Here is a 72,089-nt window from a genome sequence, read left to right on the forward strand (position 1 = left end):
AGAGAATTCTTTGAAAAGCTTACATATGTATTTGATTTAAACAAAGCACTGAATTATGAGTAATTTTCCACTATTTTTACTCAAATTGGATTTGAAATGAACTAATTATGATTTTTTGAATATATTGTTGTATGAAAAGTAACTTTTTGGGAACAACATAGATAAACTATTTTTTATTTTGAATTCAATAAGTGTCATTATTTTATTTGTATTTTTTTTTTTATGGAAATAGACACTTAAAGGAAAATATTCTCATTGGTTTCATAATTTTTGGACTTAAAATAAAATAGTTAGGATTTTTCCACTAAATATATATTGGGAAGTGACGCTCTTTGACCCGTAGAAAGAAATTATGCTTGTCTTTGAAATATGTGAGTTTCTTATTTTTGGTTGACTTTTTTGTTGTTGTGAAACTATAAATCTAAAGGAAAAGAATGCCATTGATCTCATGATACAGGTAGAAACTAGAATTTAATCTTCCAAACTACAAATTTCTATTAAAAAAATACTAGAAAACTAACTAAAAATCCAACAAAATATAGAGTTATCACCTTACAAGATCAATATTTGGATAGGATGATTGGGTTCAAATGTGAGTCCCAGGGTTTATACCAGATCCAACAAACCTCTCAAATTGGTTCAACAATGGACACTCCACTAATGATTCATGCTTAACTAGGCTGCTGCTAATGTTGTGTGAATCATATAGATTAGGTAAACATGTCGGTAGTGCTATTCCTAGTCATGTTATTAATTGAGCTTTATCTCTCTTTGTTTTAATTCATTAAGATGTTTGGAATTTTAGCTGTGTAGTTTATAGTTTAGGATCAAAATACTTTGACATTTTTATTGATGATTTTTCTGTACTTGATTTTATTTAATAAAAGATTATTTTAATCTGCCTTTTATCTTTCATTCTTTTTATAATGAAATAAAAACTCAATTTAGCATTTTGATTTGTATTTTATCAAATGATAATTCCAAAAAATATTTATCTACTTCCTTTTATAGTTTTATGCCCTTGCATGAGATTCTTCATCAAATGTCTTGTCCTCCTACTCTGGAAGAAAATAGGATTGTTGAACTTAAAAATAGACATCTTTTTGAAACTTCTTATAAGCTTTATGTTCATGTTCTCCATCATTTTGGAGTGACGTTGTCCTTATTACTTTTTACCTCATTAATAGGATGCTTTCATATGCTTTGAGTGAAAAAATTTTCAACTTGTATCCACATCAACCTCAAAATCTCTTGCCTCGAGTCTTTAATTCTACCTTTTTGTTTACAATGTAAGTCTTTGATTAGGCAAACTATCTGCCTGACAAGTGGTACATGCTTGATTTCTACATATGAAAAAACAAATTGTCAGAAAAAGTTAATTTCACCATGTTGCGGACGATTCTAGCTTAAACAACATTACCTTTTGTAGATGATGCCATACAGAAAAAGTGTTTTATGTTCTATTGAGTTGGTTGGACATTACCTACTTTTTTAAGTTTCACAACTTTTGCATCAGACTACCTTTAAATTTCTCTACCTAATTCCTTATTATGCTTTAATTTTGAATTTAGGGTTCTATTCCATCACAATGTTGGAAGCACTCAAAATTAAGTGGAGTTTGTGGACAATTCGAGTATTGCTTGTTGCAAACTGCAACATAAAGATTTGTTTTATTTGCATATTTCTTCAAATAAAGAAAAAAATTGACACAAGTGTAACGTCTAATAATGAGTTTAGAACAGTTCACGAAGAACTTACAAAAATAGTTTATATGTTTTTATTATAACTAACTTTAATAAACTCATTTCAACTTCATAGAACAAACTATTTTCAGCTTATTCCACTAAGATATATGATCAAATTCACGCCATAAACTTTCATATGGAAAAAGCTTAATAAATAAACACTCAATTATTCAGCTTACTCAAACACACCTTAATATGTTATTTATTTTCTACCTTGCAACCTTTGCAGCGAAGCAATCATTCCACAATTTCATTGTTTTGTTTCTCTCTCTCTATTTAAAGTTATTTTTGTCTCCAGAGCAGTTTATTGTTTGCATGTAGGCCACCCGGAATTGGATCAGGTTTTGGCAATTGGTAATCCAGCATACTTTTGTGGAATTTAGATGTCACTGTGTTCTGATGTTCATATCTTCCATTTCTTTACATAACTTTTGTAGCATATTTTTTCCACGTCAGCAGTTGATGTTACTATTTCTTTCCGATTCCTTAACTATATGTGCATGAACGTCATAGGAAGTGGTTTATGGACTTTCTGCAGGGAGAAGACTATCCCATTAAATAATGCGATTTACACATGAGAGATGCTGGATTTCTTATGCTTAATGAGATTAATTCCTTCACAAAGTTACAGATGTTAAGACATATTTCGGCCTACTTTAAATATTTAGGAATATTTGATTTGATCAAATCCCAGGCAAGGACCAGTCAGTGTAGTCCCTTTATTTATACAAACGGTGACATGACTAAAAACAAAAGATATCCGGAAACCGGTGCATTATGATTGATTATCTACGGTACAATTTTAAATGCAATAGCAAATCCTATGGATAGTGACGTTTACACTGACTAATTGAAGCCAAATACTAGTCCAGTTACAAAAGCATAGATTTTTCGTACAACGTAGGCAACTCTCAACCCCACATCAACAAAGAAAAAATCTCCTTAAACGGTACATCTTATAGAAATGCTATGTCTACGACATATTTGTTCTAGTGTTTTACAAATTAGGGAAACATAAGAACAGGAGCGATTAGATGAGTGATGTAATAGAGAGAAAAATTTACTGTGAGAATAAATATAACCCAACATCTTATACAGTATGTACAATGCTAGCCACCAATGATGGCTCCACTAAGTAGAAGCCCTGCTATTGGCTAACATAGAAGTTCTTCAATGGAGTGTTCTTGTTCAAATCCAACGTAGCAGTCGGAGACCAAAATCAATTTCATGCCCTGAAAGTCAACATCAGCAAAATATTCACACAAAAGGGTGTTTAGTAACAACAGAATTAAACCTAACAATCTGAGTCAATTATAAATTAAATAGTTGTATAATCTATTAAAACAAATGTTTTCTTTTAAGATTATCCATGGTTCATACATGCTCAAAGCTAATTAGTGTCTACATAGGCATTAATGCCATATGCATTAATCTGGGATGCATAACCTATTGTACGTCTCTAAAGTCTAAATTTCCCACCAAAAGAAAATCTCAATTAAAAGAAAGATGAGAGAAATAAGGAAATCCATCAATGCAGAGTCATTTATATCAGAAGGAACTTATCAAATAGGTAATAGAAGGTCAGGAAGAAAGGATAGCAGGCAGGCAGGCAGCAGCAAAGCTAAGCTTGCTATGCTTTCAAGACCATCTTTGTAAATCAGGCTTCTTCTGTTAGTACCAAAAGCTTTTCATGGTTCTGAAGTTTTTAATGTGTGCTAGGTAAAAGGTTGAAAATAGATTGTTAAAATATAGGGAAAGGTACAGATATGTTAATTTTTGGCTGCTGGAGCTAGGTAGAGATGGAAAAGTGACGGTTGAAAACTGTTTTGTTTGAGCTTCTGACAGTATCTTCTACTCATTTCCCAGCCCATTTTGGATGTAGAAGCCCCCAAATATGGAATGTAAATGGTGGACCCTCTATTTCCACCCTGTTCAAAACTGTTAGGACTGCAGTAAAAAATATGGGCTCAAATGGGGCCAAGCGCGCACACTACGGAGAGTTTTCACTAGAAGAAACATTCATGTATAGACAAGGAGAGTGACGTGGAAGAAGAAAGTTGTTAGTCGTGACTCCATTATAGTCGAACTGGCGTGTAAGAGGGGTATCTTTTCAGTATCAAGAAGTTGGTCATGGATGGAGAGCACTAGCTCTCTGTAGAAGCCTAGATCTATGGCAGTAATACTTATTATACTGATTTTCCTTTTCATATCAATACCAGTATCATTTTCTCTGTTTCCCTTGTTTGAATTGCTTAATTTCCCTGTTGGTTTTACTGGTTTGCATCAAAAGCACTATCTGGGACAAATTGTTTCTCGTGCAGACACAGTCCATATTATTTACACCATGAGTGATGTACAAGAGCTGAAGAGGAACCACCACAGTTTGGATGAACAAATAATTTTTACCTGAAGATTAGCTGGAGTTTGAGGCAACTTCATGGAAGTAACCAACTGATCAGAAAATGAAACTCTTTTCAAAGCATATAGCTCAGACGTAGCAGTATTACCAAGAACCAACCACCATTGTTCCTCTTTTATCTGCAGTCAAGAAAATTGTAAATTGTATTTACACCACACAAACTACAAATCATAACAGAAAACACACACACACTCATATTTTAAGACCGACCTTAGGAAATCGAGGTACAAATGCTCTAGAAGAATGTCGTCTAGAATTGGTCTTCTCTAATCTGATATATAATGTGTGGGACCTCTCACCATCAGTGTCCCTCCTCTGAAGCTTTAATTTCATTTTAACGTGAGGGAAATGCTGTAGATCCTGGTCCAAAAAAAGACATAATACATATCTAAACTGAAAGAGGTGATATGCCTACCAGAGAAGTAATGATGTCAAAATATAACATCTTTATGCAAGAATTACTTATAACAGCATATAAATTGACTTTGAAATGTGGACAACCAGACATTCAAAAGGTTCAAAGATAAATAACTGATATTTATAAGACAACCTAAGATGTTATAAATCCTAAGCAGGGTTAAGGCCAAAAGGAAGTTATAAATCCTTTCCTTTCCACAATCTTCTTATAGGTCGCTGCATCTGTGTTGTTTGTCCATTTGTGATCTTCATAGAGATCCAGTTGTTGCCAATACTTCACCAAGGTGTTATATAATACTGAATAACATTCTTATCACCCTGTTTCAAATCTCTTAAGATACCTTTTATTTGGAACAGAGCAGCAGTGTTGTCCACCTTAGAGTATAATTCTTTCACAGCTTTCCAGATTTCGTTGGCTGTCTTGGCCAGCATATAAGTTTCCCCAATTTCTGATATCATGGAATTTACAAGCCAAGACACCACCATATGGTTCTTGGCTTTCCATGTTTTGCATTTTGTGTCTGTATCTGCAGGTTGGGCAGCTTCTCCAGTAAGGTACTCTTCCTTCCCACAACCACAAACAAACATAAGAACACTTTGGGACCACCTCAAATAGTTGGACACGTTGAATTTGTGTCCTGTGATCATAGGAGGATCCCATGGCTGGATAACTATTTGGCAGACTATTAGACGACGTTTCTTGGGATGATGACATTTGAGTTGTTTGGGTGCTGTGTCAATAGTCTTTTGATATGCACTCATGGTGCAAAACTTGAACATGACTTCCGACCAGGCCCCGAGGGAAAGGGCTTTAATACCATGTTGAAAAAATGAAATTTATTTTCTCACAACTTTAAGGTTGCAGAAAGCTTACAATTTAAAGGGTGTTGGCCAAAAAGCTTTGAACAATCAAATCCCATAAAAGAAGGAATTTAAAGGTAATAAAACTAAATCACCTATGTTAGGAAATGAAGTATTTATTTTCCTTTAAATGACAGATAGATCCAATCAACTACACAAGGAAATAAGATATTCAGGAAAAACATAAACATGTGACTAACAATGCAATTAAGCTCAATAAAAATCTAGGACAAGCAAAAACCAAGCAAATTTTACCAGGACTCTTTACCTGATACAATCTTGAAGCCGGGAAATTTGCAGTTACAGTCTGCAGTGCTGCCTTGGGAATGTCAAATAATTCCTGTACACTAGAAATTCCTCTTCTGCCAAGAGAACTTATAAGATCAGCATTCATGCATGGCAACATCCATAAGGATGAGTCCTTGTCCAACCACAAACCCTAAAAATCAGGTGACAAAATTTCAGGAGTGAATTGTGAGGATATTCTGGATAAAGAAAAGAAAGAGTATGATACACCCCCTTTGAAGGAGCGATGTATACACAATTTTATTGAAAGCATAGTTTGTCCTTCCACCATAAATTCTGACATGACTATGTTTTGAAATATATGTAGCAGTACTCTAAAAATAAGAATGATATTTTGGAGATAAAATGATGAGTTAATATACAAGTTACAATCTAAATCACAGAAAAGGTTATGCTGCATCTAGTTCTAATATTTTTCTCCTTAAACAGAAATAACAGTATCTAACTGAAACATGAGTTCCCATTGCCTCTTGACATTTAAAATCAACTACTTTGTCTCTTCCTTCAACTAAGAAAAGTGGCAGGAATAATCAGTTACTTACTTTAAAATCATATGACTGTGGATCATGTGACCCAAAGTACAATATAAATCATGGAGAAGAGCATGAAAGTATTCATTAGTCTCATCCATCAACTAAGCAAAGCAACAAAGAAATTATATTATAAGTAGCTAAGAGGCAATAAAATTGTAAGATATGGAGATCATGGACCTTGAGTTTCTAGGCACAATACAGTGATTTGTGCATTCAAATCTTCAGAGTTTAGACAATCTGACTGAAATGCAAATGTAAATCAAGTAGCATTCATGGTTCAATGTCTATAATTTCAAGAATGAAACTTTTACATTTAATGCATCTTAGACCTCATTCACTTATTTTTTAGAATTAGAAAATCATGTGGAAGAAAGCTTTATTTTTTTCAGTGTAAAATAATCAGAACCAACTTGCAATAAGCTAGTTGTATGCAAAAATATCCAGCTTCCAAGAGAGAAGACAGGTCAGCTGCAGAACAAAACAGAATGGATACCTGCATGACCATTTGCAGAAGATGCATGCAAGTAATTGAGCTTGAAAGCCAACCACTGTTAGCACATATATCAATCATGGCCTGAATAATGCGTATACTCTGATCTAGTACTGATTTCAAGTCGGTGACATAGTCACTAATTGGTAACTCCAATTGAGAAAAATGAGCCTGTGTCCAAAAAACTACTGTGATAAAAAATATATAAAAATAAAGAAATTAAAATGAGAAATTTTACCAACCTAAATTCATGGTTATTGACATGACTGACCTGAAATAGAAGATTTGCTTTGATATGGGGGTCATCTAGACGGTTCTTATCCACTGGATATTTAATTTTCTCAGACAGTGCTTCATTGTATTTTTCCTATGAAAAAAAAAATTATATATAGTCTACTACTTTAATGGATGAATTTGATTTTGGAGCAAGTAAAGAACAATTTTGACATATATGTAGCAATAATCAAATTATTTTATAGACTGGGCATATTTCATGTTTATAAAATTACGACTTAGCTTTGCAGCGGATGGAAGTATTTACCAGAGCAACATGCATTGGGCATTCTGGTGCATGGTAATGGGAATTGAAACGCAAAACATCACTAAAGAATACCATATGTTGGAAATATGTAATTATTGTAATGCTGTAATTCTGTAAATAGGGAAGTTAGCATCTTTATAATTATGGTAATTAGGTAATTGTATACTCTCTATTATTCCTATTATAAATACATAATCCGCTGGGTAGTTTAGGCACACAAATTCATCCTATGTCTCTCATTCTTCTTCTTTCTCAACAACATACATCACTGGTAAGATTCTCTCATATGCTTCAGTCTTTTTTCTTAGTAGATAAATATTTAGGGTAAAGGGATTGTACTCTAGTCCAAGGCAGTAAAAGCCTCAGTGCACAAAAAGCATTTATGGAGAACTTAGATTTACATTTATCTCAAAGAGACAAGTGGAGGCTCAAACCTGCAATCTGTTAGATGTAAGCCTGTTTTGCCCTACTCGATCAACCCCTTGGATATGGTACTTTAGTTTGCTATGCAGATTTACTAAAATAGTTTATATCAGACTTTTTTCTGAAATTCAAATTTTTTAAGCTCAGATTAGTAGATTCATTAAGCTCAGATTATCTTCTCTTCACCAGGACATTCCTTGCTCAACAGTTTCAGAGTTCCCTCTCTGCAACAGCCATGACAACCACTTACCCCTTGGGTTTCTTCTATCCTCATTGACTTTGTTCATTTCAATTCTGCCAATTTGCCACCTTAAACCACAGTGATCTATCAGTAATATGCTATGTACACATTAGATAAACAGACAAGTAGGACAGGCACAAATCTGGTGACTATGGTGTAGGGTTGATTTAGAGATACAAATCTAAGTACTTGAAACTAAATGGTGAATAATCTGTTTGTCTATTCCATGATGATCAGTACAATATTTATGTACAAGAATTGCAAAATAAATCCCTTAAGTTGAGGGATTAGGATGACAAAATTAGTTGAATATCAATTTATCAGAAAACAAATCAACCTAATTATGTACATTATCTCAACATCTACCTTCACACTGGAGCCTATATATCATATGTATTATATGTTATTCTAGGACTCAAAGATTTAGTGAAAATGGAGAAAGTCTTGATGACCTTAGAGAGGATCTTTGCTCTAAGAGAAAGATAATCAACTTCCTCTCATGAAAAATTGAATTGGAAGAGAGGTAACAAAGCTGACTGGTATTTTTGCATATATTGGCATGTCATGTTAAGAATAGAGTGAGTGATAAAAGGACAATTTAAGTCTAGTGAAACAATTAGCAGACACTTTTCAAATGTGCTATTGGAGTTTTTCTGATGTCAGAAAGAATTGTTAAAACAACCTAAGCCCATTTTGGAGAACATCAATCAAAGATGCATACTTCAAGGAATATAAACGTAGTAATCATCTCTATTTTGTTATTAAATTGCGACATAAACTTCACAAAGCTGAATTGTTTAGGAGCTCTTAATGGCTCGTAGATTAAGGTCAATATGCCCCAAGCTGTAAAAAAGTAGATACAGAACAAGGAAAGGTGAGATAGCTAACAATGTGTTAGGTGTCTGTATTCCCTGAGTGGGAGGGTTCAGCTGCCGACTCTAGGTCCTCAAAGACGCTATTTCTCATTCAAAGGGATTAAGGGTTCTTCAAGGTATATAAATACATTTATATAAAAACAATTTATGTTAAATATGTATAATAACATTAATTTTGTTGATGATAGGGTGTTATTATTTAAGTGATGCTACATGAATGTAGAGGGATTTCTTACTACATATAGATGTTACAATTGCTGGAGAATGGCTGGAAAGCCAAGGTAGTCACATTTAAACCTGGGTATTCTAAATAACTAGAGAAAATATTTGCTCAAGAACATTTCAAATTGCACTCTACAAGCTAGTCTCATATTGAATGAAGTGTGAAACTTCTAAAGAGTAAAGAGACAACATCGTGCAATTAGAGAAATGTTAGGTCCTAATGCAAGTGGTTTTGGGTGGGACAGCACAAGGAAGACGATTGTAGTGGATAAGGAAATTTTTAAACAATTGTGCAAGGTAATATATTACATTTCATTTTGCACTTTCACAATAAATAGCATATTATTGCTTATTTTTTATACTAAATGTACAAGTTATATAACTTATATGGTAAACCATTTCCCCACTTTGATAGGTTGGATATTGCATTTGGAAAAGAAAGAGCAATGGGTGCTCATGCATAAAGTCCGGCTGATGCTGCTTTAACAATGATAATGGAATTTTATCAAACACATGGTGGGTCAGAAAATTTGGATGTAAATGAAAACTTCCTCAAGTCACAAGTACCAGAAACACAACCCACTCCTCAAGCACCAAGGTAAAGTGACAATGATGATGTTTTGATAGTTTAGTAATGTCATTTAACAAGTTGGGTGAGTTTTATGGAGGAACTGTTGCAAGTATTCAACAACACACATCTTGCGTTTTGCATGAGAAAGACACAGCTGAAAGGAGGAATCAAGTTAGCTCAATATGAGAAAACAATAAAACGATTGTCTGAAGTGAAGGAGAGATTGTCAAGGCTGCTATATTGATTACCAATAACAACCTTTGTGATTGCTTCTGCAGTATGCATATTCCCAAATCAATGAAAGAATTTGTCAACATTGTTTTAAATAACAATGTTGCATAATGGATTAGTTGAAAAAAGGGAATAGAATATTATTTTAATAATATTTGAATTGCCTCGTTATTAAGAGTCTGTACAGAATACATTTATATAGACTAATAGTCTCCTAATTAAGGTAATAAAAACTGTACAAATCAAATCCGTCCTAATTACAGAACAAATCTCCTAATTATATTTTACAACACTCTCCCTCAAGCTGGTGAATATATATCTATCATTTCCAGCTTGCAAGTAAGATCTTTAAATTGCTCAGTGGGAAGTCCCTTAGTGAACATGTTGGCCAGCTGCAGTCTTGAAGGAATGTACTCGGTGGTTATAAGGCCGTTGTCCAATTTTTCCTTAATGAAATGTCGGTCTATCTCTATGTGCTTTGTCCGATCATGTTGAACAGGATTGTGCGCAATGCTGATGGCTGATTTATTATCACAAACCAGTCTCATGGGAGCTTCATATTTTATTGATGTCAGCAAGTATTATCTTCATCCATAACAGTTCACAGACCCTTTGTGCCATAGCTCTAAATTTTGCCTCTGCACTTGATCTTGCAACCACATTTTGCTTCTTGCTTCCCCATGTCACCAAATTTTCACCCAAGAACATGCAATATCCCGTGGTGGACCTCCTATCAACAACTGATCCTGCATAGTCAGCATCATTATATATTTCCATGGATAAGTTTCCCTACTTTTTAAATAGCAATCCTTTCCCTGGAGAGGCCTTCAAGTACTGAATAATTCTATTTACTGCCTGCAAGTGTTTTTCTCTTGGATCATGCATGAACTGACTAACTACACTAACCGTATAGGCTATGTCTGGCCTGGTGTGGGATAAATAGATGAGCTTTTCCACAAGTCTCTGGTAATGTGTCTTATCCACCTTTGGGCTTTCCTCATCATTTCCAATTCTATGGTTTTGCTCTATGGGTGCTCCAGTCATCTTATTACAGCTCTTTAAGAAGATCAAGAATGTAATTCCTTTGAGAAATAAAGATAACTTGCCTAGAGCATGCAACTTCTATCCCAAGGAAGTACTTTAGCTTACTGAGATCCTTCATCTCAAATTGAGCAGCCAACTTTTCCCTCAAATTTTGTTTTTCCATCTCATTGTCAACTACAATAATCATATCATCTACGTAGACTAAAAGTAGAGTGATTTTGCCGTCTTGTGAGTGTTTGATGAAGAGAGTATGGTCACCTTGAGTGTTTGATGAAGAGAGTATGGTCACCTTGACTTTGTTTATCCTAGAGATACCATGGCTTGAGTGAACCTCCCAAACCAGGCCCGAGGTGACTGTTTAAGGCCATACAAGGCTTTCTTTAATTTGCAAACCTTACTCCCTCCACCAACAACACTATATCAAGGTGGGATCTCCATGTATACTTTTTCATCTAGGCTCCCATGCAGAAAGGCATTTTTAACATCGAACTGATGCATCTCCCAACCAAAGTGTGTTGCCAAGGCGAGGATAATTCTGACTCTGTTCATTTTTGCCACTGGAGCAAAAGTCTCGTCATAATCAATCCCATAAGTTTGGGTGAATCCTTTTGCAACCAGCCTTACTTTATACCTGTCCAATGAGCCATCAAAGTGATATTTAAAAGTGCATATCCACCTACAACCCACTGCTTTCTTATCCTTTGGTCTCTCTACAATCTCCCAAGTCTCATTCCTTTCCAATGCACCCATTTCATCATTCATGGTTTGAACACAATTCTTATCCTTTAAAGCTTCTTGTACTGATGTAGGGATTATGATAGAATCAATAGCTGAAATAAAACTTTGGTGCTGCATAGAGAGATTTTTAGTAGACAAAAATTAGGATATAGGATATTTGGCACAAAATCTTTTTCCTTTTCTTAAGGCAAGTGGTAAATTATCTGGGTTAAGATTACAGGAGATATTTAAGGTGTCCTCAAGACTATGAGTTCTTACCTCCAGTTCGGACAATTGAAGTTGCTGTTCGACCAGGTCGGGTTTTTCTCTTCGCTGATATTGGATCCCAAAACGTCTAACTTTGTTATTTTGCATTGGTCCAGGATCTTTGTCATCCTCCATAAGAGTGGAATTTTGCAACAAAGGAATAGATGACAACTCAAGGAACTCAGCTTCTTCTAAATTACTCTCCCCCTGACGCTGAGTACTAGTGAAGAAAGGTTCTATTTCATGAAAGGTGACATCCTTGGAGACAGAGACACGACGACTTTGAGGTTGATAACATTTGTATCTTTTTTGTTTGAGGCATAACCTATGAATACACATTTGATAGCCCAAGGATCTAACTTTTCCCGATGAGTGCTATGAACATGGACAAAAATTGAGCAACCAAAGAAACGATTTTGGAGGCTGGTCATAATGGGAATAGATGGATAGAATGAGGTCATGACTTGAACAGGGCTAACACCATCAAGAACAAGAGAGGGCAATCTATTAATTAAATATGTGGCAGTGAAAACAGCTTCCCCCCAGTACGACTTAGGGACAGTAATTTGGAAGAGTAATGCTCTAGTAACCTCAAGAAGATGACAATTTTTCCTTTTTGCAACCCCGTTTTATTGGGGTGTGTCCACACAGGTTAACTCATGAATAACTCCTTTTTCTTTAAGGAAATTGGAGATATTTTGTTGTACATTCTCTCTCCCATAATCAGAACGCAATCTCTTAATAGGACTCACAAACTGTGTTTGAATCATTTGGTAAAAATTAACAAACAGTTAGAAAACTTCAGACTTATCTTTCATGAGAAAAATCCAAGTAACCCGTGTACAGTCATCTATAAAAGAAACAAACCACTTGGCACCAGAAATATTCAAAGTAGATGCAAGCCCCCACACATCCAAATGAACAAGATCAAAAGGTTTTGAACTTTTATTATTATTGGGAAGAAAAATTATTCAATGATGTTTAGCAAATTGACAAACATCACAATGAAAGGACTCAACTGACACTTTTGTAAACAAGAAAGGAAATAATGACTTAAGGACACTAAAAGGAGGATGCTCAAGACGATTGTGCTGAAGCCATATCTGGGAGGAAGACCAAGATATGAGTGCCTTTTGTTTGGTGCACTCTTTACTGTCTTCATGCTCCGAGTAATATAACCCACCCTGCTCTTTAGCAATTCCAATCGTCCTCCCCGTTGCAAGATCCTGAAAAACACAATGGAAGTGGAAAAAAGTGACTGCACAGTTTAAGTATTGGGTGATCTTATGAATAGACAAGAGGTTGTTAGATAGTTGTGGAACATTAAGCACATTTTTTAAAAGAACGGAAGGTTGAGGTTGAATGTTGCCACAACCAGTAATAGGGGTATGAGAACCATTAGCAACAGTGATAGGTTGGTTACCTGATGAAATGGTATAGGATGAAAAATACGGAGAATGAGGTGTCATAAGATCAGTAGCACCAGACTCTAAAATCCATATTCTCAGTATCAGAACCCTTAAAGGATAAGAAGCTAGAACTCTTACTAGTCATGGTTAAGGAACAAGAACTAGATGTCTTACTAAGAGAGTCCATAAGAGCCCTTAGGCGTTCCAACTCGGCTTATTTTCTGCTGGTGGGATAGATTGAGCACTTTCATAGTCAGATGTAGCCTGATTAACACGTCGTTGTGCAAGCCCTTTGAACCCTCCAGTTCGCTTAAGGACCTTTTCCTTCCCATGGAGCCTAAAACGTGTATCCTTAGTATGGCCCATCTTCCTACAATAACTACACCACCTATCATCACGGCTCGCTTTTATTGGTGGCCTTCCAAAAGAAGAGCCTTTTATAGGACCCTTGCCACTAGCTAAGGCTGAACCATCAATAGAATTGCCCCCTTCCAACATAATTGACCTCCGAGTTTCTTCACCTTGTACAATGTAGAACACCTCCGAGAGAGAAGGGAGTTCATTATTGCCCAAAATCTGAACCCAAATCGGATCAAACTCCGAGTTTAGTCCATGGAGGAACTTAAAGATTCACACCTTTTCTAGGAATTCTGTTAGTGTTTTTGAATCAGCTGTACACTCCATTTTCAAATTTTGATACTAGTCCAACTCAATCCAAAAACCATTCAGTGTTCCGTAGTAATCTGTTACTGAAAGACTCCCCTGTTTGGTATTAAAGATCTTGCTCTCTATTTCATAACACGCTGCAGTATCCTTCTTCATATAATATGTCTTTCTAAGGTTCTCCCAAATTTCCTTCGCATTGGAGAACAACATGCAATTTCGGCTGATCTCCGATGTCAGAATGCCACAACCAGGTCATGATCAGAGAGTCTTCATCATCCCAAGCTTCATATTTTGGGTCAATTTTGGCTGGAGGATCTCCTTCAATGTGACTCAACTTCTTCCGTCCCTTGAGGGTTGTGCGAACCAACTGAGCTCACAGTAAATAATTTCGCCCATCAAGGCGATAAGAGCCTTGCAGAACCTGTAGATTATTGGTACTCAGGACAGAGGCTGTCTTGTCTTCAGACATATTGGGAGAATGATAAAATGTAGAAACAGAAGTCTGGTGAATAGTAACCACGTTTGAACAGTAACCGCGTAAGATAGAATCTCCTAACAGTACTTAAAAGGCCATATTAAGATGAAACGACCCCTGAAACAAAATCAGGGATGGTCGGCGACCAAGTCTGTGGTGGCTTGGTCAATAATGGCGGTCAGGAAGGCAATGCGTGACGTACACGTGCCGGAGACAGAACCGGTGATTGACAGCAAAATTTTGGGGATAGGTCGACCTTGAAGAAACGCTCCTCCTAGTGTGTTTTCCGGTTGGGTTCCCAGTGGTAGGTAGCGGATAGCGGCAGACAGTGCTAAAAGTGAGCAGATTCACAGCAATGAAGGCTGCCTAGAAGATGCGGAAGTAGAGCCCCCTGGATCGGGAGCTCTAATACCAAGTTGAAAAAAGGGAACAAAATATTATTTTAATAATATTTGAATTGCTTCGTTATTAAGAGCCTGTACAAAATACATTTATATAGACTAATAGTCTCCTAATTAAGGAAATAAAAACTGTACAAATCAAATCTGTCCTAATTACAGAACAAATCTCCTAATTATATTTTACAACAGGATTTAAAATGTTTAGTACATTGCAGTTCGGAAGAGACTTTACGAAAGTTTTATATCTTTTACGAAAGTTAAAAGAAAAGTATTTCTACAAAAGAAAGGATTTACATGATTTTTATTAATTTGAAAAAGTCATATGAATGTGTACCAAGAGAAGTGTTGTAAAATACTTTAGAAAGGAGGTTTTGTGTACCATATTTGAGCAATAGAAAATATGTATGAGGGGGTAAGTATATATGAGAGAACTCCTAGAGACATAACTATAGACTTTCTAATAGGGATAAATTTATATTAAAGTTTGGCCTTGTTTTCTTACGTGTTTAACTAAGTCCTGAATGTGTTTATGAGTAACTTACAAAAGATTATTCCTAAGTGCACGTTTTTTGTGAATGACAGTATTAGTTAAGATATCAAAAGAAAGAGATTATGGCAAAACTTGAGTTATAGAGGGAGACTTTACAATAAGGATATTTGTTTAATAAGACAAAGTATATATAGTGCAGCTTTAGCAAAACAACAGGATGGGAATCATGCGTTAGAGGTTAAAATTGGAGTTATTATACAAGTCTCCAAGTTGAAGTACTTTGACATTGATTTTACATATTGATAGGAAAACTTAATGAATATGTTACCTATAAAATACAAGTTGGGTTATTAAAGTAAAAAAAGACGTAAGGAGTAATTTGTAACCGTAAATTATATATTAAACTAAAAAAAGTTTTACCATATTATAATATGACTAGTTATCCTATATGGTCGTAAAATGTTGTGCTCTAAAAGGAAAACACAAGAAGAAACGTAAGAATTGCTTAAATGAGAATGTTCAAGTGCATGAATGGTCATACAACAAAGGACAAGATAATAAATTATCATATTTGCAAGAATATTAGAGTTGTATTTGTAGCAAAAAAGATGACTGAAAATTGTTTAAGATAATTTGGTCATGTGCAGAGAATACCATTGGAGGCACCAATGAGGAGAGTAGATAGCGTGACTTTGAGTTTGGTAGAAAGGAATAAAAAGAAAAACCTTAAAGGAAGTTAATAAAGATATTTATTAATAAATAATATTTCTAAACCTTCAATAATATTTCCAAGAAATGTTATTCTAGGAATGTAATTTGTTACCTTGAAACAAACACCTCCCAAGGGAATGGAATTTTACATATCCATGGTTTAATATCCCTCTTCTCCAGTTAGATAACCATTGTCCATTGAGCTTTTTATATGGCTATCAGCTACAGAGTTTACACTTAAAGGTCTATCGAGAACTTCAGATGAACTAAATCCCGATGATTCAATCTAAATATTGCTTGATCTAAAAGTTAATTGCATTCCAAATATTTTAAAATTTTAGATGACAAGAAAAATACAGCCCATGCATGCTTTTGTAATTGTTATCTTGAAAAGCACTTTTTAAGGGATAAAAGCAGTTACCTCATTATGACGCACAGGAAGTTCATCAAATTCAGAAGCAGCAGATAAAATATGCAAAAAGACCTACACACAAAAAATCTAAGCATGGTGACTTTAAACAATTAAAAGAAATAATAATGTAAACAATGAAGATGTCAAAAATACAGGAAAAGGAAATATTATAGGTCTTACTTCAAGTGATGTATCCGGTCCTATGTTTGAACCAAACATCGATACAGTCATGTAACTGAGGTAATACTGAGAAGCAATTGAACCCAACATCATGGGTTCCACCTTGTCTTCATTCATCTGTATGCATCCACTGTCTTCCAAATCTTCAAATGTGCTCTGTACTAGACTGTCAAAAGAATACTGTCAGCCAAAATACCATTGTTGAAAACAGTGACATCATCCTCTCAACATGGGATTCAGAAGTAATTGGTATTTTGAGTCATTACCTAGACAAATATGAACTTAGAAATTCAGGTTCTGCATTCTCCAGTCCATAATATGCAGGATTGACCATCTGTCAAAAAGTGGCTATTAAGCATGTTTGTAGGACACTCACACAACAATGGGTTAATCTACAAATAAAAATAGAATTCCTGCACACTACTAAAATTCCTTGAGATATGTTTTGTTGGAAATTTAAAACAAAAAAAAAAAAAAAAACAGAAATCTTGGTAAAAATATTTATAGTAGAGGAAAAATTAACCCTTCAAGCAGTTAATTAAAGCCATAAATGGTCACTCATTAGTGAGTTTCCAAACATAGCTATTATAAGCAATTCAGTGCTCATTGGTTCCTTCTTAATTAGGGAACATTTTACTAAGAACCCATTTGGTAAACAGGATAAGATGATAGGATAGGATAAGTTATCCCATCATGTCTTATTTCCAATATTTGTGGATTAACAGGATATGATAAGTTTATCTTGCTGAGTTATCTTATCCTATCATTATAGTTGAAATTTTTATCCTAAGTGACAGACATCCTTACATTCTTACTCATACTTTCTACATTTTTTAATATTTTATAAAAAAAATAAATATTTAAAAATATATAATTTTCTGATTTTAATTAAAAAAATATATGAATATTTCTAAGAAATTATATATTTTTTAAAATTATAATATTTAAGAAAAGTATATTTTCAAAAAATATTTTAATGCTTTTTTATAATTTTGTTTTAATTATAATTTATTTCCTAAAATTAAACTTAACTGTAAAAAAATAGAAAAAAATTATTATAATTTAATATCAAATTTTAATATTATATATATATATATATATATATATATATTCAAAAGTAAAAAGTTTAAATAAAAAAAAACTTAATTATGTTTTTGGTCTTTATAAATATAGCACATTTTGCGATGAGTTTTTATAAAAAATTTTGTTAAGATTTAGTTTCTACCATCAGCTCCTTTACTTTAAGTGCTGAGCTGGCTTTCCGTTAGCCAGCTCAGTGGCACCACATGTCATGCCATGTTTTTATAATTTTTTATTATTTAAAATTAATATTTGTAAATAAGTTTCTGAACATATTTTAAATATATTTGCAGAAAGGTCCTTTCTCTTTTCCCACACCTCTTTCCAGCACCTCTCCCCCATCTCCACTCCTCCCCTTTCTCCTACCCCCACTCCCTTCCCTTTCCCCACACTTCTTTTATTGAAAGTTGCCTCAAAAATCCAGACCAAAAGAGCATCATCCTCTCTAGAACTCTCTTTCAGAATAATTTTCTTTAGCTTCATATGAGACATTTCCTGTATCTTCCATTTCTGGTATGGCTCTACGGCAGATTGCCAATAAGCGAAAAAAATTCTTATTAACATTTCAACCAGGCTGATTAACCCAGTCACAATTCATTATCCTTTTATCCCTAAAGTTAAAACCTTTGATGGGTGCATTTCTATTTGGAGTTTCCTTGGTCCATCAATCAAATGAGAACCATTTCTTCTATTCATGGCCCTCTCGACCTCTGTTACACCACGGCCATATGCTATCCCAGCAATGGAACATTTGATGAACTCCATTCAGTTACAGGTCAGGGTTCCAGTTTTATCAGAAAGTATTATGTGAACTTGGCCAAGTTCCTCATTCAAGTTTATGAGCGCAGGCCGGTTTGTCTGCTTCTTCATAGTACACATTGATATCTTGAATGATGAAGATGATCTGAAGGACTTTACCAATTTCTATTGATACATATAACGAAATAGGAATGAAGAAGCCATATATCATCAAGGCTGTCAAACAATGATATATAGCAGCAGCTGGTGCTCTTTTAGGATCAAAGAAAATTGCAGAATCATCTAGTCTTAGATACCATCTTTTCATCGACCCACTCTCCAAGTCATCTTTGGTTATAATGCCAAAGAAAATAGATCCAACAAATGCCATTAGAAACAAAATACAAAACAAGAAGTAGATAATCTTGTACTCTGTGTTACGAAGTTTGGAGTCTCTTAGAAGAAGTTGCTGAGGAGAAAGAGGACACTTGTTCTTCAAACTCCATACTCCCAACAAATGAATATAAATTTGCATTTGGGTCTTCACATTTGATTGTAGCTTTAAAATCACGGAATTGAAAGTCCTCGTGTAAGGAAGAAGTTACCTCCAAACCTTGTTTTAACTTCAAATTTGTCTCTCCATCCAAATTCATTGTTTCAACATAGCAGACTGCATTGTCGTAACTAGATGAAAGAAGTAGGAGGTCTGCAGGGAAGAATTCATCCTTCATTATGTTCACTATATGCCCCACCTTTAGATTCTTCCACTCGGTATATTCAAAATTCCCATGCCTTTATGCACTTTAATTCTTCTATTGTTCACTTCAATATCCTGCAGCAAAATGTCGCACCTCCTCACCCACCCATTCTCATTCTCCCATCTGCACCACCCCCCCTTCCTCACACCCACACCCCCTCCCTCACCCCTTCACATTCTTCCATCCGCACCATCCCTCACTTAATGCCCAAAGAACTCTTAATAAATATTATTATGGTCACACCAAGGAAGGGGTGGCCAATAGAGAAGGGTGGGTTGGGTAACAGGAAAGGGGTAGGAGAAGAATATGGAAAAATATGTTCAGGAATTTATTTGTAAATATTAATTTTGAAATAATAAAAAATTATAAAATTAAATATATGACATGCCACATGATGCCACGTGAGAGTGATGAACTGACTTTCAACTCAGCACTTCACGGAAAAGAGTTAGCGGTAGAGACTACATCCTAACTTCTTAACTTTTTATAGACTAAATCCTAACAATAAATTTTATAAGAACTTATTGCAAAATGTGCTATATTTATAAGGACCAAAAACATAACTAAACTAATAAAAAAATATTTTTAAAAATTATACTAATTTTGATAAATAAAATAAATTTTCATTTAAATATAATTTATATTTTGTTCTATTATTGTTTATTTATCTCAAATATTAAAAATAATGACATAGAGTTATCTATTTTACTATCTTGATGTACATCAAACATAGGGTAGGATAAGAGCTTTTCATTCTCTTATCATATCTTATCTTTATCCATTTCCTTATCCTATCATATTCACCAAATGGGCCCTAAGAGTTTTTAATTGCAGAATTACATGTTTAATCATTAACCTCTCACAACTCTTTTTTGTTGTGCTGGTATTTTAAGGATAAATGAGCAAATGTAGAATACTATTATTTTTCTCAACTTTCTCTCCAGTTTTGGAAAGATTGATTTTAGGTTGCACATTCTTCTTATTTTCATTCCTATATATTACCAAACAGGATAAAGTAACTGATTTCAATTTTCAATCTTCACAGTTGTCATGAATCAACTACCCCAAAAAGTTAAGCTATTATCTAAAGGCAAATGAATGCTTTTATACTTTAAAAACATCCCCAAGATCCCCTCATGCAAAAGTCCTACCCACCTATCATGTGCTTAATCGTTTAAATATGCTTTTGATACCTGAAAATATCACAGATTTTTCTTAGTCCTTATTAAAAATTTTATTTGTAGTATTTATATTTTCAGACATGCAACCTTCAGATTCTAAATGTTTTAGTCTTGGGTGTGAAGAGAGTGCATTATGAACTCACAAATTTGAAAAATGGAGAAAAAGAGAGAATGATTGCATGTCATGATTGATTGAAAAGCAGAACAAAGGAGAGAGAACTCTCCTTGAAGGGTTTTTCCTTCACAATGGACTTCTTTCACAAAGAGCAAAAGCTCAATAAACAAATGATAACAAATCTAAATGCCCTTTCCTTTACATCTTCATCCTATTTATTTACCTCAAAAACCCCTTCTAACTAACAAATCTCTTCCACTGACTAACTACAATAACTACCCTAACTAACATTCCATTCTCTCTTCCCTAACTCCTAACAAAACACTTACTACCTTTTCCCTATTTTCTATTTTACTACCACCAGTGAAGCAGCAAACCATACTTACCAGTCTGCGAAATAAGTAAGTCCATGTAAGATAATGCACCGCATCTTGTTTATGGGCAATTGTTCCAGAAATAATCTCAGCATTAATGTGATCATGCAACTGCACCTTCAAACTACTCTCAACAGGAAAGGGTTCATACAAGAACTGCAACACAAAAGAGAAAACAGTATTCTCAGCACAGTAGGGTAATCACCAAAGACAAATATAATCATCAATCTCAATGTTGACCTTTTTATAGAAGCTCTTCTTGGGTTCGTGAACAAGAATCACAGCTTTCCCATGTTGATCAAATTGAGGCCGGCCAGCACGACCCATCATTTGCAAAATATCAGTGATTGGAAAATCAACGTACCTTTTCGATTTTCCATCATAGTATTCTGTCCCCTGCAAAAGATATAAAGTATTGTTAAAATGCATTTTTTTCTGGTTGGGGATATTAGCATAAAAGGAGTTGGGCCCTTCATGGCCACATGCCGTGGGTGAGCAAGACATTCCAATCTGGGATTCCAACTCCCTTTAGGCCAAGAGAAAAAGGGTAGTGTCCACCCACCCTCCACAAGGTTTACTGAAAGAATAAAAAAGTTTATTTTGAGAGACATCACTTGCTTCCACTAGTCACCCCATGCAGGTAAAATGTAATGAATTTGGCCATTATATTAACAAAGGTATAATAATAGAGACATATCAGAGGTGTAAACATGATAAATGAAAACTAAAAACCAATATATTCCTCGGAGAATACTGCTGAGAAATGGCATTACTTGTATCCTATTCTTAACAATATTGCAGCAATGCTGCCCAGCATTTGCAGATCAGAAATGGAAACTTCTTAATAATATTTTACTAAAATATAAATTGCATTAACCTTTCATTTGGAAGTGCCTTTGGAATTTTTAGTTCAATCTAGGATGAACAAGCACTCGAGGAAGCTTTTTAGTAAAGAAAACCTTGAGTAAGATTCAATAATACCTTTGTTGCAAAGAAAGGTGGCAGCAACTAGAACATCTAATGAATGATAAGTAGTCAACAATCCAATAAAATAAAACCCAAAATAGACTGACACATGAAAAGACAATTTCAACATTACCCAATAAATAAAATTTCTGCATATTTCTGTTGGACCAGCTGGAGAAAGAAATGATTGCCAACAAATTGTATAAACGGAAATATCTACTACAACTACATCACCTTGATAATCACTAGATGAGCTGGAAGATTCACACCCCAAGCCAATGTGCTGGTACAAACCAATATCTGCATTAACATTATACAACAAATTGTTAGGAGCAAGCCAAAATAATTGTAATTTTTTATTTTGTTTTTAAGACAGAAAAGTGCCAATTTCAATTTTTTAGGAAATAAATGTATGCCTGAATCTTGTTGTTTGCAAAAAGTTCCTCGACCAGAGATCTGTCTTTGTCATTCAAGCCTGCATGGTGTAATCCAATGCCAAATTGTAAAGTATGCCGCAAGTTTTGGTCAGAGACTTGAGACAGAACCATCTGCAGTTCTTCTTCTGGCAAATCAAGGAACTGCCTTGGATGTTCATCTGATGCGGCAAACTTCATTCACAGAGAAGAAAAATTAATAATGGTAAACCACAATGGAATACATTCTATTTTCAACAAGAGATTGGATCTGCACCTGAATTAGGTCAAGTGCAGTAAGTCTTGTCTGGCGTCGTGATGAGACAAATATAAGGACTGGTTTTGCAGGTGAATGTGTGCATATTGCAGCATATGCTGGTTTATTCATACTGTTCATCCTCGGGCAGTAATACTTTCCAGGATATCCCTATAAGAACCGTAACATTAACATATTTGAAAAATATATTTTATTTTGAGGGTATGAGACTTAAGGATTGCTAGATACATAGGAGTAAACATGTAAAGCTTAAAATGGAGAATTGAAATATGCGGAAACATCTATACACATCCCTAACTTTTGTTCCTCCTTTATCACCATTCTTACTACTACCAATCACACCGTTATTATGAAATAGCTAATTAATACTAAACACAAGACAAAAAAATGGACATGTGAATTCAAGATCTATGTGAAACACCAAATCCACTTACCTGAATATGAACTTCTAGAGGGACGGGCCTCACACTTGGCTTGAAATTGAAGAGTCCTATCTCCTCAACGCCTAACCAATCAGCTAGATCACTACATATAGAGGGTAAAACAAGGAATTATAAGTTAATTCAACAAACTGCTTTCTTGTACTCTCTCTCTCCAACCTTTAATGCAAAACATACTCAATTACTCTCTAGAAATTGATGAGTGAGCAGTAGGCCCATGAGATGATAGACATAAATTAGTGGAGTGCACAAAAATATGGAAAATAGAATTATTTTAAAAAACTAGACCTTATTGTTGAATTTGGACTTTAAGCATAATTCAACTCCAAAAACTAGCTCGTAAGGTAAGGATAACTTTAACCTTTATAAACTCTTATTTAGCCATATCTATAATGTGGGACTTTAACACACTCCCTCAAGTTCAAGATTGGATATCTAGAGTGTGGAAATTGTAGGACTTTTTTTTTTTTAATACAGCACTAGATAAGCCACCGGACCAAGTAGGTAGCACTCCATGGGACCAGGTAAGTTGCACAGGAAAATCCACAGGACTAAGTTAATTGTACTGGAAAAATTCGTGGGATCAGCCAGATTTTATTTTCACTCAAAGGTGGCCCAATATCAGATTTACAGTAGGTTTTGATACCATGTTGAATTTGAACTTTAAGTCTAACTCAACTCCAAAAGCTAGCTCGTCAGGTGAGGATTGTTTTAGCCTTCATAAGCTTTTATTTAGTCATATCTATAATCAATTTGGGATTTCAACACTTATATTTACCGAAAGGTAGAGAAAAAGTAAACTTACCCAGCATTAGCTAGAGCTGTAGAAAGGCCTATAAACCGTACTGCACGCTCTGTTTGAGATGATATATATCTCATCCTAGAAACAATAACCTAGAAACAGAAATTTAAGTTTACGTCAATGCACGCTTATGAGTAGTTTTATATTGACACAAGTGTACTGTACTCAGAAGGAAGATTAACAAATCAAATAAGTATAACTCAAGATAGATAGGAGCCCTTACAAGAAAGGAAAATAGCACTGGTCAAAAGTAAAATAAAAATAAAAATTATTCAAAAGAGGTAATGCACATTCACCATGATTTCCAAAGCACTGCAGTATGATTTCCAATATAAATTTTCTATCTACTTGTTCCTTAACCAGTTCCCAAACCCTATAAGAAATATATCCAAAACAAAATTGATGGTAATTACCTGTCTAATTTTAGGTGATGAATTCACAGTACCCAATGTGCTATCCAGAAATAAAATAAATGAGGCAAAGCATCAGTATTATGTCACCACAGTTCATAAGCACATACCTCAAGGATAGGCCCACGATCAGCTCCTAATAAGTGAATCTCATCCAATATCACAAGTCCAACCTATTGTTCAGTGCCATCAAGATTCAAATATGAAGTAGATGGCTTCAATATCAAAATAGTTTCAATAAAAAAAATATTACACACCCACAAACACTCAAGACACATGTGAATTCACCTTTGTGACATAGCTACGACTATGCCAATTTCGACTTATACCATCCCATTTTTCAGGGGTAGATATGATGATATTTGCTGACAAGAGAGCCATCAAATCAGGAGTATAGTCTCCAGTCATTTCAACCTGATAAAAAGCATAACATCACTACCACAAATACCACGACAATGTACAGTATTCATATTTTTCCATTAAAACAAAGATTAGTACCATCTTTTTCCCTAGCTGAGAGACAAGTCGCTTTTGCCAATCACTCATTCTTTCTCTAACAATAGCTTTCAAAGGTGCTATATAAATAACCTGCATGTTCATATGACAAAGTAGCTTACATACTTCATAAGATAAGGTGCAATATAAGTAACAGACAATTCATTTCTGAATAGAACAATCAATAATAAAAAACAAAATTATATACAATATATAGATGAAGTTCACCATTTCTCCACATTTTACTATGAATTTTATTCCATCACTTAGTCTCAATACAGTGCATCAGTATAATTAAGTAACCAAAGTTCCCAGCCTGCAAAGAGCAAGCAGCATGACTTCCTCCAAATACATTAATCAATCCTTATCCTACCATAACTTCCTCCAAATACAATGCATAATTCTTTTGTTTTCTTGTTCTCAAGGATTCATGCTTCTTCTCAAACTGCATAAATAAATTTGAAGTACAAACCTTCATATCAGGCTGAGTGTTGAAGAGTCGAAGCATAGCAAGTTCCGCAGATATAGTTTTTCCACTTCCAGTTGGAGCTCCTAACAGAACATTATTGTCCGTATGATACAAGACATGAAAAGTCTGCTCAAGTCCAGTAAAGATATCAATGAATAGTCATCATATGTTGTTTACGTATTAAAATTAAACCACAGTGCATAACCTAAAAATTCTGCAGTAAAGCAAATGAAACAAACCTGTGTTTGTATAGGATTAAAATGTGAAAATCTATATAATGCTTCATAGGCACTGTTGCCAAGGGAAGACACAGGAAGAGGTTTTAAATCAAGAAGTTCAGTGTGAGCAGTCCGAGCCTGAAGAAGATATTCTTTAAGAGTGAGACGCAGATTGGCCAGGATCCAGTTGTGAACCTTAGAAATGAAATAAGAAATAAATGGATACATGTAATACCTCTGGCAATGGTAAATTATGAAAAGTAATAGTGTAGAATGCCTCTGCATGAAGCCAGGAATCAGAAATGGCATGAATGTAATATTGTGGTGGATGTGGTTCAAATATAGGCACAGTGAAGGAAAGCTTGTAAGGTTCTCCCCTAGCCATCCGCTTTGTCAGGGTAAAGAGTTCTGAGTGGTAGATGTGATCATTCTCAGAATCCTGCTTGAAATAGTTTATCATGCATCCAATTTGGAGTTAGCAAACATCAAGCCATAACTGCTTAAAAATTTTATTGCATAAAATGAAAATGATGTCTCAAGGTAAAGCATACATGACAAGCCTCCCTGGTTACTTATTTGTTGCATCAATAAACTAGCACACATTTTTCAGACACACTTAAACCTTTCATATGCCAAAATATAAGTTACTTAAGCTAACCATCTGAATAAAATCAAACAGAAAATGGAGATGATTTAGATACATGGGCAACTCCTAAAGTTTTTAAAACAAATGATTCTCACTAGTAAAAAGCCTAAAACATTTGATCAATACATACCAAAATATAAAGATTTATAACAACAACCAACACTTATTCCATTAGGTGGGGTCAACTACATGGATCAATCAATGCCATTGCCATCCAAGTAAATAAAAAATAAATACCTAGGCTGGATATAATGGAAAACACTTGGACATGGCATGAACATCTTGACAACTTAAAAAGTTTCTACCTTAAAGCCAATTTAGGACTAATATTAGGCTATTGATTTCCATGTGGAATAGAGCACATAACCATTTAAGGGAGCTTCCCAAACCAATAAGCAGGGGGATTAGGTCAATTTCTCTATTTATGTCTTCTATTTTCCCATTTTGTTATATTTTCCTATTTTTCAATAGGGAACACCTTTTCCTCATATCCCTTCTAATTTCCTTCTTTTTGTCCTCATTAATTCCTTATTTTATATATTCTTTTTCAAAAAATTGACACAAGAAATCTGTGGAGTCCTGATAAAAAAGTTAAGCCATAATAGTTAGTATAATTTGTGCCCCCTTATGAGCCAAAGATTTTTCTAAAGAACCAATGAGTCTCATTATACGCACTTTTGCTTTATGGAACATGATTTACCGAGAAAGTGAGAAAAACGAAGGAAAGAGAGAAAATATTTGACAGAGATCAGATAATTGGTTGAGAATTTGATATCTGAAAAATGTTATTAGGGGACCTTTGAGTGGTTCAAATATTTATAAACAGATTCTGTTAGTTTAAATCTAACAGAATTGTAAGCGACTTTAAACAGTTTGTAACTGTTAAGATGAGAGAAAAGAAGGCATGAGAGGAATTCCGTATGTTTCAACTACACCACGGGATGTATATTTATATTAATAACAGTAATAGTAATTATAGCTATAAAATTGAAGACAAATATACGGTTACCTGATTACTATAATTACATGGATACTGTTTCCCTAAATAACATATTTACATATATTTAACAGTAACTAACTCAATTCAATTATAGCACATGCAGAAATACTTGCAACAGAACACATGGACTATCGTCTATCATTGATAATCAAGATAAATTTCCCAGCAGATGGTCACGTAATTATAACTGACCAGGATTGGTGTCCCTTCTAGGCCTCCTTGACTCCATACATTTGTTGTCTGACCTGGATAAAAGGATTTGGTCTCTTGATCCTTCTGGGGTGTTTTATTTTTTAAATCTTTTTTCTTTTCAATTCCTCATTCATTCCATGGATAGGAAAACACATACCTTAATAGACCCTCACGGAAATTTAAAGCTCCCTTTTAGGTCAGATCTTATTTAAGCAGTTAATAGAACTAATACAAATTACATTGTTCTGTTGCAGTCTCTTTATGGCATTCCTTATTCAGTTTTCGGTGGATGCTTGTTGTGTCCTAGGTCTCTAGACCAAAACTCTTGATGATTGTTTTTCATGGTTTTGGTCGTAGTAAAGAGGCTGAATTTTTGTATAAATCTACTATGTATGCTACAAGCTGTTCCTTTTGGTTGGAGCACAACTCTGGTATTTTTAAAGGAGGTTTCTTTAGCACATCACTTCAATTGGGATAAGATCAGGTGTTTTGGGTCTATTTGGTTTAAAAGGGTTTCACTATCAGATATGTTGAGGAACAGGAAAGATATGTTTCATATATTATCTCTTTCTTCTTAGTTATTTTCTGTTTTGTTCCTTTGTTTAAAGGGTTTTCCCTTTGAAATACTTTCTCTTCATCTCAAAAAATTTCTCCCTTTATAAAAGGGAAAATGTTAGGAAAGAAAACATTTATTACATAGAGAATACAAAAGTGTAATAGAAGTCTTATTTTTCAATGAGAACTTACAACTTTTAGATATTTACAATTAGCCCTTAAAGCTAAAGTTAACAAAACTGTTATAAACTTAGAGGTCAGGATTTATAACAAAAACCAAGGAATTTATAAAATGACTGATCATCACAAGAAAATTAATTCACCTCTACCAAAATCCACCAACGTTGAGCAGTACCATGAAAACGATCTTTCCAAATGAAAATGGGCATGATAACCAAATCAACCTGAAAATAACGAGTGATTATGTAGAATTGGATATGAAAGCTGTTTGACATGATGAAATTAAGAAAAAATTGAAAACTTAGTAGTCCATGAAAAAATTGTTTGTCATTGAATACCTTTAACACAGTTCTGGTGATTGGACTAACAGTTGCTGATAACTGAAGTGATGGAAAATACCCTAGGTATTGCTTGACCAACTACAAAAGGAAAAGAATAAGAAAATAATAATCAACATTTCTTCAGCATCTGAAAACACCTCCAAAGGAAATTTTTTTACACCATCCTATCAAAAGATACATACCCTTCCTCCAGGCACATAACGAATTAATGCCCCAATGTCTTTTTCCTCCATCTCAAACAGGCGATCTAGGTCAGCCCCCCGTTCTTCAAGCTTCCGCAATATCTACAACCCAAAAAGGACCATCACACACCAGTATGAAGTACAGCTAGGGAATAGAGTGAAAACAATAGTTAGAGCAAACATCTGCAGAAAGGTCCTTGTCAAATTGTCTAAGAGGATGTTGATGTGGCCAAACTTGGCGATCCACAGCTTTGCAATATTCCAACATGAACAAAGACATCTCGCACCAGCCTCTTCTTAAGCAAATCTCAAATAAAGCCCGCATTATACGAGCCAAGCTTGCACATATGTACGCAGCATCAGATACCAACGAAAAAGAATCTATAGAACCACGAGATATGTACAACTGCAAACAACAGGCAGATGTTATTCATCCAATTATTTACATTTCCTTGCAGGAAAACAAGGTCAACAAATCAAGAACAAAACCTGAATCAGAATGGAAATTTTTCCATGTTTGTTGGAAGGACCACCCTTAATTTCTAATGGACATGATGTGCGTGCCAACATCTCTAGCTCATTCTGTTCTTCTTCTCGAACAGCAATATTCTCAAATTCAGAAGAATGCGCAATCATGTTAATCACCTAGAGTGACAGAAGAAGTAAAAAGAACATAAAAAGACAAATTCTCATAAAAAAGAAAGAAGGAATGCAGCAATGCTGCTCAATTTCTCTGCACATTGGAGATGGCATACTCTAACCCTTAAAATAGAATACAATAATTATTCAGTCAAACCTTTAACAGTAATTAAAACCTAGTTTGCAATAGACTACATATAACCACTAACCTCACTGTCATTCATGTGGCGTCTCAACATCTCATTGTATGTTTCAACACTGGAATATTGAATGTAAAAATGGCTTGCAATGCGACCAAGCTCAGTACAGTAAAAATTGCCACTTTTCTCATCAAACCGCATCATTTTTGCTTTATCAAGTGCACGTGCAGCATCAATTACAAGAGATCTTTGCTTAGAACTCAAAGCTGGATCTGCCATCACCTAAAGCATACAAGATCAAGAAAACACCTGTATTAATCTAGACAGAAATTATTTTAAAAGTATCATTAAAAACATTTAAATGCATATAGACAATCACTAAAACATTTTCAAAATGATAAGTGGGAGGAACTCATCATCAAAACTCTGTGAAATGCAGCAAACTATTAACTTACAATTTTCAATTAGCAGTATCTATATTTTTTTTTCCATGCTTTTGAAGAACATGCAAAAAAACAAAATAAAAAACACTACTGACTTTGAACATACATATCCAGAAAAGAAAATTCAAGTTCTTTATTTTTAATTAGTAAGTTTCTTATGCATAGGCTGATGGAGTAGGGGCACGCTAGATCCAATTGAAAGTAGAAAAAAGCATGGAGCACACCTCATAACATATCTGAAATACTGGCATACAAATACATCCCCAAATCTGAATAAGAAATATGCATTTTTACGACACCAATTTCTTATTGCAAACAGTAGTACAGCTTCTTACAAAGAACCTCCCTTCCATATAACTACTATATGTTTGAGGTAAGAATTGTCATCTACATTTTAATGATTACAGGATATAAATAAAATTAAAAAATGAATCCAATTGAGGATGGAAAAATTAATTCTATTTGTTTTTAGTGCTCTCCTCTTCCTGAATGTTAATCTGATACCAGATCAAGGATGGACTGCACAAAGGAATTCTAGAGGAATAACAGAACAGCTACTCTAGCATACGGCTTCCAGGATGTTAAAGAGTCCTGTGGCTCTCCCCCTCTTCTTTCTTTCCACACAAAATTTACCCTCCCAAAATGAACACCCTCCTATTTCTATCTCTTTCAGTTTGTATCTCTGTTAGTTCTAGAAAGTTGTTGAAAACACAATTAGGTTCCAATCCACTGCACTGACCCTTATGCTTTCTAACATACACTTTTTTTATTAGAGGTAAGTTAAGTGCAAACATATGTTTATTAAATTAAACAATCCAAAAACTTACAAATACATTGCAGAATGCTAAGCTGGTTCAACAAAGGAAAAGTTTGTACTTACATACCTCATCCCACCCAATACCATATGCCAAAGGATTCATCCTCATTCTTATGAAAAGATACGTATAGCCAAGCCATGCACAGGCTTCCTTAACATTAGTTACAGTACCCAATGCCACCTCTGCATTTAAATTATCTTTCAAGGAGCTAATAAACTGCAAATGATGAGAGAAGTCCGTGAACACAATGCCAAATATAAGAAATGTTATGCACGATAGTATATGCAAGCAAAGATTCTAAGAACATTCATAACATGACTGCCTCACCATTTTCCTAATCATTTACCTGGCTTTCTATGGGGAGTTGACTTGTCAGCAGTCGCAGATAATATGCTAGTTTGTCATGAGATGTAATTATGATACCTTCACCACTCTTGTCAAACTGAGGTCTCCCAGCTCGCCCAAATATCTATGTCAGAATGCCATACAAATAGTCTCTTAATTAAAGTAGAAAAAGTAAGCAATCCATATTTACATAATAAAGGAAACTCTATGCCTTACCTGCATAACATCAAGCATACCCAGGTCTCGCCACCCACCAGCTTTTGGATCATATAATTGGGTACCCTGAAGAACAACAGCCTTCACATTAATTTACAAATTATAAGACAAAACTAACTCAAGATCCATAAGAACCCAGAAGAAACTATGACTTTGATAGGGAGAAAAAATCCAAATCCAAGCCACTGGGTGTGACATTGTAGAGAATATGATCAGTTGTTACCACAGTTTTATATTAGCACTATAAAACTCCAGTAGAACATTCTGTAATAGCAGTAGGATTTATTCTCAAAATCCATTTCCCAGGGGCTAGGGCAAGGACATTTATAAAGTTTATAAAAAAAAAAAAGAGTGGTGCATGCCTGGACATTTTTAAATTCATTTTCAAAAGCTACTGTATACTGGAAAGCACCAAAAATCTCCCTGAAGGACTAACTTTCTTCAAGACCTAAATATTTAAGGCAATAAGTGCATGCATCAGAATGGTTATGATCTGTATTATACTCCCTCACACAAAAACCCTTTGACCCAAAGGTGGATAAAGCACAAGTCCGTCATACCTCATGCTTTAATAAATTTATGAAGAAATGAGAACAAAAAGAGACAAACTCTTAACACCTGCTCAAAGAGGCTCCGATAATATCAAAAAGACCAACTCTCCTAATACTAAGACCTTAAGCTGTTACATGCAGGCTCAAAGTGGTTTTTATCTCAAACAGACTGAACAGAAAAATGTCACATACTGTTTCAGTAATAATAATAATTATTATTATTATTATTATTATACAAAACGAAAAAATGGGACACAGGTGCTGTTGAGACCAATCCCCCCATCTCTCAAGCTACTTCTTCCCCCTTAATTCTCCATTTTTTTACTCCATTTCCCAACCACTTTGTTGTACCCATTGACACCCAACCAAGTTAACAGCAAGTTCCTATTCTCTTGCATGGTGTTAGAAACATTTCAATCTCTAGAGTTTCTCATGGGTCACTTAAAAATCTAACCTCTCTAATTAGGGGTATGCCTAATCTCTTTATTTCTAATTGATTATGATCAGAGCCAATTGTAGATACCATAGTTACTCCTCCTGAGGCTCTTGGAAAGGGTTGAACTGGTTCTCCACAGTAGTGGATAATCTACTTAGTGGCATTTTTCTATCCAACTATTTTTTTAATGCGAGAAACAAGCCTTTTAAAATATCTAAAATTATATTAAATATATATGAGAACTACTTTTATATCCAAAACAGGTTTTTCTCCAAAGAGAACATAATTCAATTATTATTACTTGAGTTCTTTTATAATTATGCTAATGTAACTTGTTTGGAAATTCTATGCGACTTAGAATTTTCATGGTTTTATTTTGTCTCAGTGTACAAAGTTTCTTATTTATTCATGACAAATTATTTGGACATTAATATAAGTTACATTATTTTTAAATTGACCTCCACGAAGACTTGTGGTAATTTGACTAAGGTTTGCATAACTTGGAAATAAATATTTTTATTAATGAATTTTCCTTAACTGCTATCATCTAATTAAATGATATATTTTTTTAAAAAAAATTGTTATGGGTTTTAAATTTAGAACACTCTGCCATTAGTGAGTGATTTATTGGCCTATGTGCACATAGAGTTTATAGGTACACTACTGGGTGAACGGACCATTTTGCATTGAAGTGAAATTATGAGAGAACAGACCCTAAGTATAATGAATATGGGGTGAGTCATAGCCCTAAGTCCAAGAGTTATTATAGGACGAATGGACCTTGGATTGTAAAAGCCTAATATGCATGAGTGGGTTGAAATTACTCACCAACTTTAACTTATATTATTCATTTGTAGCCCATCATGGCTTTGATTTATGATTGATAGAAAAAGAATTATTTTAGATTACATAGGTAAATTATAAGGAAGAATGAGAAAACAGAACCTTTTCATTTATGACAAACAATGGAACTTATCCTTTCAGATAACTTATTCTTAAGTTATCTGAATTCTGAAAAGCTCAGGCAGGTTATTTGTTTTTCCTTCATATCTGCTTGTATGTTATGTCCTCACTAAGTCTATGTGACATACCCTATTATCTTTCCTCCAAATTTGGAGGCTACCGAGTAGCAATTTCCTAGAATTGTTGTTCTACCAAGATGTTGTTTATGTTTTTGCTATGCTTCCATTGTTAGTGAGGGTTAATGTTAGTAAACTACAATATATTGCAGCTGTAATCATAGAAAATTGAAACCACATTTTGTATCGTTGACATGTATTTTGTTTTAGAAACTTGATACACTCCTTTGGAGTAACTGCTTCTTTCCTTGAGTTCATCATTGATCTATTAAATTAATAGATGAATGATGGATGATGTTCCTGAATCCTGATTTTTGGATATATGTTGTTAAATTGTTGGGTTAGGTGTTGCTTAACTTTTAAGAGAGGTTTTGCCCAATTTTTTGTATCCCCATCGATAAATTGATGCAATGTCTTCTATAGAATCTGGTGTTTACATTTTAGGCTTGCCAGGTTAGGTGTTTGTTATAGTCTGTGTGCCTGTCACATCCTTATGTAGGGTCATGACTATAACCTTACAATATTATGCAGGTAACCACTTAAAGAAACAAATAGATTTACAACACACAAGTCAGACTTGCATCCAACTAACTCATAAGATAACTCAATAAGCAAAGTGTAAAGATTGTAGAACTATTGTTGGAATTGTGGAAGAACACTTTAGAACCAGTTTGGATAAACTTCTCAAGTCTCAACAAGAACTTAAAAAAAAAAAGTAGGCGTAAAATGATAATGAATCAAAATTCTCCCGTAAGATACAGATCACAATCGTCTTATGCACCTTAATTTGTGGAGAAGTTAGATGAGAGAGCTTTTAAAAAAGTTGAGAATTGAGATGCATGAGTTAATAATAACTTATGGGAGAAGTTTGATTCATTTGACATTTTTATTTCTTTTTATTTTCTTCTCCTATAAGTGCTCATTAAGTTTGTCCAAACTAGCTGCAGACTAGACTGGCCAATCAATAAAAACTAAAGGGTAATCTGAGCATCCTTCATGAAAGTGACTTCTCACCTTTTTTTTTTTTAGCATTAGTACAACTCAAATTGATATATTCTTCCTAAAGCCCTAAAAGTTCTATTTCCTATTTGATTTCTTATTTTCTCAAAATAAAATCTTATTGTATCAAAAAAGAAAAAAAGAGGACACCAAAACCCTATTTGTTAGCCATTCAAATTTCTCAATGCTGTGGTGCTGATGGCTTTAACAGAACTCTGGTGTCACACAACACCATGCAGGCATGCACCTGTTTTCTTTTCCAAGAATAGAAAAGACAAATGCAGTTATCTATGCACATATATAATAGGATCTATCAACAGCAGGTGGAAGTGTTAAACCAAAGTTACACTATCAAATAGCTCTTTGAATAATAAACTTTCCGTGAAATCCATGATTGGTTCAAAAGCTGAGACGAGATTCAATAGCTCTTTGGATTAAAATCTGATACAAGAACATATAGGTCATGCTAAATAAATTTTTAACATGATTTGAAACAGATTTAGGTTCTGGCAGTCATGTAGTTTATGAGTAATGTTCTAAAATAAAATGTACAACTTTCGAAGTGGTTGACTGATGCTAGAATATCCCAGATTATCTCCAGTGAACTCCACTACCTAGTGATCTATCTCAGTCGCTTAACCCTTTTCCATCTAATTCCAAAAATTTCAACACACACAAAATTATTCAGAACTAAATCTTCAACTACGAATAACCAATTATTTGAAATTTGAAATACACATCACTCCAATGATTTAACAATCAGATTGATGAAAATGAAAACATATTTATATAAAACAAAGAAGATACAGTATAATCTCTAGTACAAACCTTAATGACAACTGTGTGTGCAGGTAGATTGACACCCCATGCCAGAGTTGCTGTACAGACAAGAACCTAAAGGCATCAAAAGGCAAACTCCCGTGAAACTACAGGCAAATTCTGAAAATCTTATCTGGAAAAACAAGAGTGTGATAAGCTCTACCTTCAGAAGTCCATCAGAGAAAAGCCGCTCAGTAAGTCCTCTATCTGCACGTAACATGCCAGCATGATGTACACCCATGCCAGATTCAAAAAGTTCAACGAGATCTTTGTTTCTTGATTTAATGACTTCTTTCTGAATGTACAAGATAGAAATCTATGAATTAAAAAAGAAACAGGTATCATAAAAAAAATGCAAAAAAAAAAAAAAAAATTACTCCAACCACCTTCATGAAGGTATATTGCGGATGTGTATTATTACAAAACAGTTCCAAGTCCTCATTCCTTCGTGCAAGTTCAACCTGATGGACGCAGATACAAGTGATGATACAAAAAGCAAAGTATAGGACATATAATTGTACAATCTGTTCATTTGCACAGAAGTGAATAGTAACAATAAAAATGATTTGAACAAACATTCTAACACAAGGACACAGAGTACCTGAAATCAAATAACATGACTATATAAAACTTCCAAAATCACATACCAGCTTCTGTGCTGTCTTCACAGTGTCTTTTCGTGAATGGACAAATACCATTGCCTGATGCCCTTGCCTAATAGAATCAACAACCTGGCATGAAAAAAAGAGCCAAAGCTAGCAAGTTAGCCTACACTGCAAGAATTATCATGTTTTGAAGAGAATACAGATGGAACAAGACCTTTGTGTAGCATATATCATTCAACAACTCATTACGAGCTGCAAAGTTTGGCTCACTGATTCCAATATATTGTTGTGCAAGAGGCACTGGACGATAACTAGAATCAAAGAAGAAAAGACCTGTTTCTGGATTTACTCGGAGAAATTGTGCAACCTGGAGACAATGAATAGTCAGAACTTGCAAGTGATTGCCAGCAAATTCTTCAGCATACAGAGCATTAAAGTCAGTAGAGGTAATAAAAAAAACTGTATATTATTTGGACCAAACACCTCTAGGTAATTGGGAAGAGTGGCAGACAGCCCCACAATGCGTATCATTGTCTGAGTAGATTCCACCTGATATTAAAAAGATAGAAGAAATGTGGGGAACGCAATATAATAAATGGCTGTAGTGGCAGTAATGGCAGTGTGCTACCACCAAGTAAAGGGCATATCACAACCAAATAGATTAGCATATCATACAAATCAGACCAAAACCAGAGCATTATCTGTCAGATTGATATCATTAAAATAACAACATTGATTCTGATGATGCATTATAAGTCTTTACTACATGTTAGATTCAATGCAATTGCAGCACCATTAAAAAAATGTTTGTTGAAAATAAACAAATTTCTGTCATTATTTACCGCTTCTGCTTGAATACAAAGCTACATTTTTAGCTTTATACTGCCAGAGAGAGGAACTTATCTAATCAAAATTATAGTTTTAATTTTAAATTAGAGCAAAAAGAAATGCAAGAAACATCATTGGAAGAGAAGTCAGTTTAGAATTCTCATTGTAAGCACAATTTACCTAATATAAAATCCTTAATGCATATTGACCTCATCATACAGAACTCATCAACAATTAAAAACATAGACTAGAAACATGAGAAGCTGTATATTATTTATGACATTGAAATTGTACAAGGCCAATTATAATAAGTAAAGGTTAGGGATTTGATGCTAACCAAGGAATTACTTACAGGCAACAAATTTGGCCCAAATACAAGTAAAAGAAATAAATCCAAACAAATCTCCTAACTAAAGTTGTGTTATAAAAATGGGAGGAGGAAGTAATAAATATACTACAACACATACTTGGTCACAAACTTTACCTGTCGTAGGGTTCTAGCGACTAGAGCCTCTATTACAGGACCTCTATCATCATTAAGTAGATGGACCTCATCAATGATTAAGAGCTTCACCAGCATCGACAATGACATGTCACTACTCTTGCGAGTAATGACATCCCATTTCTCAGGTGTTGTCACTATCATCTGATTCAAACCATGAAAAAAAAGAACTTAGTTTGCATGGTGATGATGAAATCCTAACCCTGCAACTTTCATGATAAGAAACCTGAGTTTCTTCAAGTTCATTTTTAGAGAGCTGCATATCACCAGTAAGCTCTCTGACAATCATATTCAAAGGAGATAAACGTTGGCTGAATGTTGATGTGACCTCTGCAGCCAAAGCCTAGAAAGGACAAGAATCTAAACTTAGAATGACACATAAATGCAAGGAACAATCGGCATAATTGAATAGAGAAACACAAGAATGAGCATGCCTTCATTGGAGCAACATAAACTATCTTAAATTCATCTTTGTGCAAGTAACCATCTCTGAAGTGCTGTCCAATCTGCATACATGTCATTCATAAAGGAAAGCTGTTCTTCATGGAAAGCATTTCTTATTTGAGAAAGATAACGAATACAAAATTCAAGGATAATAAATCCTCTTCTCAGAGCTAAAACATGAAAAAGCACAAACAAATTGAACGATTAAGTAACACCATAAATACAATAAAGCCCTACAATTGTTCTAGATATCCAACACCGAAACTACCTGAAAATATTTTTTCTCCTCCCCATTTATTTTATTAATTTAGCCCAGGAAAAAATAAATTATGGGTCAGTAAAATACTATAACAGATTGTATCCAACAAAAACTATATCACATATGAGCTTTCAGTTTAAATTACATAAGCAGGGTACTTCTTCATTACTTTTTTCCTTCAGCATCATGGCTCTAAAATCATTAGATCAAAATATTCACAATACCAACTACTATGGTTTTGTTTGGTAATACAAAAGCAACTAGGGTTTTGAACCAGTAACTGCTTGCCCACCACATACAATAGTAGAGAATTTGTTGGGCCCAAGCTAAATGGACCTCCACTAAAAACATACCAGAGAAAGAGGGGTAAAATAGACAGAGAGGCTGAGACTGTTAGGGAAGATTCTAACGGAATAACAAACTAAATGACGTGGATGAGTGAGGAGGAGCTGAGGGGAATATAGGGTGAATCATCAGCGGCATGAGGCAGGAAATATTTGGGAGGTCATTGGTATAGCTGAGGCTATAGGAGGATTGCTCTTGCTAATTACTAGCTCGTTAGATTGCTGTATTCTGTTCCATTATTCTGTTTTTCCATCTTTACTGCTTGTAATCTCAGGGAATTTCCCTGTGTTGGTTCTGTTATTTCAATATAATCTCAGTTCCTATCAGAATTACACTAAAAATGAAATCTTCATTTTAAAATCTCCTGCCAGAAATTTGTTACTATACATCCTCATCCATACACACACACACACACACACACCCACACATATGTATATAATAAGAAATTTGACCAAGGAAAAAGTACAAAAAATTGGAGGATAAGAAATCATCAATAAAAACAATACAAAAAAATACAAATAAAGGTTACTCCTAAGAGCTGGTCACTGTACTGTACGGCAGCTACCAATCCTTCTACGTTTCTTAAATATTGATACCCTTAAAAAGACTGTGCTGAACACAAGAAACCATGAAAATGATTATATCCAAAATAACAAATTAAGAGGAGAGGTTACATCTTTGATGATACAAGTATTCCTTTCCAACCACAAAGCCCTACTTGATAGCACATTGCCACATGAATATACATACCTTCTAACAAATACTTGAAAACAAATTTATTTAAACTAATCCAAGTAATTAGGACAAATCCACTGCTCACTAAAATTACCAAAGGTTTATTCCAAAGGAATCACACAGTTGGGCAATGTAGAAATAAATGAGGTATGATTTCAGAAGCAGATCTACACATGACACACATGTCAGGAGAAAGAGCTATGTGAGGCTATCTAACTGGCAACATGTCATCAAATATAAATCTGTCCACACAATCGTCTGGTGTCAACCACAAGAGACTTTGTTTCCTACTCAATTCATTTGATGGCATTTCTGTTATTTTTTGTTTTGTCTTTTTTGCCATACTTTTTGCACAGGACCGTATTCTTGTTAGTATTAATCATATTAAGTACTATAGCTGTTCAAACAAAAGCTTTAACCTTGGAATAAGCTTCAGATTTTCAAATTGGCTTATTTAAGGCAATTCTTTCCCCTATGGGAGCATGAATGATAAACAGAAAATAAGATTTGCATGAAAAATATAAAACACAGGTAGTCAAGTACAATCAAGGTTCCAGATTGTTATGTCAAGTTTAGAGGAAATGGGAGCAAACCGAGGTAAGGCTAAATCTCAACAGCTTTTCTATCATTAAAGTTTCTGAACAGACAGAAATTCCAAGAATGAACAAAATCGTGAAACTAAAATATGCTTTAATGGGAGATATGTGAATAGCAGAGAGCTAAAACAGGCAAGGAAAAGCTTCTGAAGAAAGGACAGCTCCCACTCAAGTATCATCTCAAAAGATAATTTTTGAGGCATCTCACTACTATAAAAACCAGATTGATAAAAGAAATATATCCTTGAGAAATCAATGTACAAGGATTCAGACAAAGTCACATTCACCAGTTGTTGAAAAGAAACTTAATGTAAAAAACAGCTCACTGTGCCAACTTTCTTCCACTTCTTCTTCTTCCTGCTAGGTCATCACATACGTACAAGTCAAGATGCCTTACAGTCTCATGTCTGACTCATTATTAGATCCATCTTGACCCAATTTTAGTACCAAAACTCCTCAAAAAATCTTTAACATGCTTTGGAAGTACTATATTGTAGATCCCAACTAAACCCTGCAAATTGTGCCATCAGTTTCAGTGTTTTGTTCAAAAAGAGATATCATGATGCCTATATCAATCTGATAGAAACTGGTGTTCATTTATAGTTCAGTGGAGGCTCCTTACAACCAAAAAGTATATCTCTGATTCTCTGAAATGCTTTGAGTGTAACAAACAGCTGAAGCCAACCAAAAACAGTCATGAAAAGAAAATAACTGCTACCGAGAAATAAGAAGCCCAGACCACTCAGGCAAGAGTTGGCCTTGCCACCTTCTCTGCAGGGATGGAGCTTTAAAGGGACAGGAGAGAGCCATGGCTCTCGCAAACTTTTTTTTAATACACACACACACACATTCATCAGTTTCTCTGTTATATCCTGAAATATATTTTAAAGTTGGAGATAATTTTATCTGCTTATGTATGTACTATTAACCTTATATAATTTTGTCTCTCAAATTTGTCAGAAAAGTTTCTCTTTTCTTGCTCTTTGAGTAGTGAGACAATTGCAGTATTCGCAATAATTCTTTATATCTTTGTTATTGTCTAAACCAGGAATGTTATGTTCCTCCCTCCCCCCCCCCCCTTAACAGACCTCTTTGCCCTGATGTGATTCCAGAATATTCATTTCCCCCATGCCCATTATCCTGGTTTCATCTCTCATCAGTGGACCCTCCTATGCATGACCCCCTTCAAATATTTCTGTTCTGGCCTACTATTCCCAGCTTGAAACATCCCCCTACTGCCTCCCCCTATTTCTTCTTTCACAAACCCTCACCCATTCTTTCTCCTGATGTCGCAAACCCAAAAACAGAGTATAATATTTATATGGAATGAAAGAGGGAATCTTGATTGAATTGAGAAATATAAGGGAAACAATGAAAAACAGATGGGAATGAGTACCCAATCTGCTCCAGAGCCAAGCTCCTTAGAGTCACCTCAGAGAGGTCTCTACCACAAAGATGCAAAATAGAATGATACCCTCCTCTCTCTCCAAACCGATACTAAATAACCGAAAAGATAACAAAAAGCAAATATCTCACTCCACATCCCAAAATACCCCTTAACTAACAATCATGACTCAATCACCCTTCTAACATCTCTTCCTCACGTACACCTGGCCCCATCTTCCACGGTTGCCTTCATGCACTAAAGGCTCACTTGCTTCACCTTTCATGGTTGTATCACCTAACATAGACTTTAGTAATTGGAAGAGGTCTATCACTATCCTACAGCCTAGAGTCCTGGTCAAATAACACCTAACTTTAACCCCAATAATCTTTTGAATTAGAAAGCTATTAAAAAAATTGAAGAGAATATCAAAAGAAGGCAGAACTTGGCTACTAGCCCTTTAACAGAATTTCTCATTCACCTGTGGTTTGTGATGCATATGCACTAAATAATTTCACATCCAAGGAAAACAAATTAGGTAGGGTTAATCCAGTTTGTAATATACACTACAGCAAAATAATGATTATAGCAGAAAATGAATTGAAAATTAAACTATAACCTTGTTGACAGATTTACAATCAAGGTAGGATGCAAGGAAAACACAGAATAAACAGCTAGTACCTCCACATCTTTCTTTGTCTCATGAGATCAGGGATAGAAATCAGTTCAAAACATTGATTTCAGCTTATAGAAATAATTTATATCTTTCATGAAGAGCGTAAATATAAAGAAAGCAAGTGATTATTCACCTCATGTAGAATTGAAATCATAGCTATGTTAGTTTTGCCAGCTCCTGTAGGAGCACACACCTGCAGGAACATGAAAGGCACTTCTGTCACACCAGAAAAGCAAAAACTTTTTCTGCTTTCTAAATGAAAGGTTTGTAATTAATTATATTTGAAAATAAACCATAGGTCACTTGATCACTCACTAGAATATTCTCATTAGTTCCGTAAACAGTTGGAAATATCCTGCTCTGAATACGATTTAGTGACTTGTAACCACGGAACGCAGCTTGAGCAAAGTCATCTAACTCCCTGATCTCAATCTGAAAGTGCATATTTGTGGTATATATGTTTAAATAATGCTCTATCACAAAACAGTACTAAGAAGACCATTTAGGGTTTGGGGGAAGCAATAGTCATGCAATTTGTTAATATTTAGTTAAAAATAGAAAAAGTGCATAGGTGGGTTTTATTTTTTAAATGTGGCATGGTATCACCTTGAAATAAACAAAGATCAAGGGAGACAATAGCAATCCATGCAACACACTCTTTGCTCTTTCAAATGGTAATAACGTATCAATGATCTCAGCTTACAATAAAAAAAATAATTCTCTTAATCTCAATAAATAGTTGAATGTATCTCATGAGTCACAATAAAAGAGATATACCAGCTTTTCTCCAGGTTTCATTGGTGCAGTTGGCTTTGGGGGAATGATAACTTCTTCATACCCCTTAAAATGCTTCCTTACAGTTCCTTCAGGAAGAGCAGTAACAGCTATTGACTGGGACCTATCCCCAGAACCAATCATCTCATCAAACAATTTTTTCCTCTCACTTGCTTGAAGTAAAGATAAGAAATCCAATGCAGACAAGTCATCATCACCGGCATGTTCTATTCCCCGTCTATTTCGCTTTTCCTCCTTGCGTCGAAGCTTGTCAATTTGCTTTTCTGATTCTGTTTGAACAGTCACCTAAAAAACATAATTCTTTAAGGAAGGCAATATTTTAAATAAAGACAACATATGTGTCTGGATTTTACGGTGAAGAAGCACAAATTAATTATAAAGAGCATGGTTGATAAGAACCAACAATAAGTCATGAGATACATGACTGCCACGAGCAATCTTGTATTATTAGATATGAGTGCAATAATGACTGCCACGGCAACAGTTATTGGTAGGAGTTAGAAGCTGTAATGTATTATTAGAATATATGATGGAAAATAACTTATCCAGCATTAGCTATTTTGTATTAGTTCTGTATTAGAATTAGAAACTGCCTTGATGACAGTTATTCATAGAAAATAATGGATTGCAGTTATGTATCAGGGTATATTTGAAAGTAGGGCGTTTAATTACAAGAAGGTTCTGTTATTTACAGTTTGTGGGCAGAGAATACTCTCTGTAGGAGACTTATATCTCAGGGATAGTAAGAGTATTGCTGTATTATATGTGCTTCCAGAGTTCAGTATTGTATTTTATTGGTTTATCAATTGGGGTTCCATAAATGGTCAATACCTGTGTTCCATAACTTGGCATACGAGACTGAGCATTTGAAGCATTTTTATCAGACTTCAATACCAATAAGCCATGATGAATAGAATCAACAATCTCCTTTCGATGCTGCAAATTATCACAAAAAAGTCAACTATGCCCCTAACAAATTCATAAAAATACTTCAGTATCTTTCATTATCAGACAGTAGACAAGTATGCTTCCAGTCTTGAAGTGAAGTGCATCAACCAATACAAAGAATTATTCAAACAGAGAAAACATGTAGAATAACAAAAGCCCAACCTGACATGGCATACAAAGCAATAATTATTTGGATATGGGTGGAGGGGAGTAAAGTTCACAAAGAGTTACCAATAACCTTTTGAAGAAAAAAGAAAGGAAATTAGCTTATTCTCACCAATAATAGATTTTGCACAGTTTCAAATGCACTATCACCAACAAGATCCAACAGATCTCCAGCTATCTTCAGGTCAGGAGAGAGAAAAAAGAGTAAGTTTCCACATTGCAGCTAACTTTAATTATATATAACTGTTAAAGAAGATTGATACAAGCAATACCTCTTCGCCCAGCTTTTCTGAATTAAGAACCCTACAAATGGCCATTGCCAATTCATCTCGGGATAGCTGTGAATTACAATTCCTAACTATTTTATCACATGCTTCTCTTAACCAAGTCAAGTTGAACTTTTCCCCTTCAACAACAGCCTGATCTGTTGGGACTGTATAATCATACTGTTCTTGGTGAAATGCTAAAGAGGCTGTGCTTTTGAAATCCATCATATCTTCATTATCTAAGGATACATCAACCAAGAAACGAGCTGGTGCTTGGAAAACCAAATCAGCTCCAAATTCTAAATCCTCGTCAGCATCTAGATTTCTTTGCAAAGAAATTGTAGAGTTTTTACTGCTAGGCTGCAAATTTAAAAGTCTCTGCGCTAGAGATGCAACTTGCCTCAACTTGGCATCAGCAATTGCATGACCAGTAAGTTTTTCCAATTCTAACCTGCATACCAATGTCACACACTGAAAGTTTACAAGGTTGAACGATGCTCCAATCACTCCTCATTCAAGACTCGCAATAATCAACCTAATGTTTAAATCATATTATGGCTTTTGCATTACATAACGTGCGCCAGGCAATACAAAATTACAGAACTTCCATAATACTGTATTCAAAGCTCTTAACAATATTTAGTCAGTCTCGTTATAACAATTATTTTATCCAATAAAGTGCATGAGTGAAATCACAATAAATAACTATTCAAGCACTATACATTAGAAACTCCTGTCAAAACTTCAAAAAGCCAGGACTTACTTTCTATCAGAAATAATTCTATCAGTATAATCCTCCTCCTCCTCCGCAACCAGCCTGCCAAAAAGACGGTATACAGCCAGTGCCACCTCATGAAACTCCTCAGAGCGCATTTCTCCATCAACCAAGTCCACCACTGCTCCTATAAATTGCTTGTAGGCCTGCCGCACTTCCGATGAAGCTGCTTCAACAATTCATCAATGCAAACATGTCATCACAAACTACACTCTTTTTGCAATAGATGAAAATATTAGCACGTTGGTCTTACAACCGCAAAATACCTTCCTCCCACCCGTACACGATCTTCCGCGCGAGTTCCGATTCATCAAGCGAGCTTGCTGAACTAAATGCCACAGTTCAAAATCCAAAAATTAGTATCATCAATCGATAAATTGCACAAGCAAACATGAAGTATTCAAATCACAGAACACTGCGAAGTAACTAAGACAAAACCAGTAGCAAATTTCAAAGTCCGTGTCGTCGCCAGAAAAGTCGGGAAATTTATCAAGGGAAATTCTCAACTCTCGTTATATTTTTTTCCGACAATCATTTTCCCGGAGACCAAACAGGACGGAAGGGAAAAAACACCAAAAAGAAAAAGGAAAAACGCAATGGAGAATGCGATGAAGTAGTTTACTTGCGAGGTCTTTGGTTGTGGAGAATGGTTTTGCGATGAAGATAGGCCTGGTCGACATCGAAGGTGTCTCTCAGGGAGTTGGTGAGGCGAGGAATCTGAATCAACATTTGCGATATTCGATAAACTGATGCAAGTAGTCTCTTCAGCAAAATTAGTCCCTTTTAAAAAGAAGAACGAAGTCGACAATGAAGGGTGGGAAACCTGATCATCTAATACACTGCACCGTGACTCTAATTCAGGGTTTTATACTTTTTAGTCTGGATTTTACCAGTTTCTTGCTTTCCAAGTACCGATAGAATGAATGAATGAATGATTTTAACGGAAGTAAAAAAAAAGACACACAGGAGGGGAAGAAAGAAGAATTAAATTAATTAAAAGAAAAATATATTTTAAATATAAAAAATATATTTTAAAAACTCATAAATTTTTTTAGTTATTAAATTTAAATAAAATTATTATAAAATAATATTAAATATAATTACATCAAAAATATTATAAAATATTTTGTTATGTTATTAATTTAACTTTTGTATTTATTTATTTTTAATTAAATTTAATACTGTACGTTAATTATTTATAAATTTAATTAATAATTTAATAAATATTTAACTATAATAGTTAAATGATAAAATAATATTTTATAAAATAAATAATTAAAGTAAAAAATAATTAATTTAAATAAAAATAAAAAGATAACAGTTAAATTTTAAATAGAAGTAATACAATATTTTTATTTATTTTTGTCATAAAATTTTTAAAAATAATAAATATAATTTTACTATAAATACTTAAAAAAATTATATTCTAATAGGTACAAATACAACATAATTATTTCAATCAAATATGAAATATATTATAATAAATATAAATATGAGATATATTATAGGAATGGCCACTAAATATATATTTTTTCAATCAAATTAATGCAAATATTTATATAACTTTATTTAGCCCCTTACATGCAATCTTATTGATTTATGATTTTAGAAAGACATATTAACATTTAGTATAAAATTTGTGTTGTAATAAGTTATTATACATTAATTTTTGTTAATCAGAATATTTATACTTTGATTTTTTTAATTATTTATTGTGAAATTGATAATATTAGGGGGAGAAATTTATCTGGTTGACTTTCTTCTAAAAATGAAAAAAAAAACATAAAAACAAATAAAATTATTAAAAGCTATCAATATAAAAAATATTTACTTATTTAAATTTAATTAATAATTATATGTAAAAAAAATAGATTAAATACAGATATAAATAAAATCAAATTGAGTTGGTCAAAACAAAAAATTTAGATTTGTTTAAATATTATAATTAAGTAATTAAAAAATTATATCATAATTATTATCAAACAACAATTATTTTAGTTTGCTTTTTGTGATTGAAGATCAAAAGGAAATTTAAAGTAGTCCAGAATTTAACAATTTCTTCAATAACAGTGATAATTATTATAGGATATATTTTTTCTCATTCAATAAAACATAAACAATTACCTAAAAAGAAAGAAAACAAAAGCAGTGACAAGACAAAAAAAAAAATAATGATTAGACCAAAATTCAACATTAAAGAGATAAGAAAATTCAAATGACAAGATTAAAGGAGGAAGTTGCCAACAGTAAAAGATTCCACAATTATTCAAACAATCATTCGATGATAATGATAATAATTATTCTAATTTGCTTTTCATGCCTATAAATAGGTGTACCAAGATTGAGGGAGGAATTAGAAAAGAAACCCCTTTTGAAGCATGTCTTCTTCGTAACCAACCCATCCTAACCATAAGAAGCCTAGAAACTTCTATCTTCAATTTAATATTTCCAATCTTTTCAAAACATACAATTTTCTAAAAGCTTGTATCATATTACAAAGTTATTCAAAGTTGCATAATATTTGTAAGAATTTTATTTTCTGTTATATTATTACTATTTCCTTGTGTACATATTTTAGTATTATATTATTTTTATTTTCTGTTATATTGTTTCTATTTTTTTGTGTACATATTTTAGTATTATGTCTATCTATCTTTATGTTTATCTCCTTTCCCCTACACTAATCCATGTCTCTAGTATCAGAGCGTAAACCACAAGAAAGGTTTAGGTTCTTAGATTTTCAGTGTTAGTTCATGATAAGTTTGTATTTTGACATGTTTTTATAGTTTATATATTAATAAATGATCATTATTTTACTTGATTTTGTACTAATTTATATGATTATGGTACAAATTAATATGAGAAGGCCAAAGTTGAGTTTTTGGTGTATTTTAGGCTCAAATTAATTGAAAAATAAGGCTTTGCTAAAATCAATACGCTCAAACCCCAACAGCCAGCACAAGTGCTTTGACCATTTACTGATTAATCTAAAACTTTTGTACTAAAGCTATTCTACTTTGCTTTTACTTGATATTAATTCCAATTTTCATTATTTTTAATAAAACCACACAAATAATAATAACATTACAATTTTTTATTCAAACATCTACACGCATAACTTTTATATTTATTCATGATTGTCTTCTATCTATGCTTTAAATTTATTTAGTAGTTACGTATCAAACTTTTGTATTATTATACTACTTATGTCAAATTATACAAGCATATTTTTTATAAGTTTTTTTTCTTAGACAAACATGGGTACCAGGAGCAGATATGGGTATGCGAAACCCAAAGGATACAGGTATAAGGATTAAAATTACTACCCATGTGAGTATGGACTAGGTACCGGTAATTTTTTAAAAAATGTAGGTATAGGGATAGGTACTATAGTACCCCTACCTATTGTCATCCTTACCTAAAGACCCTAACAAGTACAAATTCAATTACAAGAATTATTTATTTTAAAAAATTATTTGTAATAATAATTTAGATGTAAAATAATTGTTTGAAGTAAGAATATTTTAGTTTAACAAAATATATTCAGTTCATATCCATTTAATTTATTTGATTAGTAAAAAAATAGATTTATGAAATTATTTTTAAAGAAAATTTAAATTTTTAAAACTTATTTAATCACTTGTACAAGTTAGTATGATATAGGATTATACTGATGGATGAAGTTTTTAAAATAAATTTATCTATATTTCGAAACTCAAGGGACATTTAATAATATTATATTACAGAAAAATTATTTTTAAATGAAAAATGATAATTGAAGTGACTACTCTTTATTATCTCAATTGCAAGGATTTAATCTTGATCATTAGATATTACAATTTTTTGAATTTTTATGATGAATCCTAACCATTAATTTATTTTAGGAAGGACGAATCTTGATCGTTGGATTATTTTTCCTATTCTTATAAAAATCAAGTTTATTATTTTTAATATTTTTTAAAAATAAATTATTAAAATAATACTTTTAAAAAATAATTATATTTAGAATATTTATGGCCATGACACCACAAGTTTCATAAAATAATACTTTTAAAAATACACATTTGTTCATTTTCTTTCTATTTGTCATGGACTTTCCCTTCCTTTATAGCCAACAACACTTCATAATATTTTCACTTTTTCTTTCTAAAAAATGTGACTAATGAAGCTCCTCCACCTTTTGGAATTTTATCTTTTCTTCTCCTTTTCACTGCCACTCTCTTTCCCCTCATTGACCACCATTTTTGTCCCCTCCTACCGCTATTTCTCCTCCATAGTAACCCTTTCTCAAGCTCCATTTTAGCTTAGGAGAGTTTGTGAGTAAAAAGTTACAGAAAAATCACTCCATGTTGCACATTTTGGAACATAACTTTAGGGCTTTAAGGAAGAACTTTAAAGTTGTTTTGGAGCTATTCTTTGGAGCCTAAGAAGAGAGTTTATGCATTCACATCCTTCAATTTTCACTCCTTGTTAATTCTTTAGGCTTGAAATAAGGTCCAATGTTAGAAATTCCTTATGGGTGTTTGTAGGAAATGTGAAACTATGATTTTAGGAATGTTTTGAGCTTGTTCTTGTCTCTATAATATTGCAAAATCATGACTAATCGATTTAGTACAGATATGATTTTGTATGCCTTACTTGTTTTCATAAACATGTTAAATGATTTAGTATGTATCACCACCATAGTGTTGTTTTGATATACTTTGATGATGAGCATGAATATTTTGTTGTGTAATGACTAGATCTACAAGTGAGAGTGTAGAGATAACACTTTTTACATGAAAACATGATTACATGGAGGAAAGAAAAGGTTACTACAAAAGACTTAACAAAAGAAATGTTAAAAATACTATGTTATGCAAACTTTTTCTACACATAAACTTAGTAAAATATGAGTGATGAGAGGAGATGTCTTGAAAATAAATTAACACAATATGTTTTCAAAAAATTACATATAAATTTCAAGAATATAAAGTATGTTTTTGGAATCAAAATGCACAAAAACATCTTTGCCTACTTTAAGTTATGATAATGATAACATTATGACTATGTTTTACATAAAAATATGTAAGATTTTTGTTTTATAATAATGAGAATTACAGTACCTATGGAAAGTTATCAAAAAATTTTTACTAACTTAGAATGTTTTAAAGATAATGTTTTGTGACCTTATGAATATTAATTAAGTTTTTCAATAAATATTTCTTACATAGAACTATTATCTTTAAAAAAATACAGAGCAAGTTTAAAAGATGAAATGTATTAAAATTGTAATGGGTTTTGCATGAGGCAAATGATGATGTTTTAACAAGAACGACTTACAGTCCTCACAGAGGACTTGTGTTGAGAGAAATAATAAAAACTAAATCATAAACTCTTAATGAGAGATTTTCAATTTTCATCTTACTATAATAGGATATAATATCATTATGTATATAGTATCGTCCCAATAAAATACTTCTCATGAATCAAGGGTCACACATCATTAAGAAAAAGCAGTTCAATCATGACATATCACACACAATATTACATTATAAATTACAAGATTCAAAATTTTCAAAATTCATGGTTTTCACATTAATTAAGTTAAATGTTAAAATACTTGAGTAGTATAAAACATATATGGAAATAAGCATCACCTACTCATATTAAAATACAATGTTAAGATAGTCTCCTCCGATGAATTACATAATAAATACAAAAGTTAAGATTCGAGGACTTTATTTTTTACTAGTTGAAGCATTTAGTCGACAGTTATGTGTTCAAGCTTTTTAAAATTATACATTTGTTATTAATCAATTTTTAAATTTTACTTCAGTTAATAGAATTTATATTTTTTGTTTATATTATATAAATTTTAGCAAATTTTAATTCATAATTTAAAAATATTAAAATACTAAAAAGTATATTTCTAATATTTTTTAACTTAAAAATTTTAATTCATAATCATGATTCATGGATAATGAAATAATAATTATTTTTGTACGTGATAAATGATGATAAACTCTAATGAAAGGTTGTAGGATGATACTTTGAGATGTGAGCCAATTACTTAGAAAAAAAGGTTAAATTTTTTTATGTATTTATGATATGAATAATTTATGTTACTTTTATGACCCATCTAGTGAGAGGCTTTTATTATAAACTAAAAATAATAACAATTTACTAGTATAGAATAGTTGACAAACTATTTATTACAATGAGCAAATTAAAAATGTATAAATTGAAAAATTCACCTTGGAGAGACGCAACAACACCACCAGGAAGTGACACTGCTTAAGGAAGTGTCACGTATTAATGTAGAAAGAGTTGTTCTCAATAGATAGACACCACTTATTTTAGTGCTGCCATGTGTCAATTTTGACGAAGTGACTTGTGATGTCTCTCAAGAAAATTTTGTCACATGTCTTTGTCTGATCACTTGCTAAATAAAATTTAAAATTCAAATAAAAAATAAAATAGTAACAATTAAAATAAATTTAAATAGAAAAATATATTAGAAAAGTTTCACTAACAACAAAATTTAACTGTAAACTTAAAATTATAGAGAAAAATAAGAAAAAGAATGAGATCTATGTAAATTTTAACACCATTTATAAATGTTAGAACCCAATTTATAGTTCGTTGTTACCTATAATTTAAGTTAATGAAAAATGTCTACGTGGTAGCACCTTCTAGTTTAAGTTCAATTCAACTAGGAGAAGTTTACAAATTGCAAAGACATTATATAGCCTTAATCAAGCTAGTAGAGAATGATATTTCCAATACTTAATCTCAGAATGATTATTCTCTATTCATTAACTCTTGTGAAGGCTCTTTTACAGTTTTGTTAGTATATATCAATGATATCATTCTAACAAGAAATGACAAGAATGAGATTAAATGAATCAAGCAAGCTTTAGATGATACCTTCAAGATCAAAGACCTAGGCAATCTAAGATATTTTCTTAGTCTGGAAGTAGCTCAAAGCAAAGAAGGGATCATGGTGAATTAAAGAAAATATGCACTAGATTTACTATCAAAAGCAGGTTTTCTAGCATGCAAACCAACAGTCACTCCAATTGACAATGTTAACAAACTCACATGCATAAGAGGAGAGCAATTTTCATATGTACTTGCATATAGGAGACTGATAGGAAGATTGATGTGTCTCATAAATATTCGACTAAATATAGCCTTCTCTGTACAACAACTATCTCAATTCCTTTCTATGTCATCACTAACATATTCCAATGTTGCTCTTTGAATTCTAAAATATATTAAAGGTGCACATAGCCTTGGCTTGTTCTTTCATGCAACATTATTCTCCAACTTAAGGCTTATTGTAATAGTGATAAGGGAACTTGTGGAGATTTAAGACAGCCAGTAACAAGTTTTAGTGTCTATCTTAGTAATTCTCTCATATTATGAAAATCGTAGAAATAAAATATTACATTAAAAAGTTCTTTTGAAGTTAAACAAAAGGCAATGGCCATTGTTACTTGTGAAATTCAATGGCTAATTTATCTCCTACAAGACTTCAAGATCCTTTTCGAGAAGCCAATTCTCCAGTGACAATGATTTTGCCAAGTATATCGCAATCAACCCTGTTTTTCATGAATAAACGAAAATATATAGAAAATAGATTGTCATATTGTTATGAAAAAAACTCAAAAAGGACTAATCTATTTGCTTCCAATCTCATCAACAAATCAATTAACAGATATATACACAAAAATATTGAGTCCTTAATCATTTCATCTCCTTTATCCAAACTTGGGCCTCATAGATATAAGCTCTCTAACTTACAAGGGATTATTAAAGGATATAGATATTAGGCTTATAGAAGGAAGCTAGCTTATCATTGAGTTAGTTATTCCTTTTATGTGCTCTTTTGTTATTATTATTATTTTTATATAATTATATCATCTTAGTGATTACACTATTCTTTATAACAAATTCTGTTAAGCATATGCCAGATGAAATAGTGTATATAAAAATCTTTCTTTTATAATTTTAATAAAAATATATCATTTTCTCGCATTATTTGTGCTTTCTCTCTCAACCTTCTATTTTCTATTACGTAGTGTATTTAGAAGTAGGATCCTCCACACATATGTATATTAATTTGAAGTGAAAACAATTACGCAACTTTCTTCAAACTATAGGAATAAAGTTACCCTTGGTTCCTTGATTCTATCTTTCTTCATGATGGGCGTTTTTTGTTGTTTTTCAATCCTAATCTTAAACTTTATTAATTGGGACATAAGATAAAAAATGACCCATTTTGAAATTAGGAAGTAAATTACAAAGATAACTTTAGGCGGTGGCAGAGGTTGCAGTTGGAGCCTCACTTTTTTTCCCCCTAAAAAACGAGGCTAAATAGGCCAAAAAACAGAACAAAGTTAGATTACAAGCGTAGGATACCAGGATCCAGCAGTATCCAAACTAAGGAAAGGAAGAAGAGAAAGAGAACAACAAAAGGTTGCCCAAAATCATCCCAATTTTTGCCAACCAGTCAGCACTTTGATTGACCTCTCTAAGAACATGGTTGAACCAGATAAACCTAATATTGTTAGCCAATTCTCTAATCTCACTAATAACAGAAAACAATGGATGATTATAATTAGAAAAATTAAAAACTAGAGAAATGGCCTCCTTAGAATCACATTCCACCAAAATCAGATTAATTTTGCTTTAGATAACAAGCTTAAGACCCCAATATATTCTCCACAACTTGGCAGCAAGGGAAAAGTGTAACACCTTAATTTTAATTTCAATTAAATAATAATTCGCAAATCAGATAGCCAAATTTTCATAAAATATTTCAAAATAAGTGAAGGATTACAAATTAATATCAAATAACTGCTACAGGACTAATTCAATTACAACATTTTCAAAATAAAATCTAAGTCCCATAGCAGTTCATCCGTCCCTTCACTGAGTCCGGTGTTGATCGTCTTGATTACCTGAAAAATGAATGTAAAGGTAAGTACTCTACACTACCCAAAGACATACAATCAACATAGAGTCTCACCTCTAGTACTTTTCCAATACATTAAACAATTACATTCATAAGTAGCATTTCACATCCATAAGTACAATTCATAAACGCATGCATATGTACGCCAGCCACATTCACTGCAGCATTGTGACCACAGATTTACACCATGAATGGTCGCCGGTTACCCCCGCCTCACGGATACTACGTGGGTAGTCACGGGTCGCTCAGTAAAGGTAGTGGTCAGAGGTCTAGTCAGGAAGAGAGTGTGTGGCCCGTGGCGCACCCGTTCCACAGTCGGTGTCACCACCACTCTCCCTTTCCCAAGGAATTTCTACCGTCCTCATCTTCCACACTATAGTGTATCGCTGAACCATTCACAACACGTTACAACGATGCTAACACACCCATTCACACATATATTTCATTCACGCATACAATAATCATGGTTACACACGGCACACAGCCCATATTTTATTTAAATACATGGCACTAGGCCCACATTCATTTCACAATATACGACACATAGCCTTTATTTATTCACAACCACATTAATTCATCAACCAAAGATATTCCATCACACACAATCACCCACACGTGGCCTAACTATTCCAGCACACATTACATTGCACACCAATTTTCACCAAACACACAATTTCTACTCTATTTCAGCCACATTGCATTATTCATTGAAATACACAAGAATTACAATATATTGAGATAAGGTAAAGTCTCCCTTACCTTGGATTGAAGACCCACACTCGGATTTAACCACAGACGTGCTCCTTATACAGATTACGGCCTAAAACACATGAAAGAACTCCATGAGAACCCAAGGAAACCCAGAAAGAGAGAAAAAGGGATGAGAATCAAAATCCTAACCATTAAATCTCACCTCTAAGCCCCACACGGATTCAACCTTCAATTAAGCTCCCGAACGGCTTTGGAGGCAATTAATCGGTGGAATAGAGCTTTGGGCATGAGAGGATCGAAGGGAGAGGGAGAAATAGCTCTCCTCGAATCCTAACCCCCTTTAAATCCTTTTTTGGTCGCGACACTCTGACTACAGCGAGATATTATCCCCTCGCTTCAGCGACACGCCCTCTCGCTACAGTCAAAAAATTAAAGAAAATTGCACTCTGGTTTCTGTAGAATCTCGCTATAGAAGACTGCACCTAGAAATGCACCCAGACTGTCGCTCTCTCGCTGTAGCGAGACGTCTCTTGCTACAGCGAGAAGGCGACAGTTTTGGTCCTTCCTCCCAGGGTCCTCTTGCTACAATGGGAATCCTCTCACTACAGCAAGAACAGCCCAGTATCACGCCTGTATTTAGTTCACTTAGCCCATTTCAGCCCTATTCAGTCATGCATACATATATATATATATATATATATACACACACACACACATCCACAACATACATATATTCATACTTATTACACACAAAACACCATCATTATGCATCCAATGCAATTTTTGACATCCATTTATGCTTATACACATATATATATACCTTAGATTTTATATAATTATCAATAGTTAATATTACAAGGGCGTTGTAGAAAGCATGAGTTTAAGGTATTACAAAAATCAGCCACAAACAGACCATGACTATCTCTAATGAGGCCTCCACAGCTAGCTGTACTAGTAGGCCAACAAGCAGCACTATTCATATTAAGCTTTAGTTGAGAGTGCAAGGGGGATGCTGATTTGTCAAAGCAGTAGAAGAAACCTTCTGCTTGGACCTACCATAGTGTAGAAAAAAATCAAAATTAGTCTTTATTCTATAAAACAAAGAATCAGAATCCAATGAATTCTGAAAAATATCAATTTCAAATCTTCCACATATTCCAGATAACCATGCTAAACAAAATGTTCTAATAGGGATATCAAAACAACTTATTATTTTTCAAGTTAAATTCCAACCAACTAGATAGCCCTTTACTAAAAATAGAGGACCGGAAGTCAGGGATAACAAGTCTATTACAAATTTGCTTAGCAAACCAATAATCCCTGGAGACATGCATAAGAGATTCATCAGTCTCCCTGCACTTGGAACAAATAGAAGAGTTAGCCAAATTGCGATTGCATATCTCAACATTAGTAAGGAGGCTAACATGAGCAATTTTTCATAAGAGAAGTTGAACTTTAGCGGGACCCTCCCAATCCCAAACAAAATTAAAAATGTTGGGAGCAGAATTATCATGCATGGACAACATCTTGTAGGTAAGTTTTATCGAGAAAAAACCATTAGTAGAGTGCTTCTAGAAAAACAAATCTTGATCTCTAGACCAGATAGGAGGATTGATGAGAGCAATGGACTCACACACAGAATCAGGCAACAAAGGTCTAATTCGATGTCAATTCTAGCTATCATAAGCAGAGAAAACAACCACAGGCTCAGTCAGATTAGAACTCTGGAGAGGCATCAGGGCATGGCTTCTCAAGTCTTGATAGTTAGGAACCCAATTATCCATCCAAAACCTAATTGTCATCCCATCACAAACAACCCAGCCTAAACCTTTCAAGAAAATATCCCACACAAACATCATATTCCTCCATAAGTGGGACTGAGTGATTACTGACAGAACCAGTAGTATTCCTAATGAAAAATTTGTATGTTTTACAGAGCACTTGCGCCTACAAACTGTTAGGACAAGATATGAACCTCCAACACAATTTCATTATAAAGGTTTGATTAACAAGCTTCAAATCCCTGAAACCCAGACCCCCAATTTCTTTAGGTTTGTAAATTTTCTCCCAGCTAATTACGTGGTATTTCTTGTTTCCTAAAGATCCCCAAATAAACCTTTTAGATATAGAGTCAATCTCATTACAAATAGACTTAGGAATAAGCATAAACTAATAATTTGGAATACTCATGATGCATGATTAAGTTAGCATAATTCTACCAGCCATAGATAAGGAATTCATCTTCCAATTTGAAAGTTTTTTCCTAAATTTGAGAGTTTTTTTCCTAAATTTATCAATTATAAAGGAGAAATCTTTCCTAGTAGGGCCTAAATGGATAATAGGAAAGCCCAAGTATTTCTCAAAATTATGAGAGTGATTAATTCTTAGGCTGAGACTAATCTCCCTAAAAATCTAAGGTCACAATTTTTAGAAAAGAAGACAGAGGACTTATCCCTATTAATTGAAATACCAGATGCTGAGCAAAAGTTACTCAAAACAGAATTAATGACAGCAGAATTTTTCTTATCAACTTTAGCTATTAAGATTAAGTCATTAGCAAAAAATAAGTAAGAAATATCAGGACACGGTTTGCTAAAAGGGAAAGGACTCCAACTGTTATCAATAATTCTATCTTAAATTAAGTGAGCAAGTTTTTCAATACAAAGGACAAAAATATAAGGGGATATTGGATCCCCTTGCCTAATACCCCTGCTAGGATGGAAACTATCAGTTCTCTAAGTCCAGTTTAATTAGCATAAAACCATTCCTACTTTTTATATCGTTGAAAGAGTGAATAAGATATTAAAGAACAATAATGTTATCTACCCTTTGCCTACCCTGAATAAAACTGGTTTGATTAGCATATATTAATTGGGACATAGAAACCCTAATACAGTTAGCTAAGAGCTTACTAATTATTTTATAGCTAACATTACACAAGGAAATAGGTCTAAAATTTTTTAAAGACTCTGAATTTTCAAATTTAGGAATGAGAGTAATGGATGTTTCATTTATAGCTGCAAACTAGAGGGATTAGAGAAAATATTAGAAACAAAATTAAAAATAAAAGGGGCAAGAAACTTCTATTGATTTTTAAAAAATAAAATGTGAATCCCATCAAGTCTAGGGGCTTTTAGATTTCTTATACTAAATAAAGTAGCCTTAACTTCTTGAATAGTCAATTTGGAATTTAAAACAGCTTTACCATAATCCTCTAAAGGAAGGAAAGTTGAAACAGTACTAAGGGAATGGACCACAAATGAAGGATCAAAATACAAATTTTTAAAATACTTTATAGCAAGGGATCTTAGCTTGGCAAAATCATATTCCCAATTATTCAGATCATCCTTAAGGCCCTCAATTCTAATTTTTTTTGCCTGCAAACTATAGTAGTTTTATGGAAAAACTTATTATTTCTATCCCCTAATTTTAGCCAATTAGCTTTATATTGTTGGTACCAATAGACTTTTTCATTATCAAGGACTATTTGCTATTCAGCCCATAAGAATTTCATTAAATTAGAGAGGAAGGGATTATTACCCGAAGCTAACTGATCAATTGGATTTTTATAACATTATTTCCTCTAATTCCTAACTCATTAATCCTCTTTTGTGCCTAATTGGTTGAATTGGATCATTTTATGATGTTTGAATTTTATTTGGGTTTTATTTAATTTTTCCAGTATTTGGCAAATTCTGATACTGTTTTGGTTTCTGGGCCATATCTTAAGTTGTAAAACTCCTTTCATTGTGATTCTTGATTTGTAGGATAGCTAAGAGAAAGGTGCACAATTCCTATGAAGAGGTCAGAAACCAATTCTGATGATAAGAAGCTCAAACTGGGCCTCAAAAAAGTTGAAACGCTGCAGTCGTGGATCCTAAGCAAGGTGCAGTATTTGGGTCATATCTCAGTCCACAGACATCCGATTAAGCCCATTCAAGTGGCGTTTTGAAGCTGACATCCAAGGCTACAATTGTCGTTCAGGCCACGAACCAAAAAGAGGCCGTTTTCATTGCCAAAAAAATAGAACAAAGTGACGAACAGAATTTTAAATTTTGAATTTAATTTTTTGGCTCTTCTTCTCTCTTCTCTTCTCTTTTCTTCTCTCTCTCGCTCTCTCTCCCCTTTACGAATTGTTTCCCTCCATCCATGGAGGCTTAGATTTCCATCTAATTCAAGGATTAAAAGGGACGTGACACTTTTGAGGATTGGTTTCGCAATTTATTCAACAACAAATTCAGTTTCATCTCTTCCTTCTTTCTCCTCTTGCTAATTATGATTTCAAAGTGAAGTTCTTCGTTTGGATTAATAATTGTGCAGTTGTTTGATTACATATTATTCGATTGATGTATGTAATTAATTCTTGAAGGAGTGTGAATTAGATTTTCAGGTTTGAGATCTAAGATTAATGGCATTGGTGAATTAAATTAACACAAATCGATTAGGTTCTAGAGGTTTCTGAACTTTGAGCGAATTGTGTGTTAATCGAATGCATGAGGGTTCTCGTATGAATGCTTAATTTGAATTGAGGTTTCATTCAAATTTAATGTTAATCACTAATTTGTTGTTTGATGCATCTTCTTGGAATCCGGTAATAGAGTGGTCGTAGTTCTTCTAAATTCTTGGATTAGAGTTTTTAATTATTTTTAAATTTTGATTCTAATTAGTTATTCTATAAATCAAACCCCCTCTAAAAATTTTATAATCGTATAACGTTATCATCGTTGGGAGACGACTCGAATTGCACCTCTTACTACATAATTTTGATGCAATTCGGTTTTTATTAATTTGTCTGAGAGTGACACTCGCGATCACTAACTTACAAGAAATACCACTAATCCTATTTAATAACCTAATCATATTTTTAAAAATATTACTAAAAATGTTTGAGTTCCATTCAAAAATATTATTTTGAAAGGTAGATATATTATCAACCCATGATCTGGAAATCACCCAAGAATTCTTAACTTGGTCAGAAAAATCTTTATCGAAGATTGAAGGAGCAAGGAATTTAAAAGATTTATTGGTAGGATAAAAACTATTTTTATCTCTAATCTTGAGTCAAAGCTCATCATGGTATGATTTGAGTAAGGGAAGATGGATAAGAGAGCTATTTTGGAACAACAGCCTCCAAGAGTCATTTACAACTACTTTGTCCAATCTTTCTTTAATTTTACCATTATGCCAAGTAAAAGGATTACCTTTAAAACCTAAATCCTACAAGTCACAAGTATCCAAACAATCTGCAAATTGCTAGATAAGGCTCAAATTAGTTGGTCTACCCCAAAATTTCTCTTTTTCAAATAAGATAGAATTAAAATTACCAGCTACAATCCAAGATTTACTCACAATGGTACTAAATTCAATTGAAGCTTCTAGCATTTAGCTCTTAGCCCTTCCTAAGGACTGACATATATAGAAGATAAAACCCATTTTCTATTACCCATACAAATATTAAGATGAATTATGTATTTATTTTTAATAACAGAAGTGACTTTAACTCTCTTAGAGTTCCAACAACACCAGATACCCCAGAGAACCTAATGGCATCCATCTTAATGGAACTTGTCAGGCCTGTAATTTATTATTAAGTAATCTATAATATTTTATACTTGTTAAATGTTAATTAAAGGATTATTTGGTATTGAAATAGATTTAGATAAAGTTTGAAGTTATTTTTTAAAAAAAAAGAGTAAACAGTGTCGGTGAATAGTAAATGTGAACAGTGCAAAACACGTGAACAGTGATGGTGTGAAACAATAATTCTGGCATGAACAGTAACTCCACATGAACAGTAAGACGTTGTGAACAGTATGTTCGGCGTGAACAGTGCCAAATTTTTTTTTCTACAAATAGGGGTCCTTGCACGAAATTTTCACTTCTTCATACTTCTCAAAGGTTTTCAAAGGTGCTAAGGTCATATACCACTATTTTCTCTCATACTAAACCCTCCTAAACTTAAATTTCTCTCCAAATCTGTGATTCTATGTCCATTTTAAGGGATTTGAAGTAAGTTTCTCTAAGTTTAAAGTTAGATTCACCATTCGTTTCTCTTCTCTTTCTCTTTCTTATACAAGTTCATGGTGTTTTTGGGAGAGACTCCGTTTTAAAGCCAAATCTTCGGTAAATCTTGCATTAAAACAAATAATATTCGGTAAATCTAGAGTAAATCATTGTTCTAAGGTAAGGGGAGCTTACTTTAGCCTATGAACTATGTTTTTGAATGGTTTGATATGCTATTAAAGAAAGGTTTGAGTTGATTTTATTAGATCTCTTTAATAAAAGCTGAGATATAAAGAATTTAATACTTGAAAGTTATTTTTCTATGTTGTAACTACTGATAACTGATTTAATAACACTGAGATTTGGTTGATTTATTATAAACTTGTTTTGCTAAGCTGTTGAAAATTATTTTAACTGTGTTGCATCATGCTGAGATATATATCTTGCATCATTATAGAGCCAAGTTACACGTTTAGGTGGGTAAACGTGTATCAATAAAGCATGCTGAGATGTGATGTGTTGTGCTGTCTAGATTCAGATATCAGAATGGATTGCTCTCAAACCGGCTCAGTTCCTTCTGAATTACTTAGGTTGTAAAACCAATTAGAAATCATTTTTATATTGTGCATTAGATGAACTGAGAATGCATGGGGTGCTGTGAGTAATATTTTGCTATATATATATGATTTTATTTTATTTTTGTAAGCTCACCCTTGTATTTCTGTCTGTGCTGTTATGTGCGTGTGTACTGCGATGGTCGTACGGTGGTACGTGAGTAGATGTAGTAGGTGTTGCATCTACTTCATAGGCTGAGGGGCCAGTGGAGAAGTGATAGATAGCTGGAGTCAAGTGATTTTGCATTAAAGTTCTTTTCTTTATATTTTGAGATCTTATATAAAGGGAGTTATGTAGTAAAACTTTTGTGTATTTGAGAATTATGAATTAAATGTAATATTATGTTGTTCTGTTGGATATTTGTCACAAGGAATTATGTTTATTTTGAATTGAAAAGTGAATTTTAAAACTTATATTCTTTGTTATTTATTTATCTCAAATAAGTAAGTGGTGTAGAAATAATGTTTTCGGTTCCTTAAAAAAAAGGGTCGTGATAGAACTATATAGATTGAATTTCCTAATCACCTTATCAGCTTTCTCCTCACTGATTCTAGGTTCAAAAAGGGAAATGAAGTCAAGCTTATAAATCTTGATTAAGTCATTAATCAGTCTATAAAAAGTCTTATTCCCTGCATTCATGCAGTTCTAAAAGAGGCAGTTCATAAAAGTTATTGATCAAAAATTGATGCATCTTCATGATGTTGGGTCATGCTTATGTTGTCTCCCAAAGGAAAGACAAATTCAGGAATACTGGAAGGAACTGGTGTTTATCTAACTCCATAGAAGGGACTAGGTCACAAGGCCTATCAATAGGGCTACGATCCTGAATACCCTGCTTTAGCTAAAGGAGATCAATATTCATACCTAAGAGGTCTTGGATAGAGTGACCAACTTTTGCCCTATTCTGAATAGGTTTTTCAAAATTCTTCATCAGAAAAAATATTTCTTTACTATCCTGATTTTCAGGCCTCTTATGATTGTCAGTTTTCTTGCAAGGACTAGTAACAGATTCAGAACTTTGGTGGAGACCTCTCCCATCATTCATTTTACTATTTTTGGAGTTGCTTATGGTATTCCTTTTGATAGGGTCACTTTTTTTGGACTACTAGATATCTTAGGGTTAACAGGGCCCTTGGGGTTATGACCTGAAGGTGTAAGGAGTCTTTTAGAACTATTTGTTTAGATTTAAGATTAGTACTCAAATCCTAAGCAGAGTTATCAAGAACATCAAATCTTGATCCTAGTAGTACATCTTTCTTTTTACTTATACTGAATGAGTTGCCAGCCAAAGAGGAGAAGCTATATTTTTTCCTAAGGGGTTATTTTGCTAGAATCCAGGGCCCAAATTGTTCCTTATCTTGGGTGGACTTATTATTATCATTAGACATTACTAACTCCTTACCTTATATATGATTATTACTTAGACTTCCTCCCTAATTTCTGTACCAATATTAGGGCTATCCTTAGCATTCTGAACTAAAGGACTATGAACAACAGAATCAACACATTGTTCCTGTCTATGCCCGTACCTCTCACAATTAAAGCAAATAAGATGAAGTCTCTCATACTCAACCCTAAACTCATGACCTAAAACTTTAAAAGTTGGAACCAGTTGTTTCTTGAGGTCTGATAAATGTTTTCTATACTTCATCCTACATTGTAATTCATGAATGATAATCGAGAGTTTTAAGCTATTCATTGAGAAAATTTACTATTATTAATTTCATTTTATTCATATTTCAGGAAAAAGGATCAAGAAGTGAAAGCTTTAAAAGATATTGGGAATTGAAGCACACAAAGAATCAGAGATATACATGGGAAAGTACACGCCCATGTATATGAGTGTGTATCTCACTGGTTGCATGAATCAAGAACACAATGAAGCTAGAGATATACACAGGCAAGTACATGCTCGTGTATATGAGCGTGTATCTCACTGGTCGCGTCAATTGAAGTGTATCATCAAAACTAGAGATGTACACGGTCAAAGTACATGGGTGTGTACTTTTTATGAAAGCTGTGAAGCACAATTTTTAGAGACCAGAGAGGTACACGACTAAAGTACATGGCCGTGTACATGGCCGTGTACTTTTCAAGAATGCTGTGAAGTACAATTTTTAGAGACCAGGGATGTACACGGCCAAAGTACATGGCTGTGTACATGGACATGTACTTTTAACGTGCGACAGAATTTAAATTTCTGCGAGAAAATGAGCCCTTGGGCTATTTATATAAAAGGAAACTTGGCACAGAAACCTAGGGGGCACTGTTTTGAGGAGAAGAAAGACTCAAAGACGGCTGGAGGATGGGATCAAGCACTTTTATTCATCTCTTTTGTAATTTTAGTTTCAAGATGTTTAGGTTCTAATTTTCCTTTTAGTATCTAGACATAATGAATCTGAATTGACCAAATTTTCTGGAATTCTTCTAATGCTATTTCATATTCTTTTCTCTTGGGTTTAATTGAGTAGTATCAATTGTCTTTCATCTTATTTTCTTGTTTGAATTTGAGTAAAATTCCTGCATGAAATTAACATTGCTTAATTAAAAGGACTTAAACGTATTTGTAGAGATAGAAAGACGTAAGTTTTCTGTATTAGGATTAACCCTAATTATGAAATTTATAATGAACTTAATGCAACCTAGGGTTATTAATTAAGGAAGAGATTCTAATTGATCAACCGAGGGGTAAGAATCATTATCCTTGAAAAATGTATTGATTTAATTCAGAATTTCTTGCAACGATAAGGGTTTGGAACTAAGTAATTGAAGAAGAATTTTAGTTATTTGGACACTTAGGAGGATTTATAGTCTAGATACTCGCTTTTTTTCCTTGAATACCTTTAGTCATACTTTTCTATAATTTATTATCATAAGAAATCTGTTTCTTTTAATTTATTATTCTTTTATTTTTAGTAATTTTATCAACAAATTTATTTCTCATATTCATTAACAATTGCGTGATTTAGGAAGTAATTCTTAATAACAGTTCTTGTGGATATGACACTTAGTACTTTATTTTTCATAATATTACTCTGGCAACAGGTATACTTGCCCAGTAATCGATTTTTACACACCAAGGTCTATTTCAATGCAAATTCTAGCAAATTTGTCCCTAGATAACAGAGAGGTGTAGAGATCAACTTTCAGCATCGACCCCAAACAAGAATCAATTTGCCATAGGAATTTATTATTGTAGAGTTCTAAAGGCAAATAAGGAATCCTCACCCAAACAATGATCTTTTTAAGGTTATGATCCATAGGCCTAAAAAGAGATCGCCACTTCTGAACTAGTAAATAATGATCCTGAATTAGTCATGGTCCTTCTAAAAAAGCATATTTATAATCCTACATACTATTAAACTTAACAAGGAAGAAGTCATTGCTTAAGTCTAGGATTTTTAGCGAGCCATTTTTCTCCCAAATAGCACCTAGTTTCTGGTTCAAGAAATCAAAACTAATCAATTTACCTAAGAGTTTAACTACGAGCGTAAACTTTTTGGAAGAACACACTATTAGAAAAGTACTATATTTAGATGGACATTACAAATGGATAAAAATTTGTCTATAATACAGATAACTTTATAAACGGATAATTGAATATGTTTTTAAACTTTTTGAAAAATCTGTCTGTATTATAAACAGATTTTTATCCGTTTGTAGCGTCCATCTGTAGTTGGCCCTCAATTTGGCGCGAAGTATTATAGAAAGGAATTACAGACAAAAAAATCCATCTATAATTTGAAAATGGGAGGGAATTTTGGAGCGGGAGTTTACGAGCGTAAACTTTTTGGAAGAACACACTATTAGAAAAGTACTATATTTAGATGGACATTACAAATGGATAAAAATTTGTCTATAATACAGACAACTTTATAGACGGATAATTGAATATGTTTTTAAACTTTTTGAAAAATCTGTCTGTATTATAAAAAGATTTTTATCCGTTTATAGCGTCCATCTGTAGTTGGCCCTCAATTTGGCGCGAAGTATTATAGAAAGGAATTACAGACAAAAAAATCCATCTATAATTTGAAAATGGGAGGGAATTTTGGAGTGGGAGTTACAGACAGAAAAATCCATCTGTAAATATTGCCGTTTTTTTACCAACTTTTCATCTGACAATTTATAGATGGATTTTTCTGTCTGTAACTGTATATGAAAAATTTACAAACAGATAAAAATGTCTGTATTTGAACTTTTAAAATGCACTACTTCATTAAACCATTACAGATGAATTTTTCTGTCTATAATGTGCGAAAAACATAAAATAGCGCCTCCTCCTTCTTCCTTATTTTGTATAATTTCCTCTCTCTCGCCTCTCTCTCTGTGCTCTTTCTAAAAGCTTCAATTTTTTGGCCTTTACGAGTGATTAGAGCATCCATTTGAAAGATAATTTGCATCATTGTGTTTCTGGTACGATACTCTAACTTTTAATTGATTTAGTTTTTTAATTTTTGATGTATTTTAGAACTTAAAATTTCTAAGATAGAGTTGTAGGATTGAAAATTGTATGACTGGGGGAAAGGGCATAGAGGTCCTTCTCCGAACCTGATTATTGTGTGCTGTGGGATAATTTGTGTTTGTGAAATTTATAGAATATGCATATTGTGAAGTTACATGAGGATGTGCTTTAGAATGGTTTAGGCTTGTGATATGTTTATTTTTTATGCATTGATCAATATATTGTTATATAATATATTAGTTATATGTGATGAAAATTTTGATTTTTGTATTAGGTGTAACAAACATAAGGAAATTGACATGTATTAGAAGAGATTCTGCCAAAATTTATATTAAAAAGTGTGTAATGTATAATAGAAGGTTGATACAACATTGAGTATTAGGTTTATATAGTTCTTGATTCAGATGTTTCTCAGAAATTGTCAGTGGATGTATAATAGGTTGCACCCAAGTTAGAGGGGAGTAAAACCTGAATTCTTTAAGAGTGTAGAGGAATTCATACATGTTTGTTGTAATTCGTAGCAATTCGTCACTAACCAAAAAGTTACATGTCTATGTTCTAAGTGCAAGTGTAGAAAGTTTTTTGATATTGATTCAATTAGGTATGATTTGTATAAGTTTAAATTTAAACATGATTATTGGATATGGACTGAGCATGGAGAAGTAGTTAATGTGAAAAATCAAGTAGGCAATTCAAATATATTGCAATCAGGTGAGGATGCAGGTAATGTATGTTAGGAAGAAAGTAATAGTCGTTATCAAAATATGGTTTATGATACTGTTGGTCCTGAATTTGGAATTTTCGTGATTTTAAAGCTGAACAAGAACCTAATGGAGAGGCTGCAAGGTTTTATAATCTTTTAGAGGCAGCAAACAAGCCTTTATTAGATGGATGTGTGCAGCTAGAGTTATGTTTAGCAGTAAGAATGTTAAGCATAAAGTCAAAAGGTAATTAAAGTTAGAGTTTATTTGATCAATAGGCTATATTAATTAATGAGCTTAGTCCCTAACCTGACTCAATCCTAAAAGTGTCAGGCTTGTAATTTATTATTGAGTAATCTATAAAATTTTATACTTGTTAAATGTTAATTGAAGGATTATTTGGTATTGGAATAAATTTAGATGGAGTTTGAAATTATTTTTTAAAAAACAAAAAGTGAACAGTACCGTATGAACAGTGCCGAATGAACAATAAAACCGCCTATGAACAGTGCAAACTGCGTATAAATAGTGACCGCTGACGTCATCAGTGACATCATCATGACGTCATGGCTAACGTCACATACACGTACAGTACGCGTGTATAGTGTTTATGGCGTGAATAGTGTCTGAACAGTGTTTCCGACGTGAACATTAAGGCGGTGAACAGTGTTTCTGGCGATGAACAGTAATTTTTGGCGATGAACAGTAATTTCAAAAAATTTCTATAAAAAGGGAGTTTCAAACAAAATTTTCATTCCTTTACTCATATCCAAGGTTCTCAAAGGTTCTAATGCCGTATACTACCATTTTCTCTCGTATTAAACTCTCCTAAACTTTGATTTCTTGCCAAATATGAGATTCTACGTCTATTCTGAGGGATTTGAAATAAGTTTCTTTAAGTTTGAAGTTAGATTTACCGTTCGTTTCTCTTCTTCTTCTCTTTCTCATAGAAGTTCATGGTGTTCTTAGGAGAAACTTCGTTCTAAAGCCAAATCTTCAGTGAATCTTGCTATAAAACAAGTAATATTCAGTAGATCTAGTGTGAATCATCGTTCTAAGGTAAGGGGAGTTTACTTTAACCTATGAACTACATTTTGAATGGTTTAATATGATATTTCAAGATGTTTTGATATGATTTTGTTAGATCTATTGAATAAAAGCTATTTTCTAAGCTGTAACTGCTGTTAATTGATTTAAAATGCTGAGATTTTGGCTGATCTATCTTAAACTTGCCTTAGCTGAGCTGTTAAAATAATTTTTAGCGGTGTGCATCATGCTGATATATATGTTTTGCATCATTATAGAGCCGAGTTACATGTTTAGGTGGGTAGACGTGTAACGGTAAGTTTATGCTGAGCTGCTGTGCTGTGCTGTCTGGATCCAGATACCGGAATGGGTCGCTCCCGGACCGGCTCGGTTCCTTCTGGATTACTTAGGCTGTGAAACCAGTTGGAAACCATTTTCATGCTGTGCATTAGATGGGCTGAAAATGCATGGGGTTATTGCTGTGAGAAATATTTTGCTCTATATATATGATTTTATTTTATTTTTGTAAGCTCACCCTTGCATTTCTTTCTATGTCGTTGTGTGCGTGTGTACTGGGATGATCGTACGGTGGTACGTGAGCAGATGTAGCAGGTGTTGCATCTACTTCACAGGCTGAGGGGCCAGTGAAGAAATGTTAGAAGCTGGAGTCAAGTAATATTGCATCAAAGTCCTTTTTTCCTTATATTTTGAGACCTCATGTAGAGGGAGCTATGTAGTACAATTTTGTGTATTTTGAATATTATGAACTAAATGTAATATTATGTTGTTCAGTTGGATATTTGTTGTACGAAACTTTGTTTTATTTTGAATAAGTAGTGAATTTCATACTTATATTCTCTATTATTTATTTATCTTAAATAAGTATGTGATGTAGAAATAATGTTCTCGGTTCCTTACAAAAAGGGGTCGTGACAAAAAGACTTTTACCAAGCAAAAAAATTAGTTTCCAAACTTTGGTTAAAAGAAGTCAAAATTGATTGTTGTTTGAAAGGTTGCATGCTATATTACAAAGATAATGTTGTTTTGACCAATTGCAAATTATGTGGAGAACCTAGGTTTAAACCAAGAAGAAGTGGTAGAAGTGGTAAACAGAAAGATGTACCACAAAGTAGAATGCATTATTTGCCTTTAATTCCTAGCTTAAAAAGGTTGTATACGTCTATGAACTCAGCTCCTTACATGACGTGGCATGTTGAAAATAAAAGGAGTCATGGGATAATGACTCATCCATCTAATGATGAGGCTTGGCAACATTTTGATCAAGTGTATCCTAAGTTTGCATCTGATCCTAGAAATGTAAGGTTAGGGTTATGTGTTGTGGGTTCACTTCAAACAATTAGTTTAATAAACCATATTCTTCTTAACCTATTGTGGTGTCACCTTTTAATCTTCCTCCTGAAATGAGCATGAAAAATCTATAGTTGTTCTTGACTTGTATAATTCCTAGTCCAGAAAATTCAAAGGCTAAAATTGATGTATACCTTCAACCTTTAATTGATGAGTTGAAAGAGTTATGGTGTAAGGATGTAGTAACTTATGACCTATCAAGGAAGCAAAATTTTAATATGAAGGCAGCACTAATGTGGATGATAAATGATTTTCTTACTTATGGAATGTTATTTGGATGGATGACTCAAGGGAAATTAGCATGCCCAATTTGTATAGAGGATACAAAGACATTTACTTTGAAACATGGAGGAAAAAATTTCATGGTTTGATTGTCATAGGAGATTTTTAGATATGGAACATCCTTATAGGTGTCAAGCCTACAAATTTAGGAAAGCAACTGTTGAGAATGAGGACCCTCTTGTTTGTTTAAATGGTCATCAAGTACGGGATAAAGTTAGACACTTGCCAAAAATAATAGAAGTGATGCATATGGAAAAAAAAAATGTATTTGACAATATCATGAATGATATAATGGACACTAATCAAACTAAAGATAATGTAAAGGCAAGACAAGATTTAAAAGAGTATTGTAGGCGTCCAGAAGTGAGGTTACAACAACTTGTCGATGGTCGATGGTCAATGCCAAAGGTAAGTTACACTCTGACTTTACCACAAAGACAAGATGCATATAACTGGGTGAAGGAACTAAAGATAAGGAGGAAGGATTTATGGATGACATTTCATCGAGTGATGATGAAGATAGTCTTGAACAATCAGAGTAAATGAGGTAAATTAAGTATGTAGGTTTGTCAATTTACTATGTTTCTATGATTATTTATTTTGAGTTATCATAATTATTAACCATATTTTATAAAGATTATGGTATTTGTCTTTAAACATACATTGTATTTGATTCAAATATGGCAGATAAAGGTAAGAAGGGTATTGCTCAACGTCCTAATTGTGGTAACACTCCTTCACCCACTACTCTCACTTCGACCTTCACACCAGCTATAGTGAAGACCTCTCAGCCTAAGGGACAAGAGCAATTTATCATAGTGCCCAATGTTGGATATGTTGCTCCTCCCTCTCCAATACAACGAGTTTCACACTTTGCACCGCCTACTACACATAACACACAGTTGTCTTCTACACAAGGCATAGGAGAGGGATCCATTGCTGCCCCAGTTGTAAGTGGGCAGTAGTCATCACAAACCTAGGCATCATCGAGATCATTAGAAACTTTGAGATGGGATGGGTCCACTTGGTAAGTTTCCTTCAAAATATGTCTAACATTGCATATTTTATGTGAATGTTATAATAATTGTTTTATTTTATTGTGTTTTCAGTTGGATATCACCGCAGAAAGGTCTCCATCAGGTCACAGATACCATTAAGAATATGTTTGGTGCACCTTACACAAGTTTTGCAAAGTTGCCTTAGGATACAAAGATATAATGGTTCAAAGATTGGAAGGTAACAATAGTTAATTAATTTTAACTAAGTGTAATTACATATTATTATTTGTACCTCTTCTAATGAAATTGTGTTTATGTAGAGCAACTTCTCCACTCCCCCCAGGATGAAAAGATAATTTTCAAGGAAGAGTTACACTGCAAAGCGACTAAGACAGATGTACACATAGGCCCATCAGGACCCTTCTACTGCTGATTGGATAGCACCCAACTTTTTCCATGCCTTGTAGGAGTATTGGGGTACGAATGAATTTAAACATCTCTCCATAAAGACAAGACAAACAGGGCATCCAATAAGGGGAGATCACTGCATATTGGTAGCGCTACGACTTTGGCTAGTACTAAGACGAACTTTGTATATGATTTTAAAATTCATCTTGTCTATCTATAATTTCATATTTGAGATTGTGATTTAATTGGAATTGTAAGAGAAGTTGTTGAAGAGGCCACCTACGCATGGAGAGTTGTTCAAGGAGACACACACTCGTAGGGGAGACAAAAACTTGTGGGTTGATACACGATCTCAGGCCACATATGTAAGTCATTTTTATTGATACTATATGTTATTATTAGTTATTTATTACATAGCTCTCCAGACTAATATCTAATTATTTGAACTGAACTATAGAATGACTATATTCAAAGGTTTGAGGAGGCATCTTCTCAGGATCTAGAGTCAGTTGATAAAGATGCTATGTGGTCACAAATAATGGGTGACCTTTATAAAAGTTGCATTTATGGCATGGGGGCTGCTTTACAGACTCCATTTTCTCTGCATCTGTCACCAAAGATGCCCTTTCTCTTGCACCTAAGGAAGTGGAGGACATGGTCCGTACTCAGGTCCATGCCCTCAATAAAGAACTCTAGAAGCAGAATAAGGAGATGTGAAAGAGTAAGAAAAGAGAATGGAAGAAGAAGTGGGCAAGAAAAATGAAGAAGAAGATAGAGAAAAAGGTAGCATCGAGGATGCAAAGGAAGGTCTAGCAGCAAATAGAGCAATAACATATTATGATGCAGTAGATGCATGCATATTTTGAGCTTATGAAAACAGGTAGCGTTTTCCACCAGCTCTAGCTCCAGCTCCACCAGTTTTCAACTCCCTGTGTCATTCCTCTTCTAGCTCCTCGTCTACCAATGGCGATGCTCCTTCGGATGATAATCATATGGATTATTCGTGATGGACACTTGTATTTTATTTTTAACATTATTTATTTGGATGTTTATATCTTCATTTATAATGAAATTTAAATTTTACATTTTATAAATCATTTTTGAATTTTTAGATTTAATTTTGTAGTTTTTATTATGTTTATAAATTGTGATAATCAAGAACATGTAAGAATAACTATGTATATAAACAAAAAATAACAAAAATAGTAAAATATATCACAGATAAATTACAGATGGATTTTTTCATTTGTAACTTACAGACAGATTTTTCTGTCTATAACTTAATCCCTCTGTAAATTACAGATAGATTTGAAATTTGTCTGTAATAATTTACCAACAAGGATATTACAGACGCTTTTTGTCCATCTGTAAATTTGTCTATATATGCAGGTTTTGTAGTAGTGACACCACTCTTCATAATCATCTATGGGAATCTTTAAAATAGGAGACAAGTTTTGTGGTTTATCAGAAATTTCATCGCAATCATCAATCTCAAGAACAATGTTAAATCATCCCAAACAGTTTTCACCAAATCTTCATTATTTAAAACAAGATCCATCTCATTAAACTCTAAGACTTTGCTTTAAATGAACAAAGCTGGGAAAGATTTGGTTTAGAAAACACTTGCGTCATTGATAACTCAATAGGCTTCATCTCCTCATGTAGGTTAACAATCTGCACCTCCATTAGAGTTTCTTCACCCGTTTTGACCTTCTTAGTGCTTCAATCCAGTAAGTTGTTCTCCTTTGTGGATCTCTTCTTAGGCTCGAGTCGCTCCATGCCTTCTTCCTCCACTAGAGCAATGGATACAAAAGTTTGAATTCCATTCTTAGTGCGTTGAAAAAACTTTCCTAGCACACCAATCAGGTCACTGCCACTCTCGAAAGCTAAGGTAAGAAACCCTAGCCACACCTCCACACCCTCTTTTCTTGAAAAGAAGAGATGAGATCTTGGAACTCAAAAAAACTTAAAAATCTGTTGTCTAACTTTTTTTAAAAATATTTTGGAGCCTCACTTTTTTTTTCTTTAATTCTTTTACTAGGCACATAATATACATTTTTTTTCTAAAAATTATAGTGAACATAAAAGATAAAAAAAAATAGGATAGAGAAACAAATAAAGATTAAGATCCGAGAATGATAAATTTTTATTTTATTTTATATTTTTTATGTATATTAGAATAGTAAAACAAATATTATTAATCATCCTTTCTAATGTTTGAAATAAAAATAATAATAAAATAAAATATAAATTATATTTAAAT

At 33.5% G+C, this 72,089-nt stretch overlaps 1 protein-coding gene across 2 annotated transcripts; it reads right to left on the reverse strand.

Annotated features, from left to right (window-relative positions):
* Window positions 1-232: 232 nt before the first annotated feature.
* Window positions 233-45,016, reverse strand: LOC113866171 (DExH-box ATP-dependent RNA helicase DExH14). Of its 2 annotated transcripts, XM_027501057.1 has the most exons (49): window positions 44,910-45,016; window positions 44,554-44,615; window positions 44,276-44,453; window positions 43,519-43,963; window positions 43,359-43,424; window positions 42,965-43,069; window positions 42,116-42,418; window positions 41,654-41,770; window positions 41,472-41,531; window positions 37,334-37,405; window positions 37,126-37,242; window positions 36,882-37,043; window positions 36,053-36,118; window positions 35,784-35,936; window positions 35,612-35,695; window positions 35,351-35,425; window positions 35,128-35,259; window positions 34,974-35,039; window positions 31,081-31,146; window positions 30,866-30,988; window positions 30,586-30,735; window positions 29,328-29,540; window positions 28,969-29,124; window positions 28,661-28,885; window positions 28,480-28,581; window positions 28,295-28,375; window positions 28,100-28,180; window positions 25,619-25,822; window positions 25,405-25,521; window positions 25,169-25,291; window positions 24,700-24,789; window positions 24,490-24,615; window positions 24,312-24,374; window positions 23,795-23,883; window positions 22,984-23,074; window positions 22,550-22,699; window positions 22,276-22,467; window positions 22,094-22,159; window positions 21,134-21,289; window positions 20,906-21,049; window positions 16,914-16,981; window positions 16,648-16,813; window positions 16,477-16,539; window positions 7,043-7,138; window positions 6,775-6,942; window positions 5,711-5,881; window positions 4,375-4,524; window positions 4,152-4,283; window positions 233-2,977 (listed from the first exon to the last, which is right to left on the reverse strand). In XM_027501057.1, exons 1-49 carry the CDS (start codon window positions 45,014-45,016, stop codon window positions 2,900-2,902), a joined length of 6,270 nt encoding a protein of 2,089 aa, XP_027356858.1. In that variant the 3' UTR covers window positions 233-2,899. The 2 variants fall into 2 exon arrangements, with proteins under 2 accessions (XP_027356858.1, XP_027356865.1); XM_027501064.1 differs by lacking the exons at window positions 43,519-43,963; window positions 44,276-44,453; window positions 44,554-44,615; window positions 44,910-45,016 and having other exon boundaries at window positions 2,677-2,977; window positions 43,320-43,397.
* Between the last annotated feature and the right edge of the window lie 27,073 nt (window positions 45,017-72,089).

The sequence above is a fragment of the Abrus precatorius genome, unplaced genomic scaffold, assembly GCF_003935025.1.
Source record: "Abrus precatorius isolate BTA unplaced genomic scaffold, Abrus_2018 Scaffold10, whole genome shotgun sequence".
NCBI lineage: Eukaryota > Viridiplantae > Streptophyta > Magnoliopsida > Fabales > Fabaceae > Abrus > Abrus precatorius.

Coding starts and splice junctions, on each gene's coding strand:
- LOC113866171 (XM_027501057.1), bottom strand. CDS start 45,016: ATGTTGATTCAGATTCCTCGCCTCACCAACTCCCTGAGAGACACCTTC. Junction 25,823..28,099: donor GTTGGTGGATTTTGGTAGAG/GTGAATTAATTT, acceptor TATTTCAAGCAG/GATTCTGAGAATGATCACAT. Junction 21,050..21,133: donor AGAAGAGCTTCTATAAAAAG/GTCAACATTGAG, acceptor TTTGTGTTGCAG/TTCTTGTATGAACCCTTTCC.